The 72,089-nt window shown below is 32.8% G+C and overlaps 4 protein-coding genes and 2 long non-coding RNA genes across 9 annotated transcripts in view; 3 read left to right on the top strand and 3 right to left on the bottom strand.

Annotated features, from left to right (window-relative positions):
- Positions 1-1,830, bottom strand: part of LOC112325256 (plant cysteine oxidase 2) — a 3,906-nt gene extending 2,076 nt beyond the window's left edge. The window contains exon 1 of one of the 2 annotated variants that reach the window (XM_024591242.2): positions 1,336-1,830. In XM_024591242.2, the coding sequence (XP_024447010.2) occupies positions 1,336-1,564 (229 nt within the window). In that variant the 5' untranslated portion in view covers positions 1,565-1,830. Of the gene's footprint in view, positions 1-216; positions 418-1,335 lie in introns of those variants that run through there. The other variant, XM_024591243.2, reaches the window with a different exon arrangement.
- Positions 1,831-20,582: 18,752 nt separating this feature from the next.
- LOC7491060 (protein RRP6-like 2) lies at positions 20,583-30,697 on the bottom strand. Of its 2 annotated transcripts, XM_024592565.2 has the most exons (14): positions 29,901-30,697; positions 27,536-27,691; positions 27,015-27,173; positions 26,816-26,899; positions 26,180-26,259; positions 25,944-25,994; positions 24,735-24,843; positions 24,196-24,278; positions 23,935-23,980; positions 23,700-23,787; positions 23,428-23,597; positions 22,612-22,860; positions 22,429-22,530; positions 20,583-21,947 (listed from the first exon to the last, which is right to left on the bottom strand). In XM_024592565.2, exons 1-14 carry the CDS (start codon positions 30,585-30,587, stop codon positions 21,291-21,293), a joined length of 2,721 nt encoding a protein of 906 aa, XP_024448333.1. In that variant the 5' UTR covers positions 30,588-30,697; the 3' UTR covers positions 20,583-21,290. The 2 variants fall into 2 exon arrangements, with proteins under 2 accessions (XP_024448333.1, XP_024448334.1); XM_024592566.2 differs by lacking the exon at positions 25,944-25,994.
- A 14,047-nt stretch (positions 30,698-44,744) lies between these two features.
- LOC7491059 (co-chaperone protein p23-2) lies at positions 44,745-53,608 on the top strand. 2 transcript variants are annotated; one of them, XM_024592563.2, is made up of 7 exons: positions 44,745-44,882; positions 44,968-45,148; positions 46,566-46,725; positions 47,678-47,706; positions 47,808-47,850; positions 48,254-48,671; positions 53,556-53,608. In XM_024592563.2, exons 1-6 carry the CDS (start codon positions 44,878-44,880, stop codon positions 48,286-48,288), a joined length of 453 nt encoding a protein of 150 aa, XP_024448331.1. In that variant the 5' UTR covers positions 44,745-44,877; the 3' UTR covers positions 48,289-48,671; positions 53,556-53,608. The 2 variants fall into 2 exon arrangements, with proteins under 2 accessions (XP_024448331.1, XP_024448330.1); XM_024592562.2 differs by having other exon boundaries at positions 44,748-44,882; positions 44,965-45,148.
- Positions 53,609-55,965: 2,357 nt separating this feature from the next.
- Positions 55,966-58,907, top strand: LOC112325694 (uncharacterized). Its single transcript, XR_008058152.1, has 2 exons — positions 55,966-56,467; positions 56,711-58,907. It is a non-coding gene; the product is annotated as an uncharacterized LOC112325694 (long non-coding RNA).
- Positions 58,908-62,527: 3,620 nt separating this feature from the next.
- On the top strand, positions 62,528-68,716 carry LOC112323300 (FH protein interacting protein FIP2). Its single transcript, XM_024591879.2, has 11 exons — positions 62,528-62,716; positions 63,012-63,121; positions 63,649-63,783; positions 64,525-64,680; positions 64,991-65,074; positions 65,635-65,681; positions 65,767-65,840; positions 66,301-66,359; positions 66,993-67,052; positions 67,280-67,360; positions 68,477-68,716. The coding sequence occupies exons 1-11, from the start codon at positions 62,671-62,673 to the stop codon at positions 68,528-68,530; spliced, it is 906 nt and encodes a 301-aa protein (XP_024447647.1). The 5' UTR covers positions 62,528-62,670; the 3' UTR covers positions 68,531-68,716.
- Positions 68,717-69,915: 1,199 nt separating this feature from the next.
- Positions 69,916-70,834, bottom strand: LOC127904780 (uncharacterized). Its single transcript, XR_008058223.1, has 2 exons — positions 70,357-70,834; positions 69,916-70,273 (listed from the first exon to the last, which is right to left on the bottom strand). It is a non-coding gene; the product is annotated as an uncharacterized LOC127904780 (long non-coding RNA).
- Positions 70,835-72,089: the final 1,255 nt, after the last annotated feature.

Below are 72,089 nucleotides of genomic sequence, written 5' to 3'. Positions count from 1 at the left end.
TTTAACTAAATGCTTAATTTAGAAATGCTTCCAGCAGAACCCATTCGCCATAGTAGGCCAAAAAAAGCATCCATGTTGCATTAGTTTATGACCTTGAAACGTATTTTTGTCACCTAGTTAAAATATGCACAGTATTTATGAATGCTAGTCCCCACGACCATAGGATATATGCTTTTATGTACCAAATCTCGAATTAAGAAAAGAATTCATATGTACCCTGTTGATTAAAACTTGTCTTGGCCTTGACAATGGATATCAAATTCAATGTCTGCAATATATCGAGCCTGGCATGCAGAAAAGACCCAACTAACGAGGTCATCCAGAAGTGTCCTTTCTTTTTCAACTACGAAAGGAATTGTGGCTGTATGCTTGCTCAACCTACACACTTACATCTTATAAATAGAACCTAAATTTTATAAAAAGAAAAATGTTCAATGTTCAGTTTAAGATATTGATTCCTACCAAAAATGTAAAGATAGACAACAAAAATGCTGAGTAATTTTCTTCATATGCAATTCCTTGAAAAGAAATGGGCTTTATGGCCATACAAGTGGATGTAGTTTATCTCTTGCCTCGTTAATTTATAGACGAGCCATACAAGTCCACTTCATATGAACGCAGGGAGAGAGTACCTCCACTGAGGCAGTGAATGATTTCTCCCATAATTAACTAGAAAATCTTATTGGAAGTGCTTCGACGAGCCCTTTGAATTCGAGCTAACAACCAATTCATGCATCAAGAATACCAAAACTAGACCACAGTTGTAGCATATCACACGCAAAGAACATGATCGAACAGCACAAAGAAGAAAACAGCAACCAGAAAGAACATGATTTTTCTTTTGTTGGGGCTTTAGCACTAGACAACAAAGGCTGATCTCCTCTTTGATCCCATCTTGGATGCTAGCGAGATTTGATCCGGGTATCTTAGAAAGACACTTGGATCTTTACACTCATTGGACATTTCTCTAAACCCATGCATCAACCATTGGCCGAGAGAATACAAGATATTTATTTATCACTACATTTGCAGAAATCTACAAGTTAAAAGTGCAATTCTTTATAGAAATTGAAGGGTATATAAAAGCAAGACATTATGATCATACCTTCAATATTTAAGTCAATCTATAATAGGGAACAACGTGTACCATGTCTACAAAGATATGGATCCATTTTACCATTCTAATATATATAGGACCAGTTTCCAGGTTCAGAATCATATTAAATAGTTAGGGATCACTCAAATATTAACTAGTTAGAGAGTGGTATAGTGCTTTTGATCAAAAGAAATAAACAAAAGGAACCAAGATAAAGACCATCAAATACAAGGACCTACCAAGTATGTTGCACAATCTCTTGATGTCTTCAGGCAAAGGAACAGTGTCAGGACCTTTAAACATTTGTCTACATGACACAAACAGATCTTGCAGTGCCATGGGAACCGTCGATGCGCACTTTTTAGTCCTCTTGCATCTCTTCTTCCTGATAGCACGATTGGCATATCCAACCCTGTGCACGTGTGCAACTGGTTCTCTTCTTTGCTCCCCCATAGCTTCAATGGTCATTAACAAAACACCACTAAAATACTTTCGACGTATAAAATCTGTATCTCTTTTGCATACCACTATTAAGATGGCTGCAGTTAATGTATATGGGTGTACTTAAAAAGCTGGTCAAGGAATGTTTAGAACAGAAACGAAAAACCCACCAAGAAAAACAGCAGAAATTATGGTTTCTTTCAAATCATGAGATGATGGTTCGACAAGATTGGAGATTGGCGGTGGCAAGGCTTTTGAGGAGGTGGCTAAACTATAAGGGGGGGAGGAGGAGATGGTGTGTGAGTATATATATACACATAATATAGTAAGAAATGGGAAGCAAAAACCAGGGGCCATGAGGAGATGGTTTGAAAGTATCTAGTGGTAGAGAGAGAGAGAGGAAGAGAAGCGTCAAGAGAAAGAACGTAGTTTCAAAATGTGGTTATCATAATATTGGGGTTGTGATAGCGACTGGGAAAGCCAATTCCCGCCCCCAAGATTGAGTGTTGAAACCGCTGGATTTTCAGGATCACCCCTTGTTTTTCTCTGACCTCCTCATCTCAAACAATAACACTTCACTTTCTACATATTCACCAAAACGCCACTGCCTTCGCTCTTCTTTTCCTTTCCTTTCTTCTTTTTTCATATTTTGGAGTTGTGGTTTTAATTATTTTAAGTTATTTACAAATATTAAAAAAATATATTTTTTATTTATTTGTTTTGGAGGATGGCAATTAAGTGCATTTATTTTCTTTTGGAAGTTTTTTGTCGTGAGATTGCTCCACATTTTGAGGCTTGTTTTTATCAAATTAATTACTTAATTAATTAATTAAACAACTCTTTTTTTTTTTTTTGGAAAAACTTTACTCTTTCATTTGGGCTCCCTTTGACTTTACTTTTAGGTCAATTACTTAAAATTTAAGTCTCCCCCTTTAAAAAACCTCTCTTGATATTTTGAGTTAAAATTTGTTTATAGAGATGCGTGCAAAATTCCAAACCACACCCAAAAAAATAATTTAAAGACTTTTAGGCCGGGAATTGCTTATTTTTTTTATTTCTTTAAATTAATTTTTTATAAAATTGTAAGAAATAAAACCGTACAGAATATGTTGAAGTGCTCCCAAGGTTTGTGGAGTAGTAAAACAATCTGCAAACTAGTACAATTAGAGACAATTCTAGGTACGTAGTTGTGCTATTTGAAAGAGCAAAATCCTTAAAAAATACAAAAACAAAATTAAAGGGTTGTGTTATTAAAAGTACCATATATTTGTATGGGTTGCAATAATACAATCCTTTATTTTATTTTATTTTATTTTTAAAAATCATGTTATTCTTAGTAAGTAGTATTTCATTGCCCTACTAGAAATAAATATGGTGATCTATTATATCTTTATTGATTGGATTTTTTTTATTTATTATTAATATGGGTGTCCTGGCCAGTTGCGCGCACCTCAATATATCCCACAGACCCTAAAATTAACGATTATGTAAATTTTCAGTGATCTTGAAAGGACTCAAACTCGTGATTATTATGAAGCAAATTTAAAAATTGATCAGTTAAGCTACTCTTAATGGTTTGGTTATATTATTTCTAGTAGCAAAACTATTGAACGGTGTTGTTTTTTCTTTATATAATATTTTTTTAAGAAAACGTAACTACTTGGATGTTGTTTTTTTTTTTTGTTTTATCCCAAAACGTATGCTTTTCAGAAAGCTTTGGATTGTGACAGGGTGGAGAGGCAAAGAACACGGTGTTCAGGTTAGCTTGTGCGTACCTCGACTAATTTTACAGGTCCTGAAGTTAATGATCATGTAAGCCTCCAATGATTCTAAGAAAACTCGAAGTAATAACCATTGAGAAACAAGTAGCAAAACTATTGGACTGTGGTGTTGTTTTTTTCTGTGATATTTTTTTAAGAAGGCGTAACTACTTGGATGTTGTTGTTTTTTTGGTCCCAAAACGTATGCTTTTCAGAAAGCTCTGGATTGTGACAGGGTGGAGAGGCAAAGAACACGATATTTTCTCTTCAAGTTGGGTTCATGTAAGGAATTTTGAGAGATAAATTAATATTTATTTATACATAGAAAGTACACAGAACTCAGCCCACTGATCACTTTTGTCTTGACAACCAGCTGGTGAGTGTTCATAGTAAGATGCACAAACAAATTGCTTGCTGTTTGAGAATGGGAAGATGCACATAGTAATGTTTGGTTTGATAAAGAGATGCTTCTCTATCAAAAGTCGTGTCTCCATAATGAAGTCGACAAGTTACCAATATATCCTTGCACTTGAAAACACCTTTAGAAGGTTCCATATTCTCATAATTGAAATAATTGATAATGGACTCAAGACGTAGTTTTTCCTTTATTATTCAGTATTTAAACATGGTTTTCTTTTTTTATTAGTTGTTGAGAAATTAATTTAAAAAGTCTACAATGGAAGTTGAATCTGTGAAAAGATTGATTCATTTTAAGAATTGGCACGGGTTTATAGTCACTTGTTATTGATATTGTAAAACTCGATTTGGAACAAGTCACAGGTCACGGATCGGGCAAGTTAATCTCAAATATTTTTTTTTATAAGAAAAGATTAAAATGACTTTGTTTTGACCATTAGCCAAGCGATTAAGAGTTGTTTATTGGAATGGGGAATTGATAAGATTTTAAAAGTTACTGTAGACAATGCAAGTTCAAATAATTTGACAATAAAATATCTGAAAAGAGTAACAATTGGGTGGACAACTAATATATTGTCAAATGACTTCATGCATGTTAGATGTTATGCACATATTGTTAATCTTATTGTATGTGCGGGATTGAAAGATATTGATGATTTAGTGGTTAAAATTAGGAATGCAGTAAGGTTTGTTAGATCTTCTCCTTCTAAACAACTTGTTTTTAACCAATGTGTGGAGAGGTTGAAAATTGAGAGTAAAAAATCTGTTTACTTGGATGTTGCAACTAAATGGAACTCTACATATATGATGCTAGATGCGGCTGTTAAATTTGATGTGGTTTTTATGAGGTTAGAAGAAACCGATCCTAGGTATTTGAGTTATTTTGAGGTTGATTCAAAAGAGAAACAAAAAAAATTAGGTCCTCCTGCTTTAGAAGATTGGGAAAAGGCTAGATCTTTTGTCAACTTCTTGAAATTATTTTACACGGTTACATTGAAATTTTCTGACTCGTTGTATGTGACATCCAATTCTTTCTTCCATGAATTGATTTCCATGCTCACAAGCATATCTTAGCTTTGTAGAAGTGAAGATGTTTATGTAAGTCAAATGACCAAGAATATGATGGCAAAGTATAAAAAATATTGGGGGGGATCAAGATACACAAAATTTTTTGTTGTATGTGGCTGTTGTGTTATATCCACGTTTCAAATTGAAGTATGTGAGATTTTGTTTTGGAAGATTGTATAATGTTGAAGAGGCTGAAAATTTTATAATTAAGGTTAAAGATACTTTGCTAAAGTTGTTTGAGCATTACATGAATATTGATGAGAATGTTGAGGTTGTTCATAGTGTTGGAACTAGTATACATGAAAATGTTAATGTTGATTTAATGGTGGTAAATGATGATATGTTGGATGACTTAGCTTCTCAATTCAAAAAACATTTAGAGGAAGAAAGCGGTGTCCAAAAAAAAAATAAGGTTGAAAGGTATTTGGGTGATGATTGTGAGGATCCGAATGATTTTAAATTAGATATTTTGGGTTGGTAGAGATGTAATGCTACAAAATACAATATTCTTTCTAAGGTGGCACAACACGTGTTAGCCATCCCGATATCTACAGTTGTTTCTGAAGCAGCATTCAATACTGGCAGTCGTATGTTAGATCCATTTCGAAGCTTTTTATCTCCATCGACAGTGCAAGCACTTGTTTGTTGTCAGAATTGGTTGAGTTTAGCACCAATTCCAATCAACATTAGAACTTTCATGGATTATATTGAAAATTCTGAGATGATTGAGTCAGGTAATTTCTCTTACAAATTTAAATATAGTTATTTTATAATATTGTTTATTTACATATATTTAATCTAACATTTTAATTTATGTTTTTGTAGAATTTGGTGAAAGGTTAAAAATCTCAACTGATTGTTTGTAAGTAGTATTGGTGGCTTGGTGTAATCTTGGAATATAATTGTTTTGGGTAATTAATTTACTTTACCTTGTTAATTCCCTTTAAAATTTAGCATACTTAATTCTTTCAATAGTTGAACTCTAATATGTTGCTAATTTGCTAGTGTTTTTTTATAGCATTATTCTTGCTTGAATTTTTAGATGCTGCCGTTGCTGGAATTTTTGGATGCTGGTGTTGCTGAGTTTTTTCTTCAAACTATGCTGGATGTTTATGATAATTTATTGTTGGTCGCTAATGTATCTGCTTGTTGATGTTAACTTTTCTAGTGCGAATAGACTTTTAATTTGAGGTGTTTAAATTTGATCATGCATCTTGCATATGCATTGATTTAGCACTTTGGGAAGCATATTAAAAGTCAGCCAATTTGCATCTCTGTCAGATTTTAATTCATGTCCAAATTCATGTCCAGATTTTAATTCATATTAAAAGTCAGCCAATTTAATATAAGGTTGCTGTAAATTTTAAAGCTCAATTTTAAAGCTGAACATTGTAAATTTTTAAAAGCTGAACATCAAGTTGCTGTAAATTTTAAAGCTTAATTTAATATAAGGCTAAGCCAATTTAAAAAAAAAAAACAAACAAAAAATCATATATGATGGGATTAGGTTTCCCGGTTTTTCCCCAAAAAAACCGGATTTAACTGAACCAGACCGGTTCGGTTTGAACCGGTTTCTTGTCCGGTTCGGTTAATTTTTTATAAAAATACTGTAATTCGGTTCAGTTGATTTTTTGAGTTCAAACCGAATCGAACCATAAACACCTCTATTGATTGGGATCCAACAATTTTGTAACATCTGCAACCACATCTTCTGGTGATTTAGCGCATCCCTGATCATCGTGAATTATGGAGACTGCCTCACCATCTGATGTGATGTACCTAATTAATTTTTCCATGAACAAAACAGCAATGATCATTTTTCTTAAATTAATGAGAGAAAAAGAATCCATATTTTCAACATTTATCTCCTTACCGTCGAAGCCCCACTGTCCGCTGGCCTTTTTAGACAAGAGATTGTAATATTCTGCACATTTAACACGATTATAATAAGCACACTAATATTATCCCACTAGCTTTTCCGTTCTTGTCTGCAGCAGCTTTGGAATGAAACGGTGCTGGCATGTAAATGAAACGGCAGAAAATTTCATTTTAACATAAATATCTTAAATATAGATTTGATTAATTTTAAGATAGGACAAAAGTAGAAACAACTCCCTTTTTGGAAAAAGCTAACAAGCGCTATAAAGACACCCATGAGGCATTAATTATTTAAATGCATTTATTAAAATTTATTTATTATTGAATTATGTTTAAAAAATAAAAGAAATCAAATATTCATACAAACGATAGTGATATTAACAAATACATTAAGAAATTATTATTATTACTATTTTATTAACATCGGTGTCCAGGCCAGCTTGCGCGTACTTCGACTAATCTCACGGACCCTGTAGTTAACGACCATATAAGCTTCTAGTGACCATGAGGTTTGTGAGACTCGAACTGATGATCTTTAGGAAGCAAACCTAGGGTCTGACCAGTGAGTTACATCCCTCAAGGTTACGTTAAGAAATTATTATTTTATATAGTAATGGTTTTAAGTGTTTAAAATAAAAAAAACATATGACTTGATTAAAAATAGTAAATGAAAAGGTACTGGGAAAACCAAACTTATTTTACAATGATATATGGAAAGGATATTATTAAATTTAATTTATTATAGATCAAATTATATATGGGTAATGTAATATTAAATTGATATATTTAAATAAATTTTATATTTTCGTAATTCATTTTTTTATATAATTAAACCATAACAATAACATTAATGGTAAAAGAAAAAAAAATTATAGCAGATGGGGTAATATCGACTTTACAAAGGATGCACCGGCCTTCACGCGACATCCACAAGGTGAGCATGGGTCTGATTCAGTGAGGAACACATTAAGATTTTTCTCAACACGTGGCAGGCTGTGCTGTGCACCTGTCACGGTTTTGTTTATCCCTGCAACATTCATCACATTAACATTAACTAACAAAAAGAAACTAAGGCAGATCAGGTTTCTCAGTAGCGTTTGTTATTGTTCATCCTTTTATTTTTCAAAAGGTTTTTGGAATTTTTAAAATATTTTTTATTTAAATATATATCAAAATAATATTTTTATATTTTTATAAAAATTATTTGTTATGTTAGTGCTCAGAAAATTACAAGGAAGCAGCATTCGATCCATTGGGTGTGTTGTTAGGTGGAAAATAATTGGGGTCGTAAGAGGACTCGTTCGTCTTTATTAGACTTAGAACCTTGTCGTGATCATACATAAACTTTTTCCTAGCAAGAACCTATCTTACTGCACTGTTTTAAATTGCGGATCAAGTATCAGTTTTTTTATGCTTTTTATTGGAGCTATAGTTTAAAACGTGGCATCCCACGTATTAAACTATATATAAAAAAATATTTTAAAATATTTTTTATTTTTTAAAAGATTAATTTTTATATCAGCACATTAAAATAACCTAAAAATATATATAAAAATAATAATTTTAAGAGAATAAATTTTCAAAATTTGATCAACCCCGTTTAAAATTTTATTCTACTCCATTTTGCTCATTCAATTTATTTTTTTTCAAGGATAAATTATAAATATTGAAATATTGAGATGATTATTATAAATATTATTTTGATCTTGTAAAAATATTGAGATGATTATTATAAATACTAAGAAATGTATTTATTTATCGAGGATAAAAAATGAATATCTTTTCAAAAAAAATATGAAATACATCAAAATTATAACTATTTTTTATAAAACAAAACAAAATTATAATTTATAATAATCATCTCAATATTTTTTACATGTGATAATTTAATTTTAGAGTATCGATTTTATTTTATTCAAATTAAGAATTATCATAAAGATTATATTTTTAACTCAAAAGAATTATTAATTTTATAATAAAAATTACATTTATAACACTAACTAAATATAAAAATATAATAAAAATAATTTTAATTTTCTACATTGCTAAGAAAAAAATTTTACATAAAAAAATCAAATTTTAATAACAAATAAGTTTAACCTCAATTCCAAACCAAGATTCAAGCCAACAATTTCAACCCAATAAATGATAAAAAAAAAAAGAAATACGTACCACAAAACGATGAAGTAAGCACTCCATTGTTACAAGATCCGACTCAAAATCCAAGATATTTTAAATTTTAAAATAACAATGTTTTAATTAAAAAACAAGTATTTTTATACTAACTTCGTCCAGGATAAACTTTAAATGAGCGAATCATTAAATTAATACATTAAGTTAATGAAGTTATATAACATAAACAAATTTGCTTTGTATTATAAGATAAGGTTTTAGTTCGAAGCATTAATTTGGTGGTTGTGATGCACTTTGAGAAGAAAAGGAAGGGGGCATTTCTCAACGTCTTACGAGCGGCAGCCTTTCTATACATTCCAAGGGGCAGTTGGTCAAAACCACACGTATACCTAAATTGCATGTAGTTTGGCGTTAATAATAAAAAGCGTTTTTAATTTGCTTTTCAAGTATTTCATCGCAAACAGGTAAAAATAACAATGTTTATATATATATATATTTTTTTTATACAATTATATGCTTTCTATTCTACCAGCGGCAAAGTATAATAATAGGTATTAAAGATGAAATGTTAAGGCATTCAGTGTTTAAGATTTGAAAAATGATTGAATATAGGTATTAAAGATGTTTATTGGATACTCAAAATTTAATATATATATATATATATATATATATATATATATATATATATATATATATATATATATATATATATGTGTGTGTGTGTGTGTGTGTGTGAGAGAGTGAGAGAGAGAGAGATAAACTTCTTACAATTTCTTATCCAATTACTCCTCGGATTCTCTCTCTAAAAGCGTCTAGCTAACTGTTGTTGCTACTGTTATTTTTAATTTGCAACTGCCTATTTGGTATTGTGACCTCACCCGCAGTCATAACTATTATTGTTTGGTAAAGTAGTAAAAGCATATTTTTATTGGTAGGACCCACTACCACCTGTGGCACAGCCACCGGTTTGCAAGAAACAACACCTAGCTCATGCTACATTGTTCATAAGTTTACTTCCATGAATAGTGGAGCCATGCTCCACTGTTCATGGGTTTTATTCCTTGAACAGTGGAGCTATTCCGGTCCGGTTCAAAGCTATGTATTGAACCGGGTCCGACCCAATAAAATAAAAAAATTATTTTTAATTGTGTTTTATTCGAAAAACTAGCGTTAAACATTATTCAATAACACTATATAAATTAGACGAAGATCACTTGATGACGTAGCATTTGCAGAATTTGATCGCAATCCCAATTTTGTTCTTGATTATATTTTACCTGATGTTGTTGCGCTCTTAAGAAATTTGTGAAAACTGTAGTCCTTGTCGGATGTATTTCATACGTGATAGAATTGTAGATAGTTTAATGGAACAATAAAAAATATTTTATATAAAGTATTATTTATTTCATGATGTAATAGCAATAGTTAAATCTACAATATTTAAATTAAAAACCATCAATATTAATATATATATTTTTAAAATTATTTTACAACCTCAATTTCAAAACCATTCTTAACCAAACACATTAAACTACTTTTTGACCAACCTCAATTTCAACCACAGTTTTAACCAAACATATATTTTTTCAAACTAACATTAATTAAAAATACTTTTTATAAAACAATTTTTTTCAAAACACAACCATAATAACAACCACAATTTCATGCTGCTGCTGCTTCCAATCCATGCTAACCTACTACAGGAACGTTTGGGAACGCGGCTGCGGCTGCGTTCCCAAAAAATTTTAATTTTTTTTTTTACTAAAATTTAATATGATTTGTACGTTTTGGATCGTTTTGATGTGCTGATGTCAAAAATGATTTTTAAAAAATAAAAAAATATCATTGGCATGCATTTTGGCACGAAAAGTTATTTGAAAAGCACCCACAACCACAATGTCATACACGCTCTACGTACTGCCTACCACCTGCAGTTGTTGCCACTATTCTACCATATTCCATGCTAACTTTGCTGCTGATAATTCGTTGCCTTGTATAACATCTCATCAATGCTTTTCTCGAGACTAGCTGTGTAATCTCTCGAGTTCCGGTTATCACTGTGAGGGAAGTGTTGGGTTCTTTTGTTTACTAAATTCAGTTTGATTTAGGCTTTTAGTTGTTACTATTTTGATTAATAATGTCTTAATTTTTAAGATTTCAGTTTAGATTTGATTTTCTTGTAACCAATTGACCACATCCTTAGTGGTTCTATTATTTTCTGCATTACTGCTGTGTAAAGACTGATATAAAGCCTCAATTCTTTTCTATGAACAATTTGATATGATATATCTGATTAATTTTTTACAAAAATACTGTAATTTAGTTCAGTTGATGTTTTGAGTTCAAACCAAACCGAACCGTAAACATCCTTGTTGATTGGGATCCAACAATTTTATCACATCTGCAACCACATCTTCTGGTGATTTAGCGCATCCCTGATCATCATGAATTATGGAGACTGCCTCACCATCTGATGCGATGTACTAATTAATTTTTCCATGAACAAAACAGTAATGATTATTTTTTTTAAATTAAAGAGAGAGAAAGAATCTATATTTTCAACATTTATCTCCTGCCGTCGAAGTCCCACTGTCCGCCGGCCATTGTAGACAAGAGATTGTAATCTACATATTTAACACGATTATAAGAAGCACACTATTATTATCCCACCAGCTTTCCCATCCCCCTAGCTTTCCCTTCTTGTCTGCAGCAGCTTTGGAATGAAACGGCGCTGCATGTAAATGAAACGGCAGAGAATTTCCTTTTAACATAAATATCTTAAATATAGATTTGATTAATTTTAAGAAAGGAAGAAAGTAGAAACAACTCCCTTTCTGGAAAAAGCTAATGAGTGCTATTAAGACACCCGTGAGGCATTAATTATTTAAATGCATTTATTAAAATTTATTTATTATTGAATTATGTTTAAAGAATAAAAGAAATCAAATATTCCTCCAAACGATAATGATATTAACAAATAAATTAAGAAATTGTTATTTTATATAGTAATGGTTTAAGTGTTTAAAATAAAAAACACATAACAGTATTGATTTAGTGATTAAGGCACTGCTATAAAAAAAATTAATAAAGAAAAGGGTTATTGATTAAAAAAATGTTTTTTTTCTTATCTTTATTTCAATTTGCTAGAATTTATTTGGATATTGATTTTAGTTGTTTACTGTTTCTATCAATAAACAACATAGTTAATAAAATATAATTTTTTTATTAAAAAATATACTAGCAATCAAATTTTTTTATACAACATTTAGATTATTACATTTGTTCTTGAAACTCTAATTTTATTGTTATATAGTTAAATAAATAAAAAATTTTAAAAACACCCTGCATCATGAGACCAAAAATATTATATACATCAATCGTTGAGCTTTTCATTTTAGTTTTTAATTAACGTTAACAATTTTTTTAATGATTTTTTAATTCACATAATTTTTATTTTATTTTATTAAATACATGCAATAACTTTCCAATCCTCAATTAATTTTTTTATCATGAAAATGTGTTTAGAATACTAGCACAATGTTTTCTTGGGTAAAAACTTAACTTGGAATCTCACCCATAGTTTAGCATGGGTAATCAGCTTATGTTCACGAATATAAATTAAATTATTTTTTTTCATTTCTATTTTTTCTCTTTTCCAATTTTTAATTTTTTCAATGAAATACTAAGAAATGTATTTATTTATTGAGAATAAAAATGAGTTTTTTTTTCAAAAAAAATATGAAATACATCAAAATTATAACTATTTTTTATAAAACAAAATAAAATTATAATTTATAATAGTCATCTCAATATTTTTTATCTGTGATAATTTAATTTAGAATATCGATTTTATTTTATTCAAATTAAGAATTATCATAAAGATTATATTTTTAACTCAAAAGAATTATTAGTTTTATAATAAAAATTAGATTTATGACACTAACTAAATATAAAACTATAATAACAATAATTTTAATTTTTTACATTGCTAAGAAATTTTTTATATAAAGAAATTATATTTTTTATGTATTTTTATTTAGCCGAGGCTAAACTTTAAATGAGCGAATCATTAAATTAATACATTAAGTTAATGAAGTTTTATAACATAAACAAATTTGCTTTGAATTATAAGATAAGGTTTTTTGGTTGTGATGCATTATGAGAAGAAAAGGAAGTGGGCATTTCTCAGCGTCTTACGAGCGGCAGCCTTTCTTTTGCATTCCAAAGGGCAGGAGGTCAAAACCACACGTAATTAATATATTTAAATTGCATGTAGTTCGGCGTTAATAATAAAGTAAACAAACTAGAAGCGGAAGGGTGTGATTCAACACTGAAAAACACTCATATACTATGGACTTTAGCAGTATTATTTTTAATTTTTTCACTTTCAACCTTTAACTTTTTTTTTTTTTTATTGTGTGCTTTGATTGTAAGATTAGCATCCAATTGCTTTAAATTTATTTGGCTAGGAACAAAATTAAAAAAAAAAATCCAAACAAAAAAATAGCATTGAAAATATATGGATTGATTTTGAATAGACAAACAACATGTCATCTGCTTTACCAAACTACATGTTGTTTGATTTATTTATTTTAAATAAAAAGGGTGAATGGCTTAAAAAAAATACAAGGCTTGGATGTGCGGGCCTGGCTACCAGGCTTAAAAGCATGAGTTTTTTTTAATAGGCCTGCGCACTGGGCTCTTTCCTGAAGCTTTTTTTCATTTATTTTTATTCTTTATTAAGGGGCAACATAAATCTATTAAAAAAAATATTAGATTGGTTGAGTCATTGGCGCAAATCGTTGATTCGACAGGTTATGACATAATATCAAGGGATTTTGCCTGATTTATTTATTTTCAACCTTAACTCTTTTTTGTTGTGTGCTTTGATGGCAAGATTAGCACCTAATTACTTCAAATTTATCAGCAAGGGATAAAATTGAAAGAGAAAAGACAAACATAAAAATAGCATTGAAAATGGATGGATGGATTTTGGACAGATAAGCAAGTGATATATTGCCTAATTTATTTATTTTAAATAAAATAGGTGGACGACTTAGAAAAAATATAAGGCCTAGGTGTGGGTATGGGCCACCGGGCCTAAAAGCATGGGCTCTTTTTTAATAGGCCATTAGGCCCGCTTACCTAAGCTTTTTTGCGAAGCTTTTTTTTTCAATTCTTTTTATTCTTTATTAAGGGGCAACATAAATCTATTAAGAAAAATATTAGACTGGTTGAGTTATTGGCACAAATTGCTGATTTGACGGGTTATGACACAACATCTATGGATTATTTATGAATTTTTTTCCTTAAAGTTTTTTAAAAAAACAATTTGACCCTTTGTTATTATTGATTTTTTTTTATTTAACCTAAAATAAAAAAAATGCAATTTCAATATTTTTTATCACTTACCTTAAAAAAAAATATGCCTAAAATTATGCCTAATTGATCATGTTTTGATCTAAGTTCTAAATTTTGTTTGTTAATTAAAGTTGACTGAGATCAATACAATATGATATATTTTTAAAGTTTTAGTTGAAATTCTTTTATAACTCTTTGATTTACTTCTAAATTTAATCTGATTTGTGGTCAATTAAGACCCAATAAAGGTTTAGTCATGAAGAGAATAAGGGAAGGAAAAATAAAGACAAATTATCTAGACGGATTAACTCATTATGGTTGTGTATATTACCCATGTTGTAAATTTTACAACTTAACCCGAGTCGATACAATTTAATTATATATCATCGTATTTTCATTTCACTCTTTTAGTTTTTTTTTTCGATTTAATTCCCTGTTAATTTTTTTGTTCCCACATTTAAGCTAGAGTTAGACAAAACTAAAATGATGGAGTTTTTTTTTTTTTTAACCATAACACCATTTAAGTGAAATAACAAGTTTTATGTTTGCTCACTTTGTCAGAGAACCCACACCAACTTTTTTTATTTATTAAATCTTATGTGATCAATTAATTTATTTTAATATATTGTTGGAGTTTTTAATTATGCATTTCATCACATATTTTTTTAATGCAAATATATGTTTTTTATTCCACCGAGAGCGAAGTGCGGGCACAAAGCCTAGTAGGAGATGAAAGGTCAAGGAATGCAGTGTTAAAGATTTGAAAAATGATTGAATATAGGTATTAAAGATGTTTATTGGATATTCAAAACTTAATATCTGTGATCGATCAACTTCTTACAATTCCTTATCCAATTACCCCTCGGATTGTCTCTGTAAAAAGAGTTGGTAAATCAACCTTTGGCAAGGCTACGTACATTGTATCCAGCTAGCCCAGTGGAAATCATGGTTTTCCATTGTCTATCCACGATTGTAGCTTCTAAAACCAGGAATTATCCCATCAGGACTGGAGTTGTGGTGATGAATGCTTCTTCCATCTGTAGGTTAATTGGTTAGATCAGTCTTGCCTACCATTGTTCCTTATTCTCTACCATGGATTCCTGCCATTTCTTTTGATTATCAGCTATGGATTCCTGAAGTTCTTGATGGATGCCTGGTGTATATTTGCTCATCAAGCCTTCTACAGTGTTCTTCCACAGCCTTCATCTTTATTATTCTCCACCATTTGTTAAGTTCTAAGCAAGGCAAGAACTGATTGATGGTCTTGCATTGGCTCTGATACCAACTGTTATAAGGTTTCCCTTAGCAAGTACTGTAGGATTCCCGAAGTTCTCGATGGATGCCTTGTATATATTTGCTCATCAAGCCTTCGACAGTGTTCTTCCACAGCCTTCATCTTTATTATTCTCCACCATTTGTTAAGTTCTAAGCACGGCAAGAACTGATTGATGGTCTTGGATTGGCTCTGATACCAACTGAGGATTCAAGAGAAACAGAGAAGAATAGAAGAAGAAAGATAAGAGAGATAGTTACAGAAACAACTATTCACTTTATTGCTTGACTATCACGTTTCTTATTACAAACTATTATATGCAAGATTTCGCCACCTTCCAACTACGTATTAACTAACAGCTAGCTTACTCTTACACGTCTAACTAACTGTTGTTGCTGCTGCTACCTTTAATTCTTGCTGCTATGCCTTCATGCTGCTGCTGCTGCTTCCAATCCATGCTATTTACCTGCTACGTTCTACCTACCACCTGCAGTCGTTGCCACTGTTCTACCATATTCCATGCTAACTTTGCTGCTGATAATTCGTTGCCTTGTATAACATCTCATCAATGCTTTTCTCGAGACTAGCTGTGTAATCTCTCGAGTTCCGGTTATCACTGTGAGGGAAGTGCCGGAGGGTCTGGCAGCGGTCGACCATGGATGAGTTCAGTCAGTGAGGGAAAGGGAAATGATCAAAACTGGGAATCAAAGAAGGGTAGTAGAGATCAAAGGCAGGCTTCCTAAATGAATAGCAAGCACATAATAAAATCTCACCGAGAAATGAAATTGAAGACCTGAAGCCCATCTCTGCTTAATGCCATCCAAAAATCGACAATCTTTTGATTTGTTTTGCAGCAAAATTAAATGAGACTCTTGAGTTTTTATAAGATTATAAAAATTAAAATTTTATGAGTATAATTACTTTATGTCTATAATGTAGTATAGTGCCCATGCCATGGGTGGGTTTGGCTCTCAAACTAGATCCAGTAAAGAGAGAGACTTGTAGTCACTTTTTTTTGAAAAATTTAAAGTTTTGAGAACCTATGTCATTTTCAAATGATAATTCCAGGAGCTTTTGAAATTAAAAACAGAAATATAATGTTTTCCAGTTGCTACAATATCATCCACAGTGCAAACATTTTATATCTATAATGTGATTCATGGTATCTATATAATGTTTTTTCACGTGTTTTAAAGTATAGGATAACGTGACTATACAATAGCTTAAATATAGGATTGTCATGCAAAAACAAATATTGAAAATAATGAGGTTTTACATTAAACAATTATATAGCATAAAAATCTTGTAAACTGTCATCTATTTCTCTTCCTGTTATTTTTCTTAGTGTTTTTAAAAGATGCAGAGGTTAATTAGGGCATGTAAACCTCAACATTCATAAAATGTTATCTGGTTATATAGTTAATTAGAATATGCAGAATCTGAATATTTTGAAAGAATGGCTGCCCCTGTCCATACAGAATCTGCCAGCATTCTTTAATTTCGAATTATGAACGGACTGCATTCTTGTCCCCATCATTTCATTGTCACGGTAGTTTTTTAAGTGTTTTTTTTTAATATAATAAGATATTATTTTTATTATTATTTTTAATATCCATTTATTAAAATAATCAAAAAATATTAAAACAATAATTTTAAATAAAAAAATTAAAATTTTAATAAACTCGTGGCACTACAAAACAAGGTTTATGTTTTTGGGGTATTTGAAAGTGTAATATCAATTATTTTTTAAAATATTTTTATATATATATATCAAAATAATATATTTTTTATTTTTAAAAAATTATTTTTAACTTTAGCAAATGAAAACAATTTAAAAATATTAAAAAATTAATTTAATAATAAAAAATAAAAAAGGACTCATTGCATGATTAACCAATGTTTTTAAACCTGGCTGGTGGTCGACCCGGCCTAAGAACCGAGTCACGAGTTTTGATAGGGTTACCAAGATACCCAAGTCAATCCCAATTTTTTTTACAAATTAAAACGACATCGTTTTGATAAAAAAAAATAATTAATGGGTTATAACTGGATTTTTGATCGAACTAACCCACCAAATCAATCGAGTTTTTAACTATTTTTATTTTTTTATAAACCCAACCTAGTTTCAATACTAAATCAACTTGGTTCTGGATTATTCTAGCAACCGGGCCGAATGTTAAAACTATTGATATAACTACTTTAAATATGTTTTAATTTATTGTATATTATTAATGCGCATCCCTCTCTCTCTCTCTCTCTCTCTCTCCCCGCGTGCGTCTCTTGATAATGCCACCTGACCTCATTGCCCCTTTATTTTTATCCGCCTGAAATTTTCAATCCTGGCATACAATGAAGGCTTCATATGATTTTTTTAATAAATAAAGTATATAATAAGCATTAAGGGATATAAAAAAAAACAATTACATGTATTAATCAAACTTAAAAAATGTAATACGTACGAAAATTCTATAAATATAAAAACAAAAAACTTCATCCTCATCCCTACTCTAAATAATTTACAATAAATAAAGATAAATAAATTGTATAATCATTAAAAAAAATTACTCCATCCTTCACCATTTTCATATTCAAATAAATCATTTATTAATATGCTAGTAGGTGGCTCAGTAATAAGAGTTTGAGATTAAAGAATTTGTTTTCCCTGTAGTCTCAGTTTAAGCCCTATAATTGCAAATATTGATGGTCATTGGAGGCTTACCTGATCGTTAACTTCATGGCCCGTGAGGATTAGTCGAGATACATACAAGCTGTCCCGAACATCACAACACGTGAATATAAAAAAAATCATTTATTTTTACCCATCTATAACTCTGAATAGAGACGAACCTCCAAAGACATCCATATGTTTATTATATAGTTAAAAAGGTCCGTGCAGCACCCCCAGCATAGTGAAAAAAAAATCGGATGTGCTGCTTATACATTCAAGTCAATGTGTGTTTGATGTTAAAGGAGTTTTTGCTGTTACTGTTTAAAAAAATATTTTTAATTTAGATTTTAAAAAATACAAGTATGGTTAAAACTAGTATGAAATAAGTTTTTGCATGTAAAAAAAAAAAAACATGTCTCTGTGGATAAAAAAAAAAAAAAACTAGGTATTTTACCTTTTATGATATCATGGTTTGAAATGCAATAATACATGGAGTTTAATATAAAAAAATATATGTTATTTCATTAATCAAATAATTTTCTCTTTGTAATTAGATAAAAATAAAATACCACAATATCAAATAATTTCTTACATGCAGTGGACCTCCATCAAAGTGAATAGTTATTTTACAGCAAAATTTTTTTTTTTTTTTGTAACTGTGGACGTCTGAGCCAGTTTATGCGCGTCTCGACTAATCTCCCGAGACTCTGAAGTTAACTACTATGTAAATCTCTAGTGACTCTAAGATTTGTGGCACTCGAACTAATAATTTTTTAGAAGCAAACTCAAGACCTAACCAGTTAAGCTATACCCTTATAATTACAGCAAAACTGGATAGAATTTTTCGTAAGTTTGGATTAAAAGAATCCGTTTTTGGACGTTTGAGTAATACTAATTTGCTTAACAAAAAAACAAATTCACTGCATCTTTAGTTATAGATTTGTCTATGCAATAATGTAGTTATCATTTTGTTTTTCCAAAAAAAAAATCAATAGTCTTGTTAATGGGGATAATTTAGCTTTATGGCAAGTTTTATTGGTTATTATTAGATTGGTGAGGGGTGAATTTATCTTTATCATATTTTTAAATATGGTTGAATAACTAAATTATTATTAAAATCAAAAATTTTAAAACTAGTGTCTAAGAGTTTTTTTAATTTTTATTTTTGTTATAATCAAATTGAATGTGGACAATTTGATTTTTTAATAAAAAATATTATTTAAGAAAATTTGTCTAGCGCCTGCAACTCACGCGCTAGCGTGTGAAGCGCCTCCACGCTATTCAAGCGGCGTATGAGGAGGTGTTCAACAACTAAACATTGGTTTTTAGGTTAGCGTTTGAATTGTTTCGACGACCCCTTCATCCATAGGCGGCGCTTGCAATATAAGGACCTTTGGTTTAGCTCCGACAACTTTTCTTTTCCTTCTTTTCTCCTTGATTTCCGTGCATGAACCTCTAAATTTTCAAAGCTCTTTCAATTTTTTTTGCCTTCAAATTTCATCCATATTATTTTGATTATTATTTGTTCTATTTGAAATGATTTACAAAATTGATTTTTTTTAATTTCATCCTCCTTAAATTTTTTTCATTTGTCATATTTAGTCCCTATTCTTTTTATAGCTATTTGTTTTGTTTTGAATCCTTTTATTAACTGATTTTTTTTTTCAATGTCATTCTCAACATTTGATTTTATTTATTTTTATGTCAAATTTGATCCTTATTCCTTTTATTTTTATTTGTTTTACTTTGAAAAAAATAGATTTTGATGTTTTTTTTTTCGATTTCATCCTTTACATTAAATTGGCTTGGGTCTAAGCTTCTTAGTTGAATAACTCTTAGTTCAATATTTAATCCAACTCAAGGTCAATTAAGACTCAATCAAGGCCCAACCAAAAAGAGAATAAATGAAGGGAAAGGAAATAAACAAATTGTCTAACTGAGTTAACTCATTGTGATCATCCTCATCACCTGGCTTGTAAATTTCATGTGTTAACCCAAGTTAATACAATGTCTCTATCTTTTCATTTCACCTCCTAAAATGTTTTTACGATTTAGAATTTGAGATATCGATAAAGGTTGTTTTTCAAAATATTTTTCGCTTGAAAATATATTAAAATAATTTTTATTTTTTAAAATTTATTTTTCACATCAACACTTCAAAACTATTCAAGAACACAATTAATTTGAATAAAAACAAACTATTCAAGAACACAATTAATTTGAATAAAAACAAATTTAAAAATATACAAAACTACAATTGAAACATCACGCGATCAAACACCACCTTAATCCTTGTCCAAAGTTTTAGTTCTAAGCTAAAGCACCTAGTTAGAGGTTAAATCAATGGATTATTTTTTAAAACCAAATCACCATTTAAACAAGGCAACGAGTTTACGATTAATTTTAATCAGATATACTAGTTAGGTTATTTCTTCTCATTTCAAATATTTTATCATATGCGGAAAAAAAATAACAGCAATCACATACTTTTGATCCAACTAGCAGCGAAAACGAGCACCAGGACTTTTAATACCCAAGACTCACATGCATCTGCTCATGGTTGACTTTTAAATATAGTAAAAGAAAGGGAATTTCATAAAATAGTCACGCCGGACAAGAAAAATGCTCTTCAGAGAGTTTTAAAACGCAAATAATGGAATCGGCAGCAGCCAGTCTCTCCTTTTTGAGTCGGTCTCCGAAGATTCTTCAAAGGTCCTTCCTTCCACCCATCCTAAATATAGAAGAAACGTGATGAGTTTCAGCCTTCATCGGCGATGCAAGGCCTTGAGCAGAAACCATTCATCTCACTCCCACTGCGACGAGAGGACGGACTGCCGCTATGATAAATGCTTCCCACCTTCCCGTTCAATCCCCCATGCAGTCACAAACACCACAAGCATGCCTACCCCCACCATCACTGCCGATCCAACTTGATCCCTTTTCCACACATAAGAGAATACGCCTCTGATTTTCCACACATAACCTATAGCCTAACAAGCCTACCAACCACTCGGAATGAATTCCATGAAAACACAAGCTGTCACCAATGTATAAGGTGCTTATGATCCGAGGAATCCATAAGAGGAAAATGCTGCGATCCTGGATTGGATGGTAACGTGAAAAGTTGTTTTAAATTTCAGAGCATTGACAAGATATTATCTTTAATTGTTTTCTACAACTAGACTCCTAACGCACTCATCGGAATGTTGCACTCCTATTCCCACTTGCGGGAAAGGCCTGACGTCTTCTGCCTTCGCGAAATTCTCCTGTCTCATCATCCTTTTGTACTGGGGCTCCTGGAGAACTTTTAATCTTACCCACAGAAACACGCACGTCCCTCTGATTTTTGTCATTCCCTACTTTCAACTTTTCTGTCGGGCCTTCACCAAATCTGAGTGCAGCAGTATAATCAAATGGCTTCAGCTTCAAAACACTACTTGATTCTCCAGATTTCTTACCTTCTGCAGTTCTTCTATTTTGATTACTGGATTGGAAGCGCTTTTGGGAACTTGTAGACAAATCTGACAGAGAAACAGGTTCCTCAACTTTGTCTGTTTCCAAAGCAGTTCCTGAAGATATGTCATCCCTGTTGACATTTGTGGGCTTGGAATCATCTCTCTCTGGTTCTCCAATACGAGTGTCTTGTTCCATATCCGAATCATCATCCAACATTATTATATCTTGCAAACTAGAACCAGTAGCTGGGACAGCCAAAGATTCTTCAGGATGTGAAATTTCTGAAACAATGGGCTCTTCTACTACTGGTTTTGGAGGTTCATTTCTGGGCATAAATGAATGGAATGGAAGGTTCACTGAGGATCTTATCTTTTCTAACTTGACCTCTTCTCCGACCTAAATATTTTTAAAAATAATGTCAACCAGAAGTCAAAAATAGAATAAAAGGAGTTTTAAACAAGGATAAAAGGCAGTTAGATGCATCAAGATGACTTGATAAGTTAAGCATGTTAAGACACCCAAATTGTGTTCCCTGGTATAAATGAGTAGTGGTGGAATTACCAAAGGTATGAAAGGAACACGCTAAATAATGCGGACAGTTCAAAAAGAATTTGTAACAGAACCCCAACCTTAAAAAAAAAAACTCTTCAGTGGGAAAAATAAAAATAACAGATAGAGATGGGCAAGAACATTTCCATTCATGCACCTTCCATTTAGTGTGTGTGATACTGATTTTAATGCCTTTCAAAATTAATGTACTCAGAAACTCAACCACAAGGCAGACCACCCTAGTGAAAGATCCATTACCATGTTCTGGGTTATGTGAACGCTGTCTAGATTGTTGAAGAGCAAGCAAAGTCAAGGGTAGAATGTTCACCTTTTTATCAGTACCAAGTTTCCTCTTTGCTGCTGCACCCCTGAGAAGGGCCCCAAAAGCACCAGTTGGCTTCTTTAGAATCTGAACAGTTGCTCCAGCAACCTGAGCAGAAAAAGGTGGACATGTTAGTCTAAAGATCTCTAACAAGGATAAATATCGATCTACTTATCAAATATCTACAACCTTTGCTGCTGGAGATGTATCTGAAATATAACTACTAGATCCAGTCTTCACTCCACCATTTTCACCATGATGCTTGGCAGAGCTTTCGTGCCCACCTTTGCCAAGTTCAACAATACTGCTTCCCTGCTTCAGAAGCCCCCTTTTCAGCTGCACAGAAGTTTCAGCAGCCACACTGCCATTCATTCCATTGCCACCATGAACGCTTTTTTCTTCACAACCATCATTAACTTCTGTATCTTTTTGTGAGGCCTTCAAAAAAATACCTCTCAGTTATCAAATAAACAGGGCACTAAGGGGAGAAAAAAGTAAAAGCAACTCTCCAACTTAGTGGAAACATGATTACAACTTTACATCCAAGGACCATCAGAATTTCGAGCAGTTATTAAACAAGCCCAACCATGCAGTCAATTCAGATTGACCTGGACTCATTCTGCTTGCCCAACTTTTCAAATTAGAGTGCAACTCTGTTAATCTCAAGTGAATAGGTTCGCTTCACTTTAAACACACAAGACCCAGTACTTTGGCTAGAGCATCAAAACCCACTATTTTTTTTCTTTTTTCAAGAATATCAACAGTTTTGTTCTTCAAAACTGTAGTCAAAGCAACACCACACGAGATAGGTTGAATTCTCAGCCTCTCATCATCCAGGGAGGGGGACATGGCCCTCAATTAAATAGTTATTAAATCCATTTCTAACATGAACTCGTAATTTAGGCATCTTTGTAAGTTAAGATTCATAATAAATTCTAAATTCAGTGCTGAGACACCTCTATGATATATATGTGGAGATCATCAAATATGTGCAGCAAGTCTTACTGTTTCCATGAGTCTCTCCTTTAAATGTTGAACAGCAGCTTCAAAAGCAGCAGAGGTTTGCATGGAGTGCCTAATGATGCTAACAACAGAACTAAGGTGTCGTTCAATATATGAGTGCTTTGATTTCAGCAGTCGACGTAATTTGCTAGGCGTAACAGGCATCTCCTTGGCTTTCACCATTTCCAAACAAAAGAAGATTTAAGAGTCAACATTTACCATAAGAATGCAAACACACTAAGTTGAAGTTATAACAAATTTGAGAAGATTCTTACCAATTTCAAGAAGAGTTTTGTTTGGCAATATATAACCCGTGCTCTCATCTTCTGCACGGGCAATGGCATCTCTCCACTCGTAAAGCCCCTGGAAATTAAAGAAATGAAGTAGGTAAAATATCCATGTTTAAACCAAACAGGAGTCTATAATAACTCAGCAACAAAGATGTATCTATTGCAGTGTTAGTTCACTCAATTTGACAAATTAAGTAAATGACAAAAGGCAACTACTTACTGCAACAATGGCAAGCTGCTGAGCATTGAAACCAGCATTAGGCAACCTAAATCAAGACATAACAGCACCTCAGAAATAAAGTATAGAAATTAAGCACTGATGGATTATGTTCAAGATATTGCAAATACCAAAGAAAGAAAAGGCACAGAAACAGCCAAATTAACAGAAAAAAGAAAAAAAAAAAAAGCATTGCTGTACAAAATATTACACAGTTCATGTGATGATACATATAATCTTAAAGTAAAATGGTCTGTAACATACCCATACATATTGAGATACGAATTTTCAGTGAAAAGCTCCTTCTCATACAACTGCATGCATACATCATAACTGCGTTTGTAGACCTGTTATCAACAATCACTCACTCGTTATAGTAATGTTGTAGTCAACAATGACCATAACCTATTTCTAAAATCATAATCGACTCCAGTAATCAGGTGAAAGAAAGCCTTCCCAGTTCCCATCAAAGATAACATGGAAGAAATCAAGGTTGCAGCATTAAAGGACTTGTAACCACATAAAATAGTGATGCCAAATCCAATGCTCAATTTTACAGAAATTCTAGCAATCTGCCATTTTTGGTATGAGTCTTCACTTGTCCAGAGACGTGTGAATAAAAAAAATACAAACAATATCGCCAAGCAAGAATAACGCCAACCAAAATAGAAGACCTAGCTCCCACACAAAACTGAGGAAAGGACAGATGATAGTCACATTCCATCCTCCCAGTCTCTGTCGTCTCATTCTTTCATATGGTTGAACAATCTAGAAAATGCCTGTTGTTTTTATCAAAACCATACCTCTACCAATGGTGGATCGCCATTATCATTGTCACTGTGCTTTGTGAGTAACAATGCCCTCATCAAATCATATATATGCAGCAGATAGTGGGTATCTTCTCTGGCATATCTGTCACCAAAAAAGTCGCCCATTAGATAACTGTAGAGAGTTAACATCGACTACATTTACCTAAACCAACATCAATAATAGAGATGTACAATGATGATAAAACAGCATTAAGAGATATGAGCAAACTAGAAAGACTTCAGAGCACCATGCAAGTCCTAATTCATCCTGTTTCCAGAAAACAAATTGTATATGATGAAGAACAAGCTTACACAACTGGAAGATTATTACAAAAGAAACTTTACCACTAGATGGAACTTTCTCATAAAATACCAACAATGTGTTATTAAACGCCTGAAACATCTTACTCTTCAAAGAGTGAAATTTCCTTCCATTTCCATATCCACTCACTTGTGGTCTCGGCAACCACCACCGGTCTTTTTCTTCCTCTTTTTCTAATAAATAGAAAAGTTCAACCAATATGTTTTCTGCACCTCTATTCATTTTTTAAAATTTCTCACATTTTTTCTCTCCATGATTTCCTTTTCAATTTTCTCATTCTCCTATTGACAAATTGACATTTACAATTATCTAAATAGAATTTCTTAAATGATATATATATATAGAAAAAAACAAATACAGAATCATCATTGATCCAGAAACAGATATCTGTGTATCAAAAGAACAGATCAACAGATGAAAACTTTTGGCTGGTATAATAGAAAATCAGACATACAAATTGATCAATTTTGATTGAAATATACACTTGACATGAGTGAATAAAACAGCAAAAACAAGAAAATCTTTGCATGTGGGAAAGCTGTCACACTACACTAGCATTATGAGGGGTGGTGAGGTTTTGCATGCAACATACTGGTAGTCTTTCAATATCACACATTCTTGTATCATAACATGGCATGGAAAGTATCCTTGATTGCATAGCTGGAAAAGCGACCTATGCCAACTAGTTGATTATATTTCAAGTCTGGCAAAAACCAAAACTATCATTGACTCCAAATGGGAAAAATGATCCATCTAATTAATCTGAATTCACCAGCACACTTGTTCACTGATTGCATGAAATAGTTGCTCAAGACTCCAGCATATGCTCTGGGTGGCATGTTTGGAAAACAAAAGACAAAATTTCTAAAATATGAATTCACCTTATCATCTCATCAGGAAGAGGGCGTAGTCTCCATTCTGCATTCTGGTATCTACCATGAACAGACAAGTCAACTCTACTGGGATTTTTATAAAAACAACTACACACACCAAACCGGAAAAAAAAAAAACACAAACACTCGTTGTACTCTGGTAAATTTAAGCATACAAGTATGTGCAAAGTTATATGAATCAAACCATAAGCAGTGGCAGATCAAGTGATTACATGGGGACCTACTCTTTCTTGGCAGTGACCCCACAAAAGTGATGTAGAAGGTACTCCAAACTATTTCTTTCCAACTTCAGCACTCTCGAGGCCTAGGGATGGAAATAAAAGTGTTAATCAAAAGAAGCACTAAATGCTAATGAACATTCAACGAGAAAGGAGAAAAGAAGAAATTATTGAGGTCATGAAAAATAAAATAATTAAATTCTGGTAAATCTATCAGCTAAGATGTGCAAGAATAAGGGTCCGACACTTTGTTTTAAAGGGACACAGAAAATTGACTTCTGATCTGTAATTTCCAGAGTAAGACCTCTAGCCTCGCTTGATTCATAGAGGCATATATTGACAACAAGAAACTACATTTTAAATAATACAAAAAATGGCTGGCGTAATTTATTTAATGACAGAAAAGGTGGTGAGTGTATAAGAAAAATCAAATTGCACAAGATCACACGACATACTACCAGATTGGCACACCCAAACCATCAACTAGCTATGATCCCACTATGATCCCAGATTTTCTGGATAAACCATTGAAAAAACGAGTTTACAGAGTCATTGTATATGATGTTGAAATAAAGAACTGTTGAGTAGCAAGAAAAATAAAATCAAGTGGTTAAGAGAAGCAATAAAGTCAAAGTACGAGACCTGTCCAGTGTCAAACAGATTGCAGATATATATGCCAAAGTCACGTTGAAGCCACACAATGTCTCGATCTGCTCCATGCATGACCTAATTAAATTAAATTCTATCACAAATATGACAAACCTGACATAAAAAAGAGAGAGAGAGAGGGGAAGGGAGGTAGGGAGGGAGGGAAATAGAAAGCAGAAATTCAATACCAGACCTTTCTCTTGGCAGGATCCTTGAAAACTTCCCTAAGATATGGGCCAACATGTATTCGAAGTTTTAATGTATCAACAATAAAATCCTCGGTTCTAGTTGAAATTTGCATCAAGCATGTCAATCCTTGAAAAGATCGATACTGATTGTGCTCCAAATCAACCTAGCCATTGGATCAAAAAAGGTTATACTCCACAATTTGTAAACAAACAAAGAAGCAAACGTCAACATTGAACTGGCATGTAGGACATACAAAACAATTAAATGAAGCCATCATCTATGACTGAAGTTTGTTTACAAGTAATCCTATAAAGTAACATATATGCCCATTAATTGGACCTTCAAGAGTGATTGCAAAATTTTATGATAACAAAAAAAGTAATCACAGGAGGAAAGCAGCAATACTGTAACACGAGGTTGTGCATTTGAGGACTCAAGAAAGAAAGAAAATGGCATCATACAACTTCTAGTTTAGTTATTCAAAGGTTATAACTAATAATGACAATTGAAATACTCAGTTTTTACCGCAAATTCATTTACACCACGCAATTTAGCTGCCAACTCCTTCAAATCCTTGACTTCTTCCACAAGCTTAAATGGAGTACTCTCTGTTGGAAGAGGTGGCGCAGGCTCAACATCCCCAATTCTTTTATCCACAAAATCAAGAACAGACAGCTTTTCCTATACACATGAGAGAGGAATAATAAGAAGCTAATTAGAGTCTTCTATCTTCAGAAATCATAACCAAATAATACAAGAATGAAGTAAGCAAAAAGCTACTGATGTGGAATGAGAATAACAAATGAATAGCTAGATCCAAACCATATCACATTGGTAAACAAATTCCAGACAGCATCATTATATAAACAAATACAACCAACAGCCCTTCAAACCCTTATGATGTACCAAAACATAGTCAATGATGTAACATGAACATATATTCTGTTGGATAAATAGAATCCATTACAAATTGATACATAACCATGCATAGCACACACATAATCAGAAGGCCACCTGATTATGTAAATGGATAAGGCAAACAAATAGCTCATTCATGAATAGAACAGTCAGCATCTGTCTTAGCTATGAATTCTAGATGTGATGAAAACCTATGGGTGATTCAGCATTGCTTCACATCCCTCAATCAAGGTTGCTCAGGCTGAGAGGGAAATAGAAGAACCCAGCTCCTGTCAAAGGAAAGGTTTCCCAGTCATTGAAATTACCTTTCAAGGACATTGAAATTACCTTTCAAGGACATTAAAACCTTCTGGCACAGAATATTGCCAAATAAGCAAATTAGAAGGTATGCTGCTCTTATGCATGTTACTAGACAAGCCAGGGCAATTTGCAAGCAATGCGCCCAACAGATCTCATGGGGGGCAGTTCAGCACCTAGAAAGTAAAGTAACAAATGAATCCTGAGGAAATAACTGGGAACTCTTTCCAAGCAAAAAGAGGAAAGTGGAGAAAGGGTAGAGGTAAATATTGAACAGATTAGAGTGAGTTTCAGGTAAATCAATTAAAATTAACTTCATTCACTATGTCTGCAGCTCAGGAATCATGTTACAGGAAATAGTAACATCAAATAATTGTAAAGAACTAAAAATAAAAGCTAGATATTTAAGGTGTTCAGAGCTACTTAAGGTAAAGATCAAGGTTGTTCAAATTACTTTCTTAAGAAGGCTTGATGGAGTGTTTAAAACATCAAATCATAAATACCGAAAAAATTTACATACTACTAAAATTATGTTTTAAAAATACAAATATAACTAGAATAAGTTAAAATGTGCAACTCCATCCTTCCCTCACCCATCCGTCTTTGAGTTTTATGTCCACACTTTTGATCTATATTTTTATGAATATTAAAACTACAGAATTCCAGTATTCCTTACTATTAAGTCACATATAAAGAGAATTTTTGTAGAAAAATCAGCTGGTTAATAAAACACAGTTATCATATATAAGATAAGTTATTGATCAAGGCCATCAAATTAACACTTGATTTGGTCCATAATCAAATCAAGCCCATGAAAAGACATTTCTTCAGTGTTGAAGTTTTTCAAACCATTTGGTCAAATATCCAAAGCTCAATTACCAAATAATTGAGAATATAACGAGAATAAGTTAATGCACTGCCAAAGATTTTAAAGAGTTTGGTGTTTCAATTACTGTTCCCATTCTAGTACAATTTTTTAGAGGGTAAAATTGTCGGGTGAATTTTGGAATGCAAAGGTGTAGAATTGTGCGATCCAAAAAGCAATCTGGATAACATTGGTAAAGATTGCAGCAAGAGATGCTTATGATGGTAAAGATCAATAAAACTTCTTTGAATACAGACACGATACAAAGATTACATTTTATATAGTAATCAAAATATTTAGAGATGCTAACTGATCAGAAGTCATTCAATGTGCTTGATAAGGAAACAACCATAGAGATCAAATTAACTTCCCAAAACATTTGTAAAAGAAGAACCATTAGATTAGAAAATTTTCTGAAAGAGGGAGTGGATTTTTTCACTTCTTCAACCATGTATGCAGATGCTAGCCACATTGCACAATTTTTACCAAATACAATCAACAGACTGCTCAAAAATATGAATTTATCTAAATTAATTTTTAACACTTCAGCCCTTCAGCCTTTCCTTACAATTACTATCCAATTGACTACTCACCACCACAAGGGTTAACCCTGCCATGCATTATATTGTAATTGGTAACATTTTTAGTCAATAATACTTGAGAAAAGCCTTAAAGATACACAATTCTGAATGCATGCTTTACAGAAGTCTAACATTACAAATATAATAATGACCGTGAAAAAGCAGATTAACAAGGTGAATCAAACCCTATAGCACAATTTAGAAATCTAAAAATGTGTAAATCACTAACCAGTGGATGAATAGCCCTCGACCCATCTTCGCTTCTCTCCAACCAAACATGCTCAAAACCCCTATTCGAATTATTAACCAAAATATTATGCTCCTCTTGCGGCCTTCTTATCGTAGGTATATGAAACGGGACCTTCGCCTTATTTCCCAAAATCCCCTTCTTGTTATCCGCCACTTTCACTCCTGAGTCAACACCAGCACAACTCGCCGAGTCATCACTCAACGCTTCCTTCATTAACCTCTTATTCTTCTTCCCAAGCACCAATTGAAACCCATCCTCATTATCCACGTCCACAGCCCGACCCGTTTCCTCTCGGACTCTCTTGAATTCATCAATTGAAGTATCAAAACGCTCAAAAATCTCGTCGTTTACATTCACCAACCAATCATAAGCCTCGTCGATGTCGACATCGCTAGGGAACTGTAATTTCTCTTTGAATAAATCATTTGAAGAGGAAGACCCGATTGATTCGAGTAGCGACTGGGATTTCGCTGCGATTTCTTGAATCGGGACCTTGAATTCGTCGAAGTTGTAGTAGAAATGGAAGTCTTTGTTTGACGGAATCGCGCGAGAGGATGCGGAGAGGTTCGAGATTGAACTGGATAAATGGGTAGCCGTTAGGGTTTGTAAAGTTTGGGGTTTTGGGGGGCATTCTTCTTCTGCCGGTTCGCCGTCGTTTTGGGTCATCGTTTTAGTGATGAGGGAGAAGGGTAGGAGACTCTTGTTAGGGTTTTAGAGGCGGGGGTTTAGTTAGAGCTTGGGCTTTAAGCGCGTGACATTTTCCATGAGAGTGGTCTGTTTCAGTGTTATAACTTATAGTGGGAAAGAAGGAGAGGGAGGCTGTTAAGTTTTGTGTCACGTGACATGAGTGAACAGCACGTGGACACTGGTAAAAACAGGGAGAGAATGTGCATTCTGTGAATTTTTTACATGAGGGGGCGGTTTTTGGCATGGGCAATGGACACATGTATTCCTTGTTAAATTTAGGAGAAATTATTATTATTATTATTATTATCTAGACATTAATGAAAGTAAGGGTAAATAAAAAAATTGAAAAATCAATTAAATTAAAAAAATCAAAAAAAAAATAACTGAAAAAACCGAACCATGAAAAAAAACTGATTAAAATTTTAAAAAAACCGACCGGTTCGGTTTGGTTTCGGTTTTATAAGCCTGAAACCGAAAAAACCGAACCGAACCCAAACCGAGCCAAACCGGGGAAAAAAAAAGAGCCAAACCGGAAAAAAAAAGAGCCAAAACCGAGTCAAACCAAAAAAACCGAGCAAAACCAGTTTGAACCGATTTTTGTCCTAAAAAAACTGAACAGAAACCGAAACCGGTCGGTTTAAACCGGTTTTGGTTTAAAAAAATTAGTTTAATTACTTTTTTTATAAAAACTGAACTGAAATTAAAATTATTGCCCTAAATGAAAGTAGTGATTGTTATGTTACTTTTTTTTTTTATTAATGGGTAAAGTTTATAAAACAATTACTATAATTGAGATTTGAAACAGAGAGATTCTAAATGCAATTCATGTGATGTGTTTCATTTGTTTTTCATTTTTTTTCCTTGGTTACATTCGCATGAAAGCAATATTAATAATATCATTTAGCCAAATGCTTTGCGAATATTGACATTAATTAAAAAAGAAACTAAAATAGGTGGTGTACGTTTCTATGCATCATCTTATATTTTTATTATTATTTATAGCATTATTTATTGTGCATTTTTTTAGCCTCATTTCCATGAATTTTGATTTTCAAACTTTTTTTCTTTCAATTTGATTTTTTGTGATTCTGGGATGTTGTGAGTTGTCTCAATATTAAATGGCATCTTGATTTTTCATGGAAGAGTTTGAAATTATTTTAAAATAAAAAAACTAAAATTAATATAACAATGATCAAAATTAACATAGATAAAAATGACAATCTTTTTCAAATATTTATTGTTCAAAGGACACAAAAATCTACATTTTGGTCTCTCAATTTTAGTTTTTTATTTTTTTTCTTACATTTGGTACCTTATGATTTTGAATTTTTCATTTACATCCTAAAAAATAAAAGAGAAAATGATCAGAGAAAATTAAGCTAAGAGAAAACTTTTAAGTAATCAGCCACCAATAACTTTAATAAGGAACTTAATGGAGGTTGGTTTCACCTTGTATGATCTTGAAAAAAAATAGATTGGAGTTTAGAAAAAAAATTAATTTTATCTTATTATGAGATCTTTGGTCAGCTAGAATGTGTTTTATTATTTAAAACGTAGTTATAAAGGTTCATGGGATGTCCTTTATCATTTGTTTTCGTGAAAAAATATTGATATATGGGTTTTTGAGATCAAAAAACTTGGACCTTGCTCAGGTGACTAGAAAAATGATAGATAAATTATGCGTCATTTAATTTTATTTTTTAAAATCTCATTGTTTTTTACATTTTGTAATTGAATTACTTTTAAATAAATTTATTTAAATGATATTTAAATAACAATCCACATAAAGCTATTGTTTTAAAATAATATCAGCATCCTCGTGGTGATATTAACAATTGTTTTCAAAATAATTATGTATCAACCTAATATGCATAGTTTTCTAAAATATGGATAAAATATTTATTTTTAATTTTTTTGTTGTAAATTTTTCATATGATTTTTCTCAAGATTGTTATATTTATTTTCTTAATATATTCATGTCGAAATCATCAATTTATTATTTTATTTTATAAAACTTGCTTTGATGATGATAATTTTTTGTTTAAAAAACAAAAATTCTGATAAAAAAATATTTTGTAAAAGAATAATAAATTAATAAGGGAAGGAGGTTTGGATTAAAGAGATATTATGGTATACTATTTTTGGATATTAATTTTAATTGCTTATAGTTTTCATGTAACATAACTAATGAAAGTAATATTTTTTGTTAAAAAAATATATTAATAAAAATATTATACTAAGAATTATATTTTTTTATAAAATTTAAATTACTATATTTATGATAAAACTCCATTTTTATTACTATATAATTATATAGATAAAAAATTGAAGAACATCACATGTCACGAGGTCAAAGATCACTACATGCATCTATCTTTTAGTTTCTTGTTTTGACCTTTAGTTAGCGCATGATTTATTTGTTCATGTAATTTTTAAATACACGTAGCAACTTTTTATTTTTCAATTAGATTTCTTCATGATGTAAGAAAATATGTTCATGATACGAGCTAGGGATGATTATTTTTTGTTCGGTCTTGGACCAAAATAAACAATCAAACTAAATTTATGTTTTTTCCAGGTTCTGAATCGAACTGAATCAAAAACTAGTTCAAACCGACCTTTGTTAGTTTAGTTCGGTTCTCTCCCTTTCAAACTAAATTTATTTCAATTCAGCTTTTTTCTAGGCTCAAGTAAATTTGAATTGGATATCTGATTTTTTCTCTCTCTTACTAACCTTGCACATAAATTCCTATGGAAAGAGAAGTGATAAATCCCTCGTGACTTGTGAGAAATTTATTGTTCAGTTTTTTAACCCTCTATATCTCATCCTCCAGTTGATCAGTGTATAAAAGTGAAGATAGGCTAATCGGTGCATTAGTAAGAATAAGGGTGACCAAATCAAAAACAAATTTTGGAGCAAATAGTCCCTATACCTATTTGGAGACAAAGTAAACAAAATGTTAGTAGGTGTTCAATGCACTAAATAGTATGAATTTTTTAAACGACCCAATAGCATTAGATGACACCTTTCAATGGTAACACACATTATAATGATAGTGACCGGTAATAAGTCCATACATCATATACTTCTGAAACATAGAAGAAGATCCATATGTCTCTGCCAAAGATTATGGAATTCTTGAAAATAAAAGAAGAAGAAAAACTTTAAGGGGAGATTAAGAGAGTAAAAGGAGAGGGGGCAACTACTAGTTGCTAATGAGGTAGGGTTTGAGAAAAGTTTTTCTTTATACCTATTTTTCTTTTATACTAGGTTTAGTTTTGGGTTGAACCAGTTTGGTTTGATCTAGTTTTTTTAGTTTTGGACTTCTAAACCAAAACCCATTTGAACTGAATTTTTTTAAGATTTTCTTATTAGTTCATTCAGTTTTTTTCTTGGTTCAGCCTTTTTGGTTATTTTTTTCGATTTTCTTGGTTTGATCAGTTGATAGGTTTTTTTGTTCACCCTTGATACTAACATATTCTTCTTTTTCTTCTTTTACGTTAAAAATCAGCTTGAAATCCCACCCATAACATACCATAGGTAATTAGCTAATCTCATATTAAAAAAGAACTATCTTTTAAAGATCCTTACCTTGATAGATAATTTGTTATAGTATTATTCTCTTGTGAAACATGATGAAGATAACAATGTCAATGTCATTTGATAAGGTTGTGTTTGGTTAGTATTCTAAGATATAAGAGGCATACATAAAAATGGCATAAATATGTTTGGTTGGATAAATAGAGATAAAAATATAAAATAAGTTTTTCTCGAGATAAAAACCAAACACTACCTAAGAACATTAATATCAATAAGAATAGCATAACAAGAAAGTAATAAACCTTTAGAAATCATGATAGTGTGAATCGTTTCTTGCTAATTAGATTCAAGAATAACCATTAAATATTCAACATCCTATGCGACAAAATGGCTTGCAACTTTATAACCATAACTATATTGATCCTATTAAAAGTTGAAAAGTGAGTGATTAATATTGATGCTATTAAAGTTCATGAGCCATAATAAACTCATAGAACACCTCTTATCCTAACTATTTTAGGGATGCCTAATGAACTCCTATTAGTATTAGTTTTAATGAATTTAAAATAAGAAGTAACCCATAAGATTATTATAGGTAATTTTAGTGTAGCATATTATTGGCAAAATCAAAAGCCAATTTACAATATTTTATCATTTGTTGAACTTGCTTAAGGAATTTATACAAGTGTTCTATTTAAAGGTCCATAATTAATAGTGGATCCTAGCTTACTTTCAACAATAGCAACTGCTTTTTAATTATAAAAAAAGCTATTATTGATGAAGCATAAGCTTAGGTTTGAATTTCTACAATTTATATGATAAAATAATCCTAACCTAAATTGGTGATAAGTTGGGACATAAATTAAGATGGATAAGGCAACCCTATATAAAACTTGTGATAATTTTGCTAGGGTTTACATCGAGGTTAAATTAAGCAAACCTCTTGCTTTGAAATCTTGGTTGAGGTGACGTATTTGAAGAGTAGAGTATAAGGTTATATACTTTGTTTGTTTTTGTCGCACGTCCCCACGCGGCGTCCGTTGGTGATTTTCGTTATGTTTGCTTGATTGTTGGGAGTCGCCACCTAGTATTTCATTGAGGGTTACTAGGAAACCCGGATGTACTGGTCTTATCAGAGATTCACGGGTAAGGGACTGGTTGTGGTTAGGGAAGGTATTAGCACCCCTAACGCACCCTACCTTAGGTAAGTTGCTTCGTGGCTTTGATGTGATAAAGAAGTTTTTGTTCTTTCATCGGATATTAGAAATACGACTTACGTGTAAGTTCATAATCTTTAACCATGAGCAAATCAAAATATTAAATTCTTCTTTATTCTTTGTAATTTTATCATTAAAAAATCTATAAAAAAATATAAACAACACATTCACTTTTACTATATTTTTCCTTTTTTTGTTTTCCTTTTTTACATCCACATTTACACACTATAAATTATAAAAATTCAAAACAAAAGGTACATTAAACAATTTTAAATTTACAAAATAAACCCCAAAAACTCCAGGAATTGCAGGGAAGGCCTCCTGGAACTACATGAACAGTGGCGATGCGTCTTCTCCACGCGCCATGCCACTGGCGATGCGTGGGTTCACGCGCTGCCGCAAGAAAATCTGAGAAAGCAAGGGGATCCGGAACAACTTCCTCCTCTTCCTTTCCTCGCCGGCGGTGACTTGTACAAACATTAAAATCGCAACAACCAGTTGATTTTAGTTTTTATTTCCTTTATTTTTCATATCTGCTTCGGTTTTCTTTTTTAGATCGGTCTCGTTTCTCTACCTTCTCCCTTATCTGTTTGTTTCTCTTCTGCCGATGGAAGATCTGACGGTTGCTGTCGTCTGTGGCTGCTGAAGCTACGGTGGAGATAGGATGGTTGTCTGGTCAGGGGGAGGAGAAACGGTGTCTGCGGTTGAAGAGGAAGACCGTGGGACTATAGTCGGTTGAAGAGTGAAGATCGGGGAAAGAGAGAGATGAGGTTCTCTCTCATTTCTGTAAAAGAGAGGGGGCAGAGAGCGACCGTATCTGGAGGAAGGGAGCGGCTAAAGAAGGAGACGGCTGGGGGAAGAAGAAAAAAAGAAAATGAGGCTGGTTTGGGTTTCTAGATGTTGAAATGACCGAGGGGAAAATGGTTTTGGGGGGGCAAAAGCTTTGGCTTGAAGAGGGGGAGGTCTGTGTGCAGGGTTGTTGGTTTTGGGAGATGACAGTGGAGATGGGATGAGGGTGGCGGCTGAGGGGAGAAGGGGATAATAAGGGAGGTCTGTGGAAAGGAGAAGAAGATCAGGAAAAAGCTGGGGGGAAGGGCTTGAGCGGCTGGTTTGTGTTGGTAAAGATAGGTTTAGGTTTAGGTTTTTTTTTGTATTTTTTTTAGTCTCTCAAAATTGCCCTCCCTCCTTATGTATGTTGTGGAAACTCCTATTTATAGGCAAAAATGTTGCTAGGTCCCCAAACTTGGTCCCTCAACTTCTTTATTTTTTTTTTGTAAATTTGATTTTTCTTATTTTTTTGGATTTTTCTTATCAACATCGACTCGAATGAGGAAAATCATTGATTTTAAAAATAACACGCTAAAAGTCAAACGCGTTCTAAAGACCCTTGAAAATTTAAATTCTTTTGAAACAATGCTGAAAATGCTAAAAATGATACAAATATATTAAAAAATGTATTTTTTGGATTTTCGTTGTTTTTTGCTATTTTTGGATTTTTCAAAAAAATTTATCAAAAAGGTGGGTCAAAAATTGGGTAACAACAATTTTTATTTTGGGATTTATGGGTATAAAATGAAGTATTTTTTACAACATTGTCGCACGTGAGCGACGTCGCGGCGATCGTCCACCCACAAAAAATGTAATATGGGGGATATATATCTGGTCAATGTAGGGAGACAAGGAATTCGTTGTCTCTTAGCAGTGAAAAATAGTGTGGGAGTCGCCACCTAGTATTTTGGTCACTAGGAACCCTAACTGGTCTCAGAGATCGGGTACGGGGACTGGTTGCGTAAAGGGAAGGTATTAGCACCCCAAATACGCCCTACCTAAGGTAAGCTGCATCGTTTAATTGTCTGATAAAATTTAAGGTGTTTTCGTTGTGTTTCCTAGTTGTTGGGCCGTCCATGGTTCAAGAAAAGTCCTCCTCAATAAGGAGGTCCTTATCTTATCGAGTAAAACCTAACCGTTCTAATGTCTATGTATGTTGGTCTGTCTATGGTTCAAGAAAAGTCCTCCTCAATAAGGAGGTCCTTATCTTATCGGGTAAAAACCTAACCGTTCTAATGTCTATGTATGTTGGTCCGTCTATGGTTCAAGAAAAGTCCTCCTCAATAAGGAGGTCCTTATCTTATCGGGTAAAACCTAACCGTTCTAATGTCTATGTAAAAAAGCTATATTTTTAATATCAGGAATACATTTTACGTATAAATTCTTAATCCCAAATACTAAAAGAGGACAAAAAGATTTTTTTAGAATTTTTGAAATATTGGCCTAGTTCTCATGGCTTGAATAAACTGGTTATTAAAGCCAAAATGCATGCTAATACATATATTATTTTTTTTGAAATTTCCTTTGTTGTGTGAAAATATGATGTTATAATATTTATATATATATGTTGGAGAGACTAGGCCGTATGCATGCAAACAAAACATTTTTTTTTGTAATTATGTATTTTTTGATGTTTTGACACAAATCGGGTATTTTAATACTAGGTTTGTATTCTTACAGTATAAAAATATAACCAAATATTAATCCACTTTGATAAAACAAATGCAGAAAAATCAACAATATTTTTAAAGATATTTTTAGAAATATATATATATATATTTTTAATTATCATATTTTATATATATATACATATATACACACATATATTATAACATATTATAATATATAATATATAATATAAAAACAAATCGGGCTGGGCCGGCCCAAGTAAATGGGCCGGACTCAGCCCAACAAAGAAAGGTTGGGCCGATCTCGGCCCAGACTGGGTTGGGCCGATCTCGGCCCAACAGGCCATCATGCTTCTTCTGTGACGGGATACTGTACACAACAGTGACTTAGATACTGTACACAAATAGTGACGGGGTACTGTGCACAAATAGTAACCGGGTTACTGTACATAAGCACAGTAACCCGTTAATTAATTAGGTGGCTACTGTGCACCTGCATAGTAACATGTTAATTAATTAGACCTGCATAGTAACTGGGGCAATTAATTAGCCGGTTACTGTGCCCCTGCACAGTAACCAGCTAATTAATTTCTTGCTTGCAGAACGTGCACAGTGCACGTTCTGCATGCAAGAAGATGAACAGGGGAAGAGTTACCTGCGACGATGAGCTTGGGTAGAGGAGCTGACAGTGGTGCTGGTGGTTGCTGACCGAAGGTTGGCTCTTCCTCTTCTCTACTGCTTTCTGTGTTATTTCTCCTCTCCTCTCTCTCTTCTGTTTTTTTCTTTTCCCCTTGCTCCTCCCCTCTGTTCTCTCCCCCTTTCTTCTTCTTCCTTGGTTTTCTTTCCTTTTTTTTTTTCTCCTTTTTCTCCCGTCTGTTCCCCTCCCTCCAGCGTTCTTGGGGTTCTATTTATAGAGCCCAGGGCGTGGCTTTGCTGTGGCATGGGGAGCAACCGGCCGGTCGGCCATTGGGCACGACTGCCAAGGTTCGGCCCCCTTCCCCGGTTTTCTGGCAAGTGCGCGGTGGGTGGTCGGCCATTGTGTCCGGTCGGTGGGCTCCAGGCGAGAGAGTGGCCGGCAGAAATTCAAATTAAAGCAAACCTTTTTCCTTCTTCCCCGCTGCGTGATCGGGGGAAGAAGATGAACAGTGTCGTTCAAAACGACACCGTTCTGCTCTTTTTTTTTTTTTTTTTTTTGAATGTATGAAACGGCGTCGTTTTGGAGAAAACGCGCCGTTTCATTTGAATGTGGCGCCAAAACGCGCCAAATTCCAAATCAGCCCTTAATCATCTTTTTTCTCTTCAATTGCATCCCTGTCAATTTCGGTCTCCGCCCCTCCATTTACGCGCCTCTTTCAATTTGGTCCTTGGTTTCGGATTCCTTCAATTAAGTCCCCAATTGGCCCTTAAACTTCAATATTTATGCAATTAAGCCCCTGATTTGACCTAATAAATTCCTAAAAAATATATTTTGGCCCCAGAACTTAAATTTCTTCTAATTAAAGCCCAAATTGACTTAAAAATCAATTTTTCTTGCAATCAAATCCCCTATAAATTCATTTAAAAATCAAATTAAGTCCATAAACATCTAAATTTGGGCTTTTCTCCTCAAATTTCAAATTTTCCTTGTCAACAGGGCTCTCCTCCTTCAAGAATATATTATCAAAAATTCCATCTTTGTATTTTTAACCTTATTGACCAATTTTCCAACCATTTTCTGAGCGCTTCTGCCTCCTGTTATTTTTCTAACCTCCTTTGGCTATATATTTTTATATATATTTTGTGGGGACCCAAAAATGGGTTACAACAAACATATTAGATTGAATAACCTTTGAGCCAATAATTTTCACCTAATTTTATAATGATCAAGTAATTTTTAATAAAACTTATAGATAGGTTGATATGTTTAGTAAGAAAATATATTTACCGTATAAGCTTTAATGCCCTTTTGCACACTCTCATCAAGTCTTCTGAACACTAGACTCTTAAAATTATATCATCATTTATGTTTTTCAATTATCAAAGCGTATTGTTGTGTATCCTCAAGAATAAATAATTGAGCCACTCTTATCAAACCTATAAGATAATATATTGTCATTATATTAATTATAAGGTTATGTTATTTGCATGAATTAATATCATTTACTGCTTTTGATATGTTTGATAAGGTCTATGTTCTTCTCTATATAATTTAGAGTCTAGATTAGACTATAACAGAGGTGGTGTGCCAGACACATATTTGCAAATTAGAGGAAGACCAATCATAGTGAAGACATAGAAAAACAATTTTGAACTTGTGCCAAATCAAGTACCATATAAGAATTAGATGAATACCCTAAGTAATTAGAGAAATATAACAAGGTAGAAGTAGAAAAGTATCGAGAATGATAATATAGAACTTACTTTAGTATTAATGCTAAATCTAATGTAGTTTACAATAATTTGTATGAAACATGAAAATGATTCTACTAACAAAAATTCTAAAACATGTGGGGGAATTATTATACACATTTGTACTGTTCATATTCTCACATTTCACCATGGACTTACTATTCAAATTTTTTCTAATTTCTTAATTTGAGTCTCAAACTTTTTTTTTAAGGAAATTGCATCCCTTTAAGGCCAAATTAAATGGCAATTGATTCAAATTTATTGACCAAGGATAAGATTTAAAGAAGGAGGAATAATGTGGAAAAGGCATCGAAAATGGGTGGTAGGTTCAAAGTTCTCACGAAAAGTTTGTTTTAGTCTTCTAACTTTAAAAATTTTACCCATCTGATCCCTAAATTGTTTTGCAATTTAATTTTGATACAATTTTTTTTCAGTTCTTAGTTTGAGAGAGGAGAGAGAAAGAGAAATTGTTAGATTTCTATGTTGAGAGAGAAAGTCATTGTTCATGCCATTTTCGACCACCAAAATGGTTGTTATTGGTGTCCACGGGTTCCATGCGATAAGAGGAGTTTGATAGTTGTTGTTTGAAGCCTCAATGTTGCCTAAAAAACAAATCTAATTTGAGGAAGACAAAAATAACTTGGTTTGATTTCGGGTTATTGGATTTTTTAGGTTGATGATTTGGTTTACAGGTGTTTTAAGAGTGTTGGTATGGTGTTTGTAGGCTGAAATGACTTAAAAATTGGGTTTTTTATGGTGAAAAACCCATTGCCATGATTTTTTTTAAGCACGGTAACAGTGTCTCGAATCTGGACTACATGTCATTTTTCTTAGTAGGCTATATGTCATTTGCTCATTTCAAAAAAACCAATCTCAAGTGTGTGGGCGTGGGCTTTAATGCCCATGCATCTGAGCCTTTCCTTTCAAATGCCCAGACACACTGAGCTTTTTTTTGGCTTTTTTTTGTTTCTTTTTAAAACAAAATTATTTTATATTTAGGTTAAATATAATTTTAAGAAAAAAAATATTGAACTTGGTTGGATAGATGAGTTAAGTCATAATGTTTAGATTTTTTTTTGTTTAATGCCTTTTTTATCCCTCAATTTAAAACAAAATACATTTTTCATTATTTTTTTGTTTAACTTAAAACTAAAAAAATTCAATTTCATCTTTTGTTATCAATTATCTACTTTGTTATCTCAGTTCCACAAACATATTCTATTTTTTTCTTTAAAATATTATTTATAAAAAAATCTCATGCTCTTTGTTGTTGTATAATTAAATGTAAAACAATCTTTAGGATAAAAAAAATTACCGAGTCCAATGATGTGCATGGCCTTTGTCGCAAGTTTGGTTGGTTGACTTGAGTTTACTTGAGTTATTTTAATTAAGTATTGTTTTTTTTTTCCTTATTAATTTCATCCTCCAACATTGAGTTAATTGAGAATTTAACTTTCTGAATTTTTTTGGAAGATTATCCTAGCGGGTTTCACATGTCAACCCAGGTTGACCCTTGTAAATCCAATATATTTTTGTTTTAATATTAAATAAAAATATTCATGGTTAAAATCTATTTCTTTTTTCTAAAAAACACGTTGGCTATGTCTAGATATTTTTTTTGGGGCTCGTGAATTTTTTTCATCCTATCTGTGGCATAGCGCAAGCCAATTCTATTATCTTTTGATTAAATAAAGAATTTATTCTAAAAATAAATTTATTTGACACAACTGTGAGCATGACCTGTGTTGCGATATCAAATATCTTGATTTATATTTATCTCTTATTTTTTGAGTTTAGTCGTTAGTTATCATTAATGATTTTTTTAATGTTTTATTGGTATAGATAATTGTTTGATTCAATAAAAAAATTTATTTAAAGATATTAAACACAACTGGATATATGGCCCAAGTTGCGATATCAAATATCTTGATCTACATGACACGGGTCAAATAGATAGTATTAAAAGTTGGTTATAAAAGTATTGTCATATTGTTGAAGGATAGTAACCACATATTGAAAAACATAAGTGTTGTTTAAAGAAGTCAAGTTTAAGAAGAGCTTTGGTCCTCGTATTTGTGAAAAAAGATGAAGAATTCAAAGAACTTAATTTCAAATCTAGAGCATTGCATAATGGTGATTATGGGTATAAGGTCATTAATATTTACAATGATAATGTTAGACATATATACTTGTAGATTGCTTGAGATGGCTAGGATTCCATGTCTACATGTTATAGTTGTCTGTGTTGGTAGGAGGTGGGCACTGGAGAAATATGCCCTATATCAGTATTAAAAAGAAATGTTCCCTAATCCCTAAGAATTCTCAGTTGAACTTGTTAATGGTGAAAACTGTCGGCCTAAAATTGCACTACCAGATGTTGTATAAAGTCTTAACCATGAGCAAAAGAAAGAAGAATGTCTTAACCATGAGCAAAAGAAAGAAGAATGAAGATGATGCAATTGAAAAGGAGAAAAAACCATTGACTAGAGTTTGATGTTTTGTTTATGAGTCTGGTTTTTTCCTAAACAAAAACCAAACATCAATGCTCCTAAAGCGTGAGGATCGCTAGCGTAAAAAGAGGGATGTCCTGACTAATTTTTTTATTATTGATGTTAATAAAAAAGAAAGAGAGAAAACATTGATCTTTGAAGTTCAATCAATATCCTACAAGCAATGAGTGCTGATGGTTCGACTGCAGGGCTTCCAAAAAGAACTGATTTTTGTCTTTCCTAGAAATAGTCTCTAATTTCATATTAAGGTTGGATCTCAATTTTGTAATTAATTTAGACGTTAAGTTTCATGAAGAACTTATGAATCATGTTGGTATTATTTTTGGAGCCTCTAAGTTCAATGCATTTCACTAATTTTGAATATTAGTTTTTTTCTATGTTGATGCTTGGTGAATATAACATGCAATATTTAGTCCATCAACTTATTCAAATAATCATCTATTCTTTTAAAGTGATGATCCCACTATAATTATTAATAAAAAGGTGCAATATAATAGAATGCATCTTTAAAAATTGAATTAGAAATGACTTTGTTGTAAATTTTTTAAAATAACAGGGCTCTACTATTTGTTTCTTCATATTAAAGAAACCTAATTGGCGTTGGAAAAGCACTCTAGCTCCGGACCTTCTGGCATTGTTCACTATAACAGAAACAGTGTAATGGTCGTTGAAACCGTTAGGGAACGCGGTGCAAACCGCGTTCCCAAAAAAATTTAATTTTTTTTTGCTAAAATTTAATATGTTTTGGATCGTTTTGATGTGCTGATGTCAAAAATAATTTTTAAAAAATGAAAAAACATCATTGGCATGCATTTTGGCACAAAAAGTTATTTGAAAAGCAATCGCAACCACACTGCCAAACATATTTGTTATATCCTTCCACCCAAAAAACTTAACACTATCTTCCAAGAGCATTAAAGTCTTTTTACATACCCATTAATTATTACAAAATTCAGTAGGGATAGATGGGTCTTTTCTCATCTCGATTGCATAGTAAAACGATCAAAATATCATTAGAAGTAAAAACTTAAATTTGACGTCAAGGGGCATTCTCGTTTTTTAACAATGATTTTTTTTTGTTATTATAATGCAAAGACAATTTGTTATTTGACCAAATATAAAAAATAATAAACAATTAAAACACACAGTAAAATGACAAAAATACCTATAAAAGCAAAAATTTTAAACCTAGAGTCAAGAGGCCTCTTAGTCTTTTCATAATGATTTTTTTTTGTAATTATAAAGTGAGCTCAAGGGCATTTTTGGTATTTGGATAAATAAAAAAAACAAATGAGGACTTGCACGTGTGGCGCGCCAAAGGCTCGTGAGAGGCGCCCATGCCATCCAGAAAGTGCTTGTGGTGCCTCCCGATATCTAAAAATACATTTTTTTGTTGTTAGAAGCATAATCCGTTCTCTTCTTGTTGGTGCAATGTGTGTCTAAAATAGTGATTCGGTTTGTCACATGTGAGCCTTTCTTTCCCTTCCTTTCATCATTCAATATTTGATTGATTTGAAATTGGATTTCATGGTTTGTTTAGATTGGATGCTTTAGGTCTAATAACTCATATTATGAGTTTGAAAAGTTAACATGTTTTTTTTTAAGACTTTATAATTCTTTTTATTTTTTATTGGATTTTAATCTCATGATATAAATTACAAATTTAACAAAATATCTCAGATTGACTTGACTTTAATTATTACGGTTATAAATTTTTCTTGATTGATTTTTTTATGATATTTTTTTTATCTCGACATCTAATATTTTTTTTTTAAAAAAAAATTATAGTTTGACCCATGCTATTATTAGTAAGACCCCGTTTAGAAACGTAATTCAATTTGTGTTCCATCAAAATTTAAATATATATTTTTTTAATTTTTATATATTTTTAAATTATTTTAATTTGTTAATTTTAAAAATAATTTTTTAAAAATAAAAAATATTTTAATATATTTTTAAATACAAAATATTTTTAAAAATAACGCTACCATCTCTTAAAAAACAATAATTTATATACAGTTCACTGACAAGGGCAGGCAAAGACACAGTAGTCGTCTTCTTTGTAGGGTTTTACTGTTGGGCTGTTGGCTACTGCCCTCTCCCATTACCCTCAAACGACTCGTTTCCGCCATCAGTCACCCGCCCTCCATAGAAACAATGAGGTCAGGTCATTTCTCCTGTCCTCCCTTTCTCTCTGACTCTGACTCTGCAATTATTTTTTACTTTGGTGGTTTGTATGTGCAGTAGGCACCCAGAGGTTCTGTGGGCTCAGAGATCAGACAAGGTTTACTTGACGATTGCATTACCTGATGCTAAAGACGTATCAGTGAAATGTGAAGGTGGAGGATTATTTAGTTTCTCTGCTGTTGGGGTTCAAGGCGAATCCTTTGATTTCAGTTTGGAACTCTTTGGAAACATTGTTCCTGAGGTATTTATTTATTTTATGTAATTTCTCTTTGTATTTTCACTCTTTTGGCATTGAGTTGTGAAATCTTTTGCGGGTTCTTGTCATTTTATTGGAAAGAGAACAGTTGTGTAGTTGATGGTTTGCAGTCATTTTGTTTCATTGGAAGAAGAATGTTAATGATGGGTTCTTTTTGAAGTTGTTGGTCCTTGTGTTAGAGGAGGTAAAATCATGTTTGATATCTGTGGTGTCGTAACACTTCCTGCATGCCAGTTTTACTGTTCTCAAGAAGGAAAAAACACTTCAATTTGGTAGATTTGAAGCCAAGTTGGGAATTGCTGCTTTTCTTTTGGCCATACTTTTTAATGCATCTTCATGTTATGCATTTTTGTGTAAAAAACTGGCTGAGTTTGGAGAAAATAACTCATGCATGTTGTGCTTCATGCTCTGTTTTCTTTTCTTTTTTCTTTCGGGTGGGAAAATTTATGGATTAAGTTAGAATAGTTGACAGGAGATCCAATGTCGATCTATTTAACCATCAGTACTGCTCCCCTTAGAATAGTTCTCCTTTCTATCTGCTGCTATCGCTTTTGCTTTTAATGACTCTCCATCGTTGTCTCTGTCATTCTGTTTTTGTTGCCACTAGCTCTGGAACCATTTCCGATGTGATGCCTTTGCTTAAACGCCTCCTGGGAAAAAAGGAAACAGAATGATAAAACTTAAACACAGAAAAAATTTCTTGCTGCTAATTCAATATCAAGCAACGCCTTTCTAATCAAAGAGATGTCACTCCCTCTCCTTCCTCTCCCTCCCTCCCTCCCTCCCTCTCTCTGGTTAGCTTACAAGTAAATGATTAACTATTTATGAATGAATTAACATAGAGCCAGTCAGTCTTCCACTTATACTCTGATCGACAAGTTAGCATGAAACCTCATTTTGAAGCCAGGCTTCCAATTCACTCTGATGAAACGTTACTACTCAGGATAAGTTCCATGTTGTGCTTTCAGACATTCCTTAGGTTTTCATGTACATCACATCGTCAAGAACATCATGAGGAATATTTTCTAGAATTATTGTTGAGTACTTGAGTGTCCATAAGCATTGAATATAAGAAAATGCTTGTATCTTAAAATTTTAATTTTTTTTCATGCCATTCCTGATCTGTTACTCACAAGGTTTTCATGTAGCATGTAATATCCAATACTTAGAATTGTCTCCTACGTCTTATACTTTTTTGTCATGTAACTGACCTGCTCAAGTTAGAGAAACCTGGTGCCACATAATTGAGAATTTTGTTCATATGACATTTCAACGTGTAGTATTTGTAATTGCAATGTTTAAATATGAAAATTCCTAGTAATTTTCTCCATTGTATTTTTCATTGCAAACTTTTGAAATGTTATAATGTTCATGCTTTAAGGCTTTGATGTTAACTATGCAGGGTTCTAAAACTAAGGTTGGGTTGAGGAACATTATATGCTCAATCCAGAAAGAAGAGAAAGTCTGGTGGAAAAGGCTGTTAAAATCTGAAGGGAAGCCTGCTCCTTACATTAAGGTGGATTGGAACAAGTGGTTTGATGAGGATGATGAAAAGTCAGCTTGTAAGTTCTCACGACCTGTTCTTTGGGTTATGATATGAGGTCTCTCAAAGTTCTCTATGGGGCTCAAGTTTTCAAAACATGATTCTGCCCTTAGTTAGGGTATGGTATAATTGATTGAACTTCATGATATCTAATCCTGTCCCAAAGTCCTGTCATTTGATTGTTTAATGCATTTAACTTGAGTGGTTTAATATCTAAAAGCTTAGCACAAGTTGGACTTGCCTTGTTAAATTATCTTCCTCTAATTTGTGTGTGGTCCTGTTTCCCCTGAATAGCTTAGTGTTTTTCTCTTGGGTTGTATTTTTGGCTTCTTTTTCTTGATGAACAGGTATTGTTCTATCCTCACATGTAAAATGGGAGTGCACATTAGTGAGGTTCTACTAGTGAGGAAATTAGATATCTTCCTAGCTTGAAGAAGAATTGTATGCTAAAAGACTCTCAAGAGTCATTTTGATTGATTCTAGCCAGTGAATTGTGTTAACCATGGATGTTGATATTGCTATTGTATGGTTGACATTCATTATCTCTCACAATGAATGCCATTATGTGCAGAATATGTAATTCCGATGTTTATAGAAAAATTAATTAGTTTACACCTTTTGAAGTGTTTGCAGTCTTGACTGTTTTGTGCCCCATGGGTCTGTGTGGCATGAAATGACTGAACAATTCTTGAAATTTATTAGCAATACCATGATGGTGATGCTTTTGAGTTTTGTTAGTACTTGTGCTCTTCAATGAAAATAAAGTCTATTCTTTCAACCATTATTGCATCCCAACACAATCCTTAGCAATCTGGGATGCATGAACTTTTCCTTATTTCTCTTTGTTCACTGCATAACATGGCTGCTTTATGATTTGTATTAAATAACTCGAGAATATATGGTTCAGTATGCAAGAGTTTACAGCTTCAGTTTCTGATTGAATCTGATCAAATTTCTGTTGTCCCTTGCAGCTGATGCCTCTGATGACAATAATGCTGGGGTAATTTGTTTTCTTTTTTTGTTTGGTTTTCTGTTAATATAAAGAATGATTATAGCAGTGCTTCAAGTCTGCTTGATTATTTAACACCTGTTCTTTTGCAGTATGAAAAAGATGATGGGAGCAGTGATGATGAAGGAATGCTTTGTAAGTTAGACCTTGGTTGCATCATATTTACCATCCTCTGTGTGTACTTCACGTGCATAGATAGGATTCTGCAACAATGTAGTATGCCGTGTGTGCTTAATTTTCATAATCTTTATATGCATTATCATCTATGAACTTCCAAACCTTTAAGTGCATGTAATGAAAAGAATGCTTTGTGACTTTCAGTCCACAAGGAAAATTCGAGTTTTATTATTCCAAAACTACGAAGACAATTTTTTTTTAAAAAAATTATTCCACTATTATGCAGTCCATATCATTTCAAGTGTCAAATTATGCATTGTACAAACGAAAAAATTGCTTTTGTCTGTGCAACTTTACCTTTAATTTCATTTCTTCTATTGCTTGTGATGCCATATCTGACTGTATGAGGCATTGCTTGCAGATCTTCCTGATCTTGAGAAGGCAAGGGGAACTTGATGACAATCAAGGATCAGTGTTGTTAATGACATGGAATTGAAGTTCCAGGGATCACAGAACTGCATGCGTGCACCTCTTGTAAGAGTCTGAGACAGCCGGGGTTTTACTCGCTCACCTGGGCCCACAAAGTGCGCTTTCCGGAAGGTGGGGTTTCCTCAAATCCAAAAAAAAAAACATTGCTGAACTACTATAACTGAAGACTGTATATATTAGATGTGCAATTTTAGTAAAATAGAGGCTGACTTGTAGGATTGAACTCTTCTGAAACTACTTCGAGTTATCTGAGGTTTGACTTGTATCCCCCCCTTTCCCTGATCTTGAGGCTGACGGGAATTTTCAAAACTTTACCAACACTAAGGGACTTTCAGTTACTGGACACCATGGTACTGATAAACTTGGTTTACTGAAATTATAAATCGATAATTTATTAAGCATCATTGGTGGCTTTATATAGCCATACAGAAGGTATCAGATAACAGAAATAACATGATATTCAGGGATTATTGCTAACAGAAAACATAAAAAACTGAAGACTAAGTCTTCTCAGATAACATTTCCCTCTCTTAAACTGACGATTCTTCTTCAGTTTATACCCGGGTTTTGACAAACACCCATCAACATGCGTAGTTTCTCAAAGGCTGCTCGTGTTAAGGGTTTAGTCATAATATCGGCCAATTGTTCTTGAGAATAACAGTGCAGCAACGTCACAACCCCATCTCGAGTTAGATCACGAAGGAAGTGGAAGCGAACATCAATATGTTTGCTTCGACCGTGCATGACAGGATTTTTCGAGAGTTTAATGGTAGAACTATTATCACAATACATTACTGTTGCTCCCTTGGAGTTCTGATTAAGTTTTTCTAACATTCTTCGTAACCATACGGCCTGACAAGCACAGGATGCAGCAACAATGAACTCAGCTTCAGTTGTGGAGAGAGTGACTACCGGTTGTTTTTTTGAGGACCATGATATAGCTTCAGAGCTTAACAAGAATAGAAAACCTGAAGTGCTTTTCCTATCCTCTAAGTCTCCTGCATAGTCACTGTCGGTGTAACCGAGAAGCTCTTCATTGCCTTCGTGCTTATAAAATATTCCATACGTGAGTGTGCCTTTGATGTACCTAAGCACGCTTTTCACTGCTTGCAGATGGATTTCTGTAGGATGAGTCAGGTGTCTGCTAAGCATATTAACCACGAACATAATATCTGGTTTGGTAGATGTTAGATACATCAAGCTTCATTATCTGCATGTATAAAGTATTATTAACTGCTGTGCTGGTGGATTCTTTGACCAGCTTGAATCCTGGAACGATGGGATTAAATACAACATTACAATCAGCCATGTTGAACCGTTGCAGCACCTCCTGGGCGTACTTTCTTTGACATATAAAAATTCCATCAGCTCGTTGAAATACCTCTAAACCCAGAAAGTATCTCATTCGATCAAGATCAGTCATATCAAATTCTTTCATCATGGATTGTTTAAACGAATTAAACATCATCTCATTGTTTCCGGTAAATATGAGATCATCTACATAAAGACACACAATTAAGAAAGTACCTTCTTCAGTTTTCTTTAGGAAGAGAGTATGTTCATAAGGACATTTCTCAAACCCTTCCTTTAAGAAATAAGATTCAATCCTGCTGTATCATGCCCGTGGAGCTTGCTTCAAACCGTACAAAGCTCTCCTTAAGCGACACACCTTCTTTTCGGCTCCTTTTATCACATAACCAGGAGGTTGTTCAATGTACACCTCCTCATTCAACTCACCATGAAGGAATGCAGACTTAACGTCGAGTTGAAACAATGACCACCCCTTCTGTGCTGCTAGTGCAAGAATTAACCGTATAGTATCCATGCGAGCCACAGGTGCAAAAACCTCTATATAGTCCACCCCATATTGTTGTGTGTATCCTTTGGCAACGAGACGGGCTTTGTATTTATGAACTTCTCCACGTTCATTAAGCTTAGTCTTGTATACCCATTTAACCCCAACTGTTTTTGCACCATGGGGAAGATCAGTGATTTCCCATGTATTATTCTTCCCAATTGCTGCAATTTCAGAATCCATGGCATCTCTCCATTTGGCACTTCGAGTTGCATTCTCATAGGACAAAGGGTCTTCATCAACAAATAAAGCAAAGTTACCTTGATTGTCATCAGAATAAGCATCTCTACTGTCATAATCACGCATCCAGATTGGTGGTTGACGAGGACGATTTCCACCACGTTGTGAAACAGAGTCAGCAGTCATGTGGTCTTCAGCTACTGGACGCTCCAAGTTTCCTTGATGGCTTTCATCATGATTATCTGCAGCATCATGAAAAGCATCATGATTATCAGCAGTATCGAAGAATCCATTGTCTTCTTCATGAGCAGTTTCGCCTGAATTGTTATCCAGTGTTTCATCTTGGATATTATTGTTGTTGTCCGTATCATTCCAATCAAGGGAGGCTTGTATTGCCTCAATATGAGTATCATCTCACGACCAACTTTCTTCTTCATTGAAAACGACATCACGGCTGACAATCACCTTTTGATAGAGTGGATCATACAAACGGTAAGCTTTGGACTCTTCACTGATTCCTAGCAGAACACATTTTACACTTTTGTTGTCCAGTTTGGTGTGTTTGTTATCTGGAACATGAGCATAAGAAAGGCATCCAAACACACGGAAATGAGTGACAGAAGGTTTAGTGCCACTCCATGATTCTTCTGGTGTTTTATTTCGAATCGCCAGTGTGGGACTTCTGTTGAGTATGTGTGCTGCCCAGTTGACAGCCTCAGGCCAAAAAGTTTTTGGAACTCTTCTGCTGGTGAGCAGACTTCGAACCATATTCATGATGGTTCGATTTTTCCTTTCAGCCACTCCGTTTTGCTGAGGAGTATAACTTGCTGTGAGTTGGCGATGTATCCCATTAACTGTGCAAAACTCAATAAACTCAGTAGATGTAAACTCCCCCCCTCGATCAGTTCGCAAACCTTTGATACTGGTTCCAGTTTCCTTTTCAACTTTCACTTTAAAATGCTGAAACATTTTAAAAGCATTAGACTTTTCAGACAAGAAGAAGACCCATAGCTTTCGGCTAAAGTCATCAATGAATGTTAACACATATCTCTTATGACTGTTAGAGATAGGATTAATTGGCCCACATATATCTGAATGAATGAGCTGAAGTGGGTGTGATGCTCTCCACATACTAGCTCGCGGGAAGGAGCTCCTATGTTGTTTCCCCAAAATGCAATCTTCACATAACAAGTTTGAATATTGCAACTGGGGTAATCCATGCACCATTTGTTTCTGCTGTAAAGTTTTAAGACCTCCAAAGCTCAAATGGCCATAACGGCAGTGCCATAGATGATTTAAATCGAGTGTTGGTGTGAGAAAACACTGCTGATTTTGAGTTTGAATCTTGGCCAGCAGAATGAACATTCTATTCAGAGACATTCTTGTCTAAAAAATGAGACCCCTTTCTGGATGATACACCTTGCATGTATTATTGCGAAACAAAATTCCCAGACCTTTCTCCTGTAATTGACCAATACTTAAGAGATTGTTTTTCAACTCAGGAATATAGAATACCTCTGTAAGGATTTGTGAAATTTGATTGATTTGAAGATGAATTTTGCCTTTTTCCCACCACACTAATGCTGGAATTGTTTCCCAGCTTTACAGACTTACAAAATCTCTCATCTATCTCTGAGAAAAATTCCTTGTGACCGCACATATGATTGCTGCAACCTGAATCTAGAAACCATGTTGTTTCATCAAGTGCTTTCTCGACATGAGCCATGAGAAGCATCTCCATCGTGTGATTGTCAATCATCTCCATCATGTGGTCGTCTTCTGCATCTGCAGGAATTTCTGGTCCTTCACAGTAACTGCATAACTCATCCATCATCATGTGATCGTCTTCTGCATCTGCAGGAATTTCTGGTCCTTCACAGTAACTGCATAGCTCCTTGTCCAGTCTCTCTTCAATAAATTCAGGAGCAGCCATGAAAAACATCTCCATCGTGTGATCATCATCTTCATGAATATCTGATGCTTCACTGCATAACTTCTTGTCTTCACTGCACAACTTCTCTGTCTCCTCAATTTCAGTATATGCCATGAGCAGCAGTGGTTCGTCGTTAGTGGCTTCAGTGAAATTAACTTGTGACTCGTTTCTTCTTCCTTTCCTTGGACATTCATACTGGAAATGTCCAAGGTCATGACAATAAAAACACTCAACAAGAGATTTGTCAATACCTTGTCTCTCATGCCCTCGTCCCCTGCCTCGAAAAGAACTTCTACCATGACTTGGTTTGCCAAAATTGTTGTCATGTGTGATCTGTAATGCTTGTTCTTCAACAATATAGCCTTGCATACGTTGTGTATGAACCAATAGGCTACTTTGCAGTTTGTCAATAGACATTGCGTCTAAGTCTTTGGACTCTTCAATGGAACACACCACGTAATTGAACTTTGAAGTCATAGAACGCAAAATCTTTTCAATAACTGTGACATCAGACATCTTTTCGCCATGGAAACGCATTTTGTTCGTGATGGTGAGGGTCCGAGCAAAGTAGTTAGAAACAGTCTCTCCTTCCTTCATGTGAAGAGTTTCAAAGTCTTTGCGAAGGGCTTGCAATTGTGCTCGTTTGACCCTAGCATTACCTTGAAACTTCTTTTTCATAGAATCCCATATTCCCTTTGAGGTCTCTTTGTCCAAGATCGTCTCAAGGATTGAACGATCGATGGCTTGGAAGAGATAATTTTTTGCTCGTAAGTCCTTCAACCTTTGTTCTGCCACCTCCTTCCTTTGTTCATCCGAGAGATCAACATTATCTGCTGCAGCAGAAATTCCAGTCTCAACTACATGCCAGTATTCTTTGGAGCAGAGAAAATTCTCCATCAACATGCTCCAATGATCATAGTGCCCAACAAAACGAGGGGTTGCTGGTTGAACAAAACTCCCCTCACTAGTCATTTTAGCTGCGGCTAAAGAAAGAAAGAAAACTTTGACACAGGTTTCTAGCTGCGGCTAAAGAGAAACAATTGTGTGCTCTGATACCAAATGATAAACTTGGTTTACTGAAATTATAAATCGATAATTTATTAAGCATCATTGGTGGCTTTATATAGCCATACAGAAGGTATCAAATAACAGAAATAACAGCAAAAGCAAATAACATGGGTTGTGGCCAAAGACCAGAACAACGCCCAGGGATTATTGCTAACAGAAAACATAAAAAACTGAAGACTAAGTCTTCTCAGATGACAGGTACCAGTTGCTTGACTGGATAAAGGATATGATTTAACTACACTCACCTATAATCTGCCTTAAGTAATGTTGATTTCTCAGTTTTTGATGTATGTTTGCAATTGGAAATTGATCCGCCGGAAAATGTTCAGGTGCCAACCTGTAAATTTTCTTTCAATTAACTGGGACTTGAAGCTTAGAAGTGGACACAACCATTCAGTGTTCCGCTGAGATCAAATTTAATTGAAGATTTACTAGCAATGTAGATTTATTCAAGCGGCTCAGTAACAAGCTCACATGGTTGGAAAGAAAATTAGGCAATCGGAATAAACAATGCAAGTAGTTTTTCCAGGAACTTTAATTCTTGTATAGCAGATGCCCTCTTTGGGTAAGAAATTAAGTAGAATTCAGCCATAAAGATTTATAAAATCCCTCAAATCGTATTCCTAAATTAACCATTTGAGGGTTAACCCAATTACAATTAAATTCAAATTTGCTTATGAATTGAATTGATGTGATTTCAAAGAGGTTATTAATGAATCAGGGATTGAATTGCAAGGCTAGTGGAGGATTCCACCCCATTTTATTGTTTTTGGTCACTTAATGTTTTTTTTCCTTCAATTTGGTCCTTTAGAATTGAGTTTATTTTTAACCATGTTTTTTGATTGCCTAGAAATTAGGATCCGTCTTGTTGAGAAAAACTTTTGACAAGCAATTGATGCGCGTGAAAGAACCCATTGCATTATTGTGGCATATGCTGCCTTCTTTAATTTTGTAACATCGTTGTCCTTGGTGTTTCTATAAGCATCTTGTGGAGTTTGTGATGGTGGTGCGTTGCGTGTTGTTAGTTGAGGCGCGTGGTGACTCTCTTTTTGTTTCTCTTCTCATATCTATTTTTTTTTTCATCTTCTCGGTTTTCAAACTTATTTTCTCCAAAATAACAAGATATCTTATCATTTTATTTTGATGTCAAGTCTGATCTTTATTCTTTTAATTATTATTTTATTTTTATATTTTGGATTTTTAATTTTTTTTTAATTGCATCCCTCATTATTGAGTTGAATTGAGTTTCATGATTTTCTTTTTACCTTCTATGTAGTTATTTTAATCTAATGATTTGGATTACGAGTTTGGAAGGTTGGCCAGGGTTGACTCTAATCTTCTTTTTATGTCCTTTCTTAGAATTGATTTTTTTTTTCAATTTCATCCTTCAACATTGGTGGGTTGGAGATCAGGTTTTGTATTTTATTTTGCTTTATTTTTCATGTGGTTATTCTAATCTTATGACTTGAGCTGCATGTTTGACTGGTTAACCCGAGTTTACTCAAGTTTTCTTTATTTGGTTTTATTTATTTATTTTTTGCCCTTCAACTTTAGGTTGGTTTGGGAATTGAGATTTGCAATTATTTTCAATTTTTATTTCTACAGGTTATCTCAGTTTCACAAAGTGAGTTACAGGTTTGAAGAGTAAGCTCGATGAATCAGTTTGTTTTTTGGGTATTTTTTATATAATTAATTTTCTTTTCAGTTTTAGCTTTTAACATTTAGTTGATTGAGAGTTCAACTTAATGATTTTTTTTTCAATTTGCTTTCTATTAAGTTATCCAGGCTCATGACCTTAGTCGCGAGTTTGATAAATTTACTCAGGTTGACTCATTTTTTTTTAAATTACTTCTTTTATTACCTGTCTTTCAAAATGAAATGCTTAAAATTGGGCTTCATATTTTCTTTTAATTTGTTTTTCATGATATAATCTTATTCTTATGAATTGGGTGGCGCGGGTTTACTCTAGTTAATTTAAATTTTTTTCTTGTTCTTTTTTAAAATTTAATATATATTAAATTTTTATCCTTTAATATTTTTGCTTATTGAGAATTTGACTTCTTAGTTTATTTTGTTTTGCTTTCTATAAAGTTACCATGGTTTTATAACCCAATTTGCAGGGTTTGCAAATTAGTTAAGGTTCGTCTAGGTCGATTTAATATGTTGTAATCTCAATATTTTTTTATATTAAAAAATGATGTCGTCTAATATATTGTATTTTTAATATTTAAAAAGGATATCGTCTAATATACATTAATTTTTAAATTCATGATTGATTTTTTTTATATATATATATATATATATATGTGTATATATATATATATATATATATATTAAAAACCATGTTAACAAGTCCTTTACTTATACATTTTTTTGTATTTTTTTTAAATGATCCTACTCATGATATTACGTGGATCAAATATCTAGTTTTTCTTAAATCAAAGATAAACTTGTCTTACCCTACCCCTACCTCATAGGAGAAAGTTGTCCATACAATAGATGGAACTTCCAAGAGTATTCTTTTCAAACTATTCATAATTATTTATTTATTTATTAACAATACTCTAAAACGCGTGGTAAAAACACTGTTCATTCAGACTTATGATACTGTGGATTGTAACAGTACCTTGAGTTTTTTTTTCCTTCATGCTCACGAGTTATTAAAGGCAGATCTTTTTCTATTTTTACTGGGAGTATTTCAATTTCTCCAAAATTCTCGCGAGCTGTTAAAACTACAAGCAAAACTATTTTTTTATGCCTGAAAGACGTGGATCAATTGGCACCATATTTTTTTCTTTTTCTCCTCTCTCACCAGCCGACAAAGGCAAATCAATTTTTCTTTTCTTTCTTCCCTCTTCACACTAGCAACACTGGCTCTCTCTTTTCATCTTAGCCTTTTCATTTGAATCGCTTAATTTCGGGGTTGTTTTGTTTCTGATTAAGAGTTGACTTCTTTTTTTCACGCATCAACATCCTTTTATTTGAAGTTAAAGGACTTTTCAAAGATGGTTTTTTGAATTTCTTTACAGTAATTATGGTTGATTTGTTTTTGCATCTATTTTTTTAGGAGTTGAAGACAGAAAAGAGAGAAGCAAGGAAGGCCATGTCGGGTGAGAAAAACTACTGATCTTGATTTTTCATCTTTCGGGTCTCTTTTAATTGATAGAAAATAGAATCTTTGAATCTATTAATATCAGATATATTGTTTCTTGGGTTTGTTTTGGAGTGAAGCGAACGTCAGGCAGGATTTATTTCTTGAAATTTATATTTGGGTCTTTGTAGTGGTGATGCTTTTTTAACCAATTCATAATTTATTTAGTAATTTTTTAAAACTTCTTCTTTATAAAATGCAGGTTAGAGTCTGTAGATAAAAGTCGACAGATCATATATATGCTATAAAAAAGCTTGAGAAATTAGAGATGCTTTGTTGAGGCCAGGTGTGTGATTTTGTTAAGCTTTCTTAACAATTTTATTGGATTTCTTTTTCATTATATGCTTATTTCCAATTTGGATCTAAATGTCCACGTTAAACATTTGAAAGTAGAAAAGTTTCACAAATTATTTTAGATTGAAGTTCAATTCGACGGATAAGTTAGGGTTTAAACACATCTATGACTACAATTTAAATAGACTTTGAAATATGATTGTGGATCTTCCGGGGGAGTATTTTTTTTATCGTTCACAATTTTAATTTCTTTTTTGTTTTCATGGATTGTTTTTGAGATAATAATGAAAGCAATGTCAATCAAAAGTTTAGCATGATTGTCAATTATAACCTTATTTTAATCTTCTTTGATTCTAATTACTACTGATATATTTATTGGTTTTTTTCCTTTTTGTCTATGATATGTCTTTTGGTTATTGTGCCCATAATTATTTTACAATGAATCATCCAGGATTAAATTATTGCATTATCCAGTGGCTTTTAATCAACCATTTTTTAAAAGTGTTTTTTCTTCCATAAGTAGATGGTATCCAGGTGAGAGTGTTCATATTGTTAAAATATTTGACTCAGTGTGCTACTGTCTCTATATTATAAGAGTGCATTGCTTCAGGTATTTTTATCCGAGTGAACAAGTTTCATATATTACAGGAAAAAAAAATTATGTTCTCATCTTACCTTTCCACAATTTGGTTTTTTGTTCTAATAGTTGGAGGTGCTAGGTGTGCTGTTATTTTTACATGGTTTAATTTACTCCTTATAAGGACCCATACTCCATAAGTAAGATGCATTTTTTTTCCACATATTGCGAGGTTGTTTTGCTTTCTCCTGTTTTCAGAATTCAACAGAATTTATACTTTTGAATTTATATTTTTATCAAGATATATATATATATATATATATATATATATATATATATATATATATATATATATATATATATATATATATATATACACTTGATAAAAGAAAAGTGGGGGCGGGGGGTGTTAATGAAATAAATAAAAGACGTAGGCCTTGACTATTTCTTTTCATATATGCTAAGTTTTTTTTTTTTGTTATTGGTTATTTCAATCTCTTTTTTTTACACCTTGAATCTGCAATTAAGAAGAAAAAAGTCAGAAACTTAAATTATCTTAGTTGCTTTTATGGTATTATTTCTAAAGGATTAATTTTTTTTATTGAAACGGGGTATGATTTGCACAATAGCCTTACTTTTATTTTTTAACTAATAATTTTATCGATGAGATTTGACTGACTGTAGCCTGTTTTGTCAAATGCAGCTTTACAGGTAATAATCTAGATCTCAACTCTATTAACTGTCATTGCATATTTGGTTCATCTTTGTTTACCTTTTCATTTTTCTTATACCTTCGGTCCACAATAATTTACTACTAAATCAACTGCAGCACCTTGCTCTTTTTTTTCCAGTCTTTGCTGTTGAGATGATCATATTTCATATGATATCTCACTACCAAATTTTGTGTAGGCTTCTGACTTTTTACAACATATTCTACCTAGCTTTAATTGGTTGAAGTGAACTTACATTCCTTAGGCTTAACTATTGGCTTGGCAACTAACTTGCCTAGCATTCTTTATCTTTAATCCATATCACTTTGATGGATTATGGCTTCTCAAGTTTATGCTGCACCATTTTTTTTCTGGTATAATTTATCCACTGCTTTTGCTGGTGTAGAACTGTGCTAGCAGTTTCTCTTACTCAAAATCTTTCAAGTCCTAACAAGTTATTTAAAGTCTTTCTAAGAAATTTTCGTTTATCTTACTTGATAACCATGATTGCAATTATATTTGTTTCCATGTTGCATTTTCATTTCTGATATTACAAGAAAACATTCTATAGACTTGCTTTATTGACAATTCTGTATGTTTTTGCAGGCTCTATGCTGCTTTGGATTGGTATTATTTAAAAATAATTTATCTATTAAGTTAACTATGTTTCTTAATGTCTCTGCTTTTAGTTTAGTGGCAATAGGTTTTTGGATATTGGTTGAATATCAAATGATTTGTATTTGAATTGTGTTTTGCGGTTTCATTGTTATACATTGAGAAATTAATAGAATGCATGGTCCAACAACTTTTTTATTTTAGTTGCTTGATGATTCATTTTTCATTTACAGGACATGTAACTATGGACGATCATGCCATACATGTGCTGGATATTGTTTTGCAGCTTTTGCTAAAACTCACTTCCTTTAACAGCATTCGACTTGACTTGATTCTTACTAGCACTGCTATATCCAACTCTTTTTAATTTATTAAGCGCCTTTTTGTTCTAGAATTATTGGATGACAGATATTTTTAATTAAAGATATTATTGCTTAACTATTGCATTCATTACCTTTTAATGAATTTAGATCCTACTTGCATGCTAGGAAAGTTCTTCATTTTCCCTCTTGCTGTGAGATTTAGGTTTCATGAATTTATAATTCGGAAGAAAGATACGGCAAGATTGCCCGCAGCAGCGCGCGGGCAATCCAACTAGTATATAGCTAAAAGAGATCAGTGTTTTACTGTGGACTGCACAGTGTAGTCCACATTAAAACACTGATCTCTTATCCCTGCTGATTTACGTTTTTTTTTTTTTTTTTTTAAGTTGTTTCTTTTGGCTGTTTTTTTATGCCTTTTGAAAAAAAAAATTTATTTTTTCTTTTGTTTTTTTAGCAAATTTTTTTTCTTTAATTTAGTTTATTTATCAGTATTTTACTGTGGACTGCACAGTGCAGTCCACAGTAAAACACTGATCTCTTATCCCTGCTGCTTTACGTTTTTTTTTTTTTTTAGTTGTTTCTTTTGGCTGTTTTTTTTATGCCTTTTGGAAAATTATTTTTTACTTTAGTTTATTAATGTTTTATTAATGTTAAATTTTTTTATTTAGTTATCAGATTTTCATGATACATTTTCTGGATTTAACGGGTTAACCTGATTTGACACGTTAACCTAAAATATATATTTTTTGCTTTTTATTCTTTTTAATTAATTTTTTTTAGTTTAGTTTAGTTGTTAATGTTAAATTTCTTTCTATTTAGTTATTAGATTTTCATGACATATATCCCGAGTTTCACGGGTTAACTTGGTTTCACGGGAGAACCCAGTTAATTATGGGTTGACCCGTCAATTTTTTTATTTATTTTTATTTTCATAAATTTTTTTGTTTAATTTAGTTTGTTAATGTTAAATTTTTTTTATTTGGTTATCAGACTTTCATGACACAAATCCTGGGTTTAACAGGTTAACATGATTTGACGAGTTAACCCGGATTTGTTTTTTGATTTTTTCTTTTTAATTAATTTTTTCATTTGGTTCAGTTTGTTAATGTTCACTTTTTTTTTATTTAGTTGTCAGACATTCATGACACGGATCCGGGGTTTAACATGTTAACTTGGTTTGACGAGTTAACCTGAATTTTTTTTTTTGCTTTTTTTTTTCTTTTAAATTAATTTTTTTCGTTTAATTTAAATTGTTGATGTTAAATTTTTTTTTCTATTTAATTATTAAACTTTTATGACACGGATTCCGGGTTTGACAGGTTAATCTGGTTTAACGAGTTAGTTCAGTTAATTCTGGGTTAACCCATTAATTTGTTTTTTCATTTTTAATTATCAAACTTTCACGATGTGAATTCAAGGTACGACGGGTTAACCCAATTAATTCATATATTTTTTTCTTTTTATTCATTAGTTTTTTTTCTTCCTGTTGGTTTTTTTTCTTTGTTTTTTTCTTTTTAACCAATCTATTTAATTATCACACTTTTATGACACGACCTTACAGTCAGACCCACGTCCAATGCTATTGGGTCTGGTATTGCAGTCCAGACACTTTTATGCTAAGGGTTAACCCAAGTTTAATGTTATTATTAATATTATAAATATTACTCTTGGATCAGACGTTACAACCAAATCTAAGACTCTTACGTATAACTTTGCAAAAAAACCTAACATTTTTAGATCTTAGTTTTTTTTGAAATACAAAAAATAATAGACCCGCGGCATCGCGCGGGGCATATAACTAGTATCTCCTAATTTGGTATACTCGTGATATTGTCTAAAGTGTGTTGCCATGAATGTTTTTTGAATTTTTTTATTTAATTATATAATAATAAAAATAAATATTCACATAAAAATAACAAATAAAATTATATACGATAAATGGTTTTTTCATCAAAATTATTTTTTCTCATGTTTTTTTTTAATATTTTGATAATAAAATAATTCTTTTATTAGCATCATATTCATTATTTAAAAAGCAATAGCAGTAAGGAAAAAAAAAATCTAAAAGACTTGAACTAAAAAAACGTATACTTTTAATTAAGAATTTAATTTATTTATTCATGCATTTCTTTTTTATTTTGATAAAAAATGTTTTTTAATGAAAAATATTATTCTCTATTAAATAAAAACTTGTTATGATCACTTAAAAAATAAAAAATAAAATCATGAATAGATTATTTTTATACACCTATATGAAAACCTTTTTAAGAAAAATAATTTTGAGAAAATTATATAAAATATTTTCAATAAATATTTAAAAAATAGGTATTATATATGTGTTAAATATTAACGAGCAAATTATTTTAATTGTTTTTTTTATATTATGTTAATATATAATTATTCATAAAACAACTGTTAATATCATCATAAAAAAACTTTAATAATTTAAATATTATTTATTAAATATTATTTTAACCGTTAATATCATCAGGATCAAATTGTATGTTTTTGTCCTCCATGAGCGGAAAAAAAAGGATTGTCGTGTTAAATTTGATCCTGTTGTGTTTAATTTTTTAATTAATAAAATAAAATTTTAATTTTACATAATTAAATAAGATATTTTTTAATACAGTAGACACAAACACGACGTAGCTTGGGAATCGAAACCATTTTATAAGGTATAGAACTACATGGAGGATAAAATAAATAAATATAATTAGTGATTGAAACTGATAATTATTCAAATATATAAAAAAAGGAGGGATCAGCTCCATTGTTATTAAAATCAATCAATTAATATCTGAAAAATATACAATTTTATTAAGTAATCATTTGACCAAATTTATGATCATCCTCATTTTAGTTATTTATTATTTTAAGCTTTCCTGATAGCTTGTTGATAAGAGAAGGTGTATTTGAAAACGCGGTGTAAATCATGTTTTTTTAAATTTTTAAATTTTTTTTTATTTTTTTTTATATTTTTAAATCGTTTTGATATGCTGATGTCAAAAATAATTTTTTAAAAATAAAAAATTTTGTTTTGATATATTTCTAAACAAAAGACACTTTAAACCACACTAGCGGTGAGCAAAAAAACCGAAAAACCGAGAAAACCGGGAAAAAATAACCGAAAAAACTGAACCGTGAAAAAAACCGAACCGAAGCGAAACCGAAAAAACCCAAGCCAAACCGAGCCAAACCAAGCCAAAACCGAGCCAAACCGAAAAACCGAGCCAAACCGAAAAAACTAAACCGGTTTTTGTTCTAAAAAACCGAATCAAACCAAAACCAGTTTCGATATTTTTTTTTAAATTTCAATTTAATTATTTTTATTTTAATAAAAACTAAACCGAACAAAAACCATACCACTGTCACACTACTAAACACACGAAAAGTCAAGTATCAATTCATTTCTTATAATCATGGTTTTAATAATGCATTATTTTGTCATCAAAATCTCCCTTTTATCCAATTCATCTTTCATTAATTTTTTTATTCCCAAAAAGTAAAAAAAAAAAAAAAAACCTGTGTATCTGTCTGCCTGTCTTCATCACCTCAGCCTGAAAACCTCCCCTTTCTCAAAACTACCTCTCTCTAAATTCTCTGTCTCTCTATCTCTAGCAAGTTCCACAGAAAAAAGCAAATGATGAAAGACCACCCTTTCTCTTCTCTAATTCGTCTCAACATTGGTCACCTCTCTCTCTCTCAATTATCTATGAATTTGTCTTTGTAGGAGATCTTCATTTTCAGATCCTTGAATAAACCCATCTGTTAAAACAATTTCACTCCTTCTACCTCTCTATTTTAACATCACACACTGTTATAAGTTTTATTTCTCAACTCCCAAATTTGAACTTCAGCACTTGGATCAAGTTTATTTATTGATTTGTTTATTTGTTACTGCTTGCTTTTGCCTTTTTTGATCGGTTTAATTCATTGTGCTTGATTATTAAGTCAATTATGCGGTTAAAATAATTTTTACAGGAGGGAAGAAATTTTGCACCACAATTGATACATTAACACAGCGTGAGCCTGATTCCATGCTTGCGGCCATGTTCAGTGGAAGACACACTGTGTCTGAGGATCCTGATAAGGTAACATTGAATTATGATCATTTGTTGTTTGATCTTGTCTAGAGAAATAATGTGCAGTAAATGCCTTAGCTATGAGGAATTAAGGATTCCCAGTTAACAATTGATTCATATCTGTTTGCAACTTGCCTTTTTTCCATTAAGTTTCGTGGAATGGCTTTTATTGTAACTCCGAGGGGGATGACTACCTAGGCTAGGTTGTTGAAGATAGAAGTGTTGCCAGTCCAATTATTATTATTATTATTATTATTATTATTATTTCTTGCTTAAGGAATGGCTCATTCTTTCTTAGAGGGAAGGAACTAAAGCGGGAGGGAACATATATTTTATTTATGTTGAGAAGAAAAGGAAGGCACAAGGAACAAGGGAAATGACTTTCGCTCATTCCCTTTTGGTTTCATCTGTGTCCCTTGCCTCTGCTTTTTTTTTTTTTTTTATCAAATGGAGACTATAAATTTGCTTTAGTAAGTTTCATGTTGGACGATGTTACTTGTTAAGTAATCAATTGTTTCTGAACTTTGATTCTGCAGGGATACGTCTTCATTGATAGGGATGGGAAACACTTTCGGCATATTTTGAATTGGTTGAGGGATGGTGTGGTTCCCACACTAACTGATGCTGAATATTCAGAGCTTATGCGAGAGGCAGTATACTATCAGCTACTTGTATGTGGTTATAACTAGACTTTTGTTCTTTTGTGGTTATTTCGTTTTTTATATTCCATTTTCTGGTCCTTTGGGTCCTGCCTATTCATAGAAGGATGGTGTGTTAAGAACAAGCCTCTTGTTGATGTGCTGAGCTTGCATGCAGGCTTTTTCAAGAAGGAGCATGCAGATTTTAGAAACTTCACACGACTTCCCCTGTCAACACCTTTTTAAAATATCTGCACAAATTTTTGAAAGAACTGGAAGTCATTGCGTGACATGTAGTGCTAGGTTGCAGTTCTTGACATGTGGGAAAGTATGACCCTGAGATGGCACACAGGAATTTCAAAAAGGAGCACGCACTTTTCTTCATGCCATTTCCCTATAAACCTTTGTTTGAAAGATGCTGTTGTGTGTCCTAAATTTCATATGTTACTGGATCCAAGCAACAAATGGATTTTTTTCACAAACATATGCGTTGTATGCTTATGCTGTCCCAGTTCATGAGATTTTGATAGGAAAGTTGTTTCCAATTATTATATTGGTGGAGTCAAATTTTTATGTTTTCTATTTTCTCTGCTTATCTGTTTTTAGTTTGCATTGTTCTGTAATGGGTTTCGTTGCTCATCCCTGAAAACTGTGAGATCCATATGCATGCATTTAGATTCATGTGTATAGCAATGCTCAGGAAAAGAAATGTCAACCATATCCCTAATGTTTCTGACTTTCCTTTTTTTGCCCCTCTGTGACCTTATATATCAGGGGCTCGTAGAAGGAATCAATTCTGTTCTGACTAGGAGAAGGGAAGGTGACGAGTTGGAAGCTGAATTGACACGGGCGGATATCATCAAATGTTTACAATATGAGAAAGTGAAGTTTCGAGGAGTTAATTTTTCTGGCCTTGATCTCTCTAAACTGGTAAGTGTTTTGGGTTCGAAGTTCTTGGAAGGTTTTCTCTTGCTTTCTTATGTTTATCCTTGGCAGATGTGTCTCTCTGAAATCAACCAATAGATTCATTTGTTATTTGTTCTGTTGGAGTTTTTTTAGAGAAAGTATAACTTTTGTCAAAAGACAGTTGTGATTACATGCTGTCTTCTTCAACTTCAACTGTTTTAGGAACAACTTGTGAAGGACAAAAAAAAAAAATTAAAAAATTACAGAAAGCTGGCTTGCTTAGATTTTAAAGTAAATGATTGTATCCTCTGATGTGTGGTTTATTGAGATGCAGGACCTCTCATATGTTGACTTCAGCTATGCATCTCTGAAAAATGTATTCTTCTCTCGTGCAAACCTACAGTGTGCAAAATTCCGGGTAAGTGTAATTTCACATACCTGTAATGCACTCTGTCCCTAACAACTTCATTATTGTCTTTTCACTGTACTTCCCTGGAACTCACACTATGGTCACTGCAATGAATTCCCTCTACCTTATAATGCATGTCTTGAATTCTTGTGCTCATTGTTTAAGCTGAAGCAGTCACTGGTCTTCCCCATTACATGTTTACTTTCATTTTCTAAGTAAGAACAAAAGTTCTAGCAGGGTTCATATAATAACTGGGGATAAATTATGATTTGACTTTATCATTGTGGATACTCAATTTGAGATAGGGAAAAAAGGAATCAAGATTGGGGAGGGCAGTCCTATTCTGGATTGATGATCATGTGTTTCTTCTGATGAACAAACGCCCACGCACACACACTCCCACTCCCACACACACACACACACATATTTGTTCTCTGTGATTAGCTCCTTTACCACACGCTGCTTTTAGCTATCTTAGAAATATCACATAGTTGTTATCTGTGATCAGCTCCTTTACCACTTTTATCTCTTTAATGGATCATATTGAAACCTTTAAATTGACATCACAGGATGTGGATGCTGAGGGTTCCATATTCCACAATGCAACTTTGCGGGAGTAAGACACTCAAACCAAAACTGGATCCGTTTGTAAACTAGTGGTATAGAATGCTTTCTTGATGACTGTTTCATGCCTAGGGAAGATGTGAATTTACCGGTGCAAATCTCCGAGGAGCTTTATTAGCAGGTGCCAACCTTAAGAGTGCAAACCTACAAGGTAATATTTTTAGTAATTCTTATGATATTGATTATTGAATAGGATGCTTTAACCAGTTTCTCTACTCAAGGCTACTATGACTGTCGCCAATTGCACGGTTGCATATTAACAGGCATGTAGCTTCAATTCCATGACATATAATTTATTTCTCGAATCCAATCACTAATTTATGTGACTATTCTAGCATCTTATTTAACCTAATTAGATGTTCTTGAACATTATTTTTTTTTGTATACAAATTCTTCATACCTTCAAGTGGAAACCTTGACCTGACCATTCAAGGCTTGCTTAATATTATTGACATTAAAATTTTGCTTTTCTTTTTTTTTCCTCGAAATTCCCCATCCTCTTGGTGTTATTTGCTTTAATAATTATTAAAGATGCTATTGCTTAATTTGTAATGCTCATAGAAATCTCTGTAGGAAACTACTTCGTACTTTCATTTCATGTTCTGTTGCAGATGCTTGTCTGGTTGATTGCAGTTTTTGTGGAGCAGATCTGAGTTCTGCACACTTACAGGTTCAGCATCTGTTAATCTTTGAAGTAACTGGATTTCATATCTGCACCTGTTTTCTCTTCACTCTATTGATTGACCATACTAATTAGCTGGTGATTCTGGTGTGATTCCTTCAATGTTCATTGACTGTGAGAACAGGGCTTGATTCTGGTTCACACTCTGTGCTTTGGTTGCTTGAATTAGGAAATCTAGTTAAACCTGCCGATTAAAGGATCCAATAAGTAAAATATTGGACGAGCAGAATCGTATGATAATCATTGTGTACCACCAACTAATGTAATATCTAAAGCATCTTGTTATTCCTTGAACTCCATTGTCATTATGTGTAAAATACTTGCTAGAAACATTTACTTTCTTATTTATCAAACAAAAGTCCATATTGTTATTAGGAGGCAAAAATGATAACGTGCTTCGTATGGAGAAGAAATATCAATAGGAATGGGTCTCTTCTTCCTTGTGTTTTTTTTTACCATAATTTGGTTATTTGATATTGCTCTTTATGGCTCATAGAAGCAAATCTAATTGAAATGGTTTATGGATTTACGCATAATGTAAAACATGAGGCATGAGCCTATATTTGTTTCTGGCCTGGAGGCTGTTTTCATATATTAACCTGTTCAGTTACCTAATTTCAGACTGCTGATCTCACTAATGCCAACTTGGAAGGAGCTAATCTAGAAGGAGCCAATCTGAAGGTAGAAACATTTGCAATGTGGAAACCATGAATGTAAATATAAAATGATAATAAGGCGTGCTTTTGAGGCGAAATCAAATGTGTGAAAAAAAATGGGGCCTGAACCAGTTTATTAGTGGATGTAGCAGAATATGAATGGCTGCAGGAAGGGATGTGCCTGCAAAATCAAGTTTCTTTCCCAACTCGTGTAGCTGTTAAGTTTAACTTGTTGAAACTGGCATATTTCAGGGTGCAAAATTGAATAATGCCAATCTAAAGGGTGCAAATCTTCAACGGGCTTATCTACGACATGTCAATCTTCAAAATACAGTAAGTAACAACTGATTTGTATGTTTAGAAAACCCTACTTTTACTTAGCCTCTCAATCAATATGTGCTTTACTTGGAGATGGAATGGCATTGTTCTTGAATTCCGAGGTGCCTAAACTAAATTTGCTTCTATGATGTCAATGATTTTTAGATTCTTAATCTGCTTAAGTGATCGTTTGCATCATTTGGTGAACACCTCTTTTTCTTTAAACCTATTGCGTTCCCAATTCCTGGAAAGGAAAAAAGAAAGGTCTGTTGATGTTGATATCAATGCTGATAATGGTGAACATTTAAACATGTGCAATATTCATGGGGAATGCTAAAATTTGTACTGCATGTTGGATTGCATCAATATTTTCACAAGATAAATAATATTTCTGCAGAGAGATTGACAGAGACAGAATAAAGATTTAATCATTTGTGTCACAACATATGATAGTGCTTACTTAGGTCATGAATATCTGCAAAACTTGCCACCACTGAACCAAATTGTACATGCAGAAATTTGTATAATGAAATTGTATATACAGAAAATAAATTGCATTGAATCAAAGATATTTTGATGGTGCATTTGAAGTGCAATAATGTCAAAGAACAAGAACAAGGCATTGTTGGTTAGTAATTGTTCTCTGTCCAGTGTAGGGATCGATAATTTAGATTAATTAGACTTTCTAACCATTCAGACAATGTGTGAGTTCCATTACCCAGCAAGCAGATAATTAATTAGAATGTTTGTCAATGTAGTGTGCCATTACCACAATGATATTAAGAACACTGATTTTTACGCGTAACATCTCAGTGTGCTGGAATTTCTCTGCTTACCAGTTTTCATTTTTATAAAAATAAATAAATAACGCTTTTTATGGATCGTCCTCAAATTCCTCAAGTTGCATAATCCTACTTGAAATTAGTTTTTGTGAAAGAGACTGGCTACAAGTTTTTTATATAAACAAATTAAGATTGATTTTTTGAGCTGAGAGCTCTAAGGTCAAAGAAGATTTAATGTGATCCAGAGTTTGGTCACCATGTGCATATTCTGGTTTAGATCTCCAGTCTTGATTCGCATTTGCAGGGATTGCTTTGCAATCCAACATCTAATATCTTGTTTCTACCACAGCATTTGGAAGATGCAAGGCTTGATGGTGCCAATTTGGTTGGAGCAATTCGATAAAATTGGTGCAAGACTGTGTGCCAGAATACGTGAATGTATTTTCATTTGTGAGTGATCTATTTCATTTCCATCCCTTTGTCTTCAGAAATGGATATATGTGCCAAGTTGTTTATGTGCAATTTTTGGATAGTTTGACAAAATGAATTGGAAAGATTTCATAAAACATGGTTGACCATAATTGTTTTCCGAGGCCATCCCTTTACTTAGGATTTAAGCAGTACTTAGATTATTGTGACCAAAGATGTGTTGTCATATGTTACATGATACTGGTGAAAACTTTTCCTGTTGTTTAGCTGTATGGTCTTGGTGGAGAGTTGCCAAGGGTATTTCAAGGACTAATGGTGTACCAAAATTTGAGTTTAGAGTGGTAATATGACAACTTGGCATGAATATTTAGTCCCAAGGCCCTTTAAAACGATTTTTTTCTCTTGGTTATACTCCATTTCTTTTCTTAGTTCAAGTTCATGTCTGTCAGTTGTTTGGATCGTGTCAATGGTTATATACAAATCAGCAAGTTGGAGACTTCACCCCCTTCTTAATAGGAAAAATAAATGCAGTAGCGTACTGGCTGGCCAAAGCTGCTGGGAAAAGGAACCTCTGCTGTAAATTGGATGACTTCACCCATTATGCATTTATAATTAGCTTCAAGCTATGCCCACAATGGCCCTTTTAATAGAAATGCATTCCCAGTTCAAAATGATAGAAGTAACCCACTTGGATAATCAACAATGTGCCGAGGAAAGAACTTCTCAGTTGGATAAGATCTCATTTTGGTTAAAATTTAAAGTTATTTTGCAGTGGAAACCTATCCCAAGTTTGCCCTTCATAGCCGCAGTTTCTTTGCTCTGACAATCCATCAAAATATTAGTTCATATCCCAAGAAAATTGTGAGTGCTATAAAACTTTTTGGAAGAGAACTTAATAGTTCAATTCATTTGATTTTTTTTTAGAAAGCCCAATTGTCAAATAAATTTTTTTTTTTTTTTAATGAAGAGTAATGCTAAACATATGAAGAGTAGTGCTGAACACAGTGCTTGAGCATGTTGCTCATATGCAGTCTAGTTGCATAATAAAAGTTGCTCTGTCGTTGAAGTCGTCGCAAAGTTTGAATAGCAGCGACTAGTTCAAAAAACTTCTAGAGTGTGGCTTCTTTCTTGCAGTTGACGTGGTTCGATCTTCATGGAAGAATGGTGATTGGTGTGCTGGTGTTCGTGCAAAACAAGTTTCATTCAGAGATTGAAAATCTTTTGATGCTTGAATCAGCCGCAGAACAAAAGGAAACAAAGTTTGAAGAGGTTGTTCAGATGTGTTGCAAAGCTTTAATGTGTTCAACTTGAAGAAGGTTGAAGAAGATGGGGCTTAGAATCCTTTACCCTAGGATATAATTATTGAAATTCGCCCCGAACTCACAAGTTGATCACATTAAGAAGAATTCACGTGAAAACAAAGAACACACTAAGAGACCAGAGAGAAAACCAGAGATAGGAAAAACATATAAAGAAAGACCAAAAAACAAAAATTCAGGAGAAGAAAAAACAAGAGCAAAGAAAAAGAAGAAGAAGAATAACTCTTTCTGGAAAAAAAGAAGAAGAAATGGGGCTCGACCCTCTCTCTCTTGCAACCTGGGTGATTTCCGGCCAAATCTCCTGTACATCCAACAAAACAACCCTCTTTTCCCTCTTTCTCCACCACCAAACCATGCACCACCGTCAACCACTTGATTTCCAGTATTTACATGACGGACTGAGCAATACAACAAGAAGCAACGAAAACAACATTAGACAAGGCAGTGATGCAAAGAAAGGAGGAGAAAGCCGGCGACAAACCTAGCTAGATCTCTCCTCTCAAGTAGCGTTGTGAAACACTGCCGACATAGGAAGAAAGAGGAAGAGGAGGTGCTTTAGATCTGCCTAAAGATGCACCCCTAATAGCGACAACACGTGTTTTCATGCACTAGCAGTGGTGGCAGCACGTGAATCCTGGCCAACATTGTCCATAACTATCACCGCCATTCCAGCAGCTTCGCAACCACTCTAGCGACTCTCTAAATGTCAATTTCAAACCTCAACATATTGATTTATTTGTTTTGATTAACTTGTGATGTGCTGTTGATTTTATCCGCATAGATGTACTTCCCCGTTCATTGATGATTTTCTTGGATGTGATTTTGCATGTGTGTTGTTGGCATGTGTTGACTGATACGTGGATATATTCGGTTTTTATGACGTGTCTTGTAACGCCCTAAAATTCCCTTGCGAATTTATATCTTTTAATTTGTCTTGTATGTGAAATTTATGGGTAATTATTTTTTATATATCATAAAAATAGTCATAAGCTCACCATTCAATAATTTTTATCCGTAAGTATTAAGTATAATGAGACACTATTTACACTTGCATATTAGTGAAATTACAACATTTTTAAAATTTCATGTAAATACTCATTGATAGAAAATTTATAAGACAATATCAAGACCTATCCAATAGGATAATAGGATCATGAATATACGTGCGTGTGTGTATATAAATAAGATTTTACAATAAATATTGATTGGAAAATTCCAAAAAAACAAGATTTATCAAACTTCTTTTAATATTTTCACAATTGATTTTAAAAGTGATATTCAACTTACAAAGCATTTTGAAACCATCTAACTCGTTCCTAAAAATTCCTTACAAAAACACCAATACCGAAACTATAAATATATTCATATTGATCTTGTATATGTTGGGATCAAACCCCTTATAAAAAAAGAATTTAAATACTTTCATCTTAACTATTTTTAGAGATGCTAGATTCCAAAATTTTCAAGATTTATTACTAAGTCCTATAAAATCTAGTTTATATAGTGGTGGTGTTTCTTTTGACTGTTATTCAAATCTTATTATATTCCTTAAAGACAAACATCTTATAAAGTATGATTCTATAGATCAAAACCTGTAATTTTGATATTCAAAATCTATTATAAAGCAATGTTTTTTGCTTTTGCCAGTAAACATAAATTTCAATTCTAGAAAGGTGAAACCTTACTCATCAAAACAAACCTTTATAGATCAAATACATTTGTTTCTAAATCTATCTAGTGGAAAGATGTAACTGTATCAGAAGATTGAATCTTTAAAGGTGCCACCCAACCTGAACCTTTACAACCACCACAACCAAATATCCAACTCAAACAAATAACTCAGTATAATGATGGTAAAGTTAAACTATCATTTCATAGACATTCAACCAGTTCTAGATTCTTAGATGAATCTTCTACATTAAGTATAATAAAATCCTGGAAGAATTTCTGAGATTCCCCCTGTTATAAACGTGTTTTACCATACAAACCCATATAGGAAATCGACCTCTGATATTTCTAGTACCAGTTTTCAAAACACAGATTATACTACAAATGTGTCTAAGCTACTATATACAAACAATGACCAACATTTTTCACCAACCTCCAACATTCTCTTTTGTAACAGAAAATATCAAAATGAGCTAAATGTTCTTGAAATAAATTTTGCTGTAAACAAAAAATATTTTATTGATGATTTTTATGGTAGCCATAACT

The sequence above is a fragment of the Populus trichocarpa genome, chromosome 19, assembly GCF_000002775.5.
Source record: "Populus trichocarpa isolate Nisqually-1 chromosome 19, P.trichocarpa_v4.1, whole genome shotgun sequence".
NCBI classification, from domain to species: Eukaryota; Viridiplantae; Streptophyta; class Magnoliopsida; order Malpighiales; family Salicaceae; genus Populus; species Populus trichocarpa.
This window is presented reverse-complemented; position numbering and strand designations above follow the sequence as displayed.

Coding starts and splice junctions, on each gene's coding strand:
- LOC7491060 (XM_024592565.2), bottom strand. CDS start 30,587: ATGACCCAAAACGACGGCGAACCGGCAGAAGAAGAATGCCCCCCAAAA. Junction 27,692..29,900: donor CGAGGGCTATTCATCCACTG/GTTAGTGATTTA, acceptor TCATGTGTATAG/GAAAAGCTGTCTGTTCTTGA. Junction 22,861..23,427: donor AGGAGAGACTCATGGAAACA/GTAAGACTTGCT, acceptor ATTTTTTTGAAG/GCCTCACAAAAAGATACAGA.
- LOC7491059 (XM_024592562.2), top strand. Junction 45,149..46,565: donor TTGGAAACATTGTTCCTGAG/GTATTTATTTAT, acceptor TTAACTATGCAG/GGTTCTAAAACTAAGGTTGG. Junction 47,707..47,807: donor CTGATGACAATAATGCTGGG/GTAATTTGTTTT, acceptor GTTCTTTTGCAG/TATGAAAAAGATGATGGGAG.
- LOC112323300 (XM_024591879.2), top strand. CDS start 62,671: ATGATGAAAGACCACCCTTTCTCTTCTCTAATTCGTCTCAACATTG. Junction 62,717..63,011: donor TCTAATTCGTCTCAACATTG/GTCACCTCTCTC, acceptor TAATTTTTACAG/GAGGGAAGAAATTTTGCACC. Junction 65,841..66,300: donor TAAGAGTGCAAACCTACAAG/GTAATATTTTTA, acceptor GTTCTGTTGCAG/ATGCTTGTCTGGTTGATTGC.